This window comes from Tachysurus fulvidraco, chromosome 9, assembly GCF_022655615.1.
Source record: "Tachysurus fulvidraco isolate hzauxx_2018 chromosome 9, HZAU_PFXX_2.0, whole genome shotgun sequence".
Taxonomy (NCBI): domain Eukaryota; kingdom Metazoa; phylum Chordata; class Actinopteri; order Siluriformes; family Bagridae; genus Tachysurus; species Tachysurus fulvidraco.
In genome coordinates, this window is record NC_062526.1 from 20,191,739 (window position 1) to 20,263,307 (window position 71,569).

A 71,569-nucleotide genomic window follows, 5' to 3' on the forward strand; every position below is an offset into this window, starting at 1 on the left:
CAGCACTGCATTCTGGGAACAAAGATATAGCTTTGTGGTTTAACTGGAGTCCAGGAAATCAGAGCATTTCAAGTTTGTTTACTTAATGTGCTTTTGATACAATACAGTAGCTTACAACCACGGAAGAAATAATCTATTATATCTGGAGCAAAAATATGAAGTCATAATAATAAAGATACAAACTCATGGACATATTTTAAAATATAAATGTAGCTATAAAATATATTTATATTCTAGTTGTTAAGACTGGCTGTGACATGCAGTGTGTAAACGTATATATTTATATAAAAACATGCAGTTGGGTCAGTTTACCAGACAACGTGGTTCATAAAAATGACTTATCCCACATCCTTAAGAACTGTCATGCGGTGCAGCCGTGCAATGTTTTACACTCTGTGTAAAATATTTCTTTAATATGATTATTAAAAGTACTACAAGTGAGGAACATCTGTAGAAAAGCATGTATGCATTTCCTACAAGTGAGGAACATCTGTAGAAAAGCATGTATGCATTTCCTACAAGTGAGGAACATCTGTAGAAAAGCATGTATGCATTTCTTATGTGTCCATTTCTTCGTGGTCGCTCCAGATGACATTTCAAACTGAAATGCTTTGGGGTTTTGGTTAGTAATGCAAAACTCATTAAAAACTCTTTAGTTTTAAAAGCTAATAATATGTCCGTCGCACCACAAGACATAATACAGTCGCACCACATGACATATATTGAGTCTTCTAATAAAAACTGAAAAAAAAAGACACACACACAGCTCTCACCCATCGAGCTGGACTCGTCCCTCTGTGCTGGCGAATAGAAGATGTAATCGACAGTAATGGCTGTGCGTGAGTGGCAGGTGGTGATTTCTCGATGGCCGCTCTCTTTCAGGTAGTGAGAGTACACCGAGGTCAGCTTAAGAACGTGTTCGATGCTGGATTTGTTCTTGCTGATAAAAGGTAAAGAGAGGAAATCATTCGCTACACTTTCGGATAAACAAAGCTGTAAAACAGTACAGGATCAGATTGATATGGTATCTTACCTTTTTTTTGGTTTCTTCGCATCGGGATCTGTAGTGGATAAAACAAGTCCAGTTTATTATAGCAGAGGTATATTAGCACAAATCAACCACATCATGAAAGAAAATCAGTACGTTTATGTTTTTCCCCCCACAAGCTTTTGTAAGGAGTTATGCGTATGAATAAGAATATAAATCATGGGTTTTTGGACTGAACACAGCAGTACATTGTGATGAGAGAATAAGTAATGGCACTGCCTCAGTAATAAGGGAGAGGTCACACCCTTAGCTTGGCCTTCATACTGGCACATGTGGGAGATCCCGAGGCTAGAGGGCCACAAGGGTGAGGTGAGGATTCGCTGTCCTCGAGGGCTTTCTTCCTGTCCTGATACCTGCAACAGGATGTAGAAATGAAACGTGTGTGTGTGTGTGTGTGTGTGTGTGTGAGAGAGAGCAAGAGAGCTAGTGAGAGAGAGAGAATAGTGTATAGAGAAGGCTCTCACCTTCCCGATGGGAATGCCTGCATACTGCAGCTTACTGTCTGTGATGAAGGTGTAGAGAGGACTTGCAGGCACCGAGTTAAAGTCACCACACAGCAGTATTGGGCAGGTCGTGCCGTCCTCCTGCCGTGCTATGCGATTGGTCTCGGCCAGCAGCAGTGCCAGCTGTGCCAGCTTGATGTCACCACGACGCGGGTTGTACAGAAGGTGAGTGGTGACCACGCAGACTTTGTGTTCTGACTGTGATGTGTCGACGGGTTTAAGTACCAGAATCAGTCCCACGTTATCCCGGTCCAGGATGGGGATTCCATGTCGGAAAAACTCCACAGGTTGAGAAGAGGAGAGTGTGAAGCGAGACTTTTTGAAAGCTACCATGCAGCCGTCCAGCTTGCGGCCAGTCCGGCGTTTGTACTCACAGTGGTAGCCTGTAAGGAAAGAGGGAAAGAATGCAAGCTCACAGTTACACCTTTACTCACAGACTTCCTGTTTCAAAAATGCTTTATGTTTGGATATGCATTCTGTCAATTATTTACTAAAATATCCATAAGCCACCACAGAGCCTGCAAGCGGAACTTCATGAACATGAGAGAGATTCATACAAACGTCAAACTCACAACCATTTGGGTAATAAAATTAATCTCACCTTTAAATCAAGTACAGCATTAAACACCTGAGCCACATTGATTACTCCAGTTATGAAAAGTTTAAATATTACGTACCTAAATGTTCTAAACTGGGTTTGATCTGCTTCTGATAATGATCCTCTTGTACCTCCTGCAGACACATTATCTATGGAGACAAATGCATTTGAAACGCTTAACCACACAAAACACACAGTCGGGGTTAATAAAACGACTCATGCTCATAATCATTCTATGAAAAAGTGCAGCTCAGGAACTCCCTCACATCTGCAGCGTGCTGCTCCAGCTCCTGTATGATTTTGGAGAACCGATGACGCCACCCCAACACATGAGGGTGACAGTGTTTATAAAGGTAAGGATTGCTGAGAAGCAGTTCTTGAGAAAGAATATTGTAGGACATCACGGAGAAATCGAAGGGACCGTCGCTTCTGCTTACACGGCTTTCGGTAAGGTCCTCCCACTGCCTCTTTAACTCTGTAAGAAAATTCATTAACATTAACGATAGAGTGCACAGTGGTGCATTGGACTATAGCAGACGCTGTGCTGCGTCGTCACCTGATTTAACGAGGCTTGGTGAATTTTCCCTCGGAGGACGCAGAACATCAGGAACGTCATGCAGCCATGCAGGAGGAACGGACTCTCTTCTCTCTCGTGAAGCTGGGCGTTTAGAGCCGTGCTGCACGTCTTCACCTGTGTGCTCGTACTCCAAACTCCTTCTCCTTTTAGCAGGAGGCTCTGAATCTGGGTGTTTCATCAGACCAGCTGAGAGATGGAGGTGTCTTTGGTGATCAGTGCTGGGCAGCTCAGTCCAGGGGAAGGGACAGAAAGGTCTGGGGGAAGTGAAGGGGTTTCTGGTGGTGATGAATGGAGATGTACTTCTCCAGTACCACTGTCTCCAAACAGCAGCAGCAGCTGGAGCAGAGCCCAATGCACTCAGGGGTCGGACAAACATGGGGTTACTGTTAACACAGAAGAGATTCACTTCAGCTAGTCACGTATCTAAAGCGTTTTAACACAGCGTTTACACAATTAAACACACATGAAGCTTGCCTAACTGACAACTCGGCAACTTTGTCTTGAATTGCTGGATTACGTTACAGCCACAAGAAAAACTTGACTCGAAAGTAGGCAGCAACAACAGCAGCAACAAGCGCAAGCGGTGTTAGCAAGCTATCGTGTTGTTAGCTAGAAGGTAGCTTAGCTGGCTAATATGGCTTACTTCGGGCTTCTTGTTGGACTGCCATATTTTAAACTCGGGTGTCGATACATAAAAACTACTTAGCATAAGCTAACGGTGTCTCCTAGTATATAAGGGGAATAAAGTCAAATTGAACGTGTAACGGAGACCCCGGCTAATCGGACAAATAAAGCAAGATGTTAGCGAGTCCCTTGTAAATGACGTCACGACGGAGGCTCGAGTGGAACGGACGGACGGACGGACGGACGGGGACACACACACACACACACACACACACACACACACACACACACACACACTCACTCACTCACACTCACTCACACGCACACACACACGCACACACACACACACACACACACACACACACACACACACACACTCACTCACACTCATACACACACTCACACTCTCTCTCACACTCACACTCTCACACACACACACACACACACACTCACACTCACACTCTCTCTCTCTCTCTCTCTCTCTCTCTCACACACACTCACACACACACACTCTCTCTCTCACACACACACACACTCATATACACACTCACTCACACACACTCACATGCATGCATTTATAAAAAATAAAAAAAAATCTTCATTGCAACTTGAACAATGTTTTAAACTCATGTTATCTTAAGTATGTAACCTAGTGAGCCAGCATTAATGTATCCAATGATAGAGATTTAAGCACTTATGTATGTCGCTCTGGAGAAGGGCGTCTGCCCAGTGCTGTAAATGTAAATGTACACACATACAGTTCACTCTCTCTCACACACTCATATACACACACATACACTCTCTCTCACACACACTCATATACACACACACTCTCTCACACACACTCATATACATACATACACACACACACACACACACGTATGTACACACACTCACTCATATACATACACCCACATGCACACACCTATGTACATACACACTCACTCATGTTCATATACATAAAACACAGAGAGAGAGAGAGATTAGGGCAGCAGTTCCATGATCTCTGTTTCTGTCATTAGTTTTATGTATAGACTGTAAGACTACTTAAAAAAAATTCAGCCTGACTATGTACTTGATTTTCAGAGAAAAGAAAATGATACTTAAATATACCTAATAAAATATTGTTGAGTAAGTATTTGGTGTATTACTGAGATCAAACTAAAGCTGGGTGTATTTTTTATACCTATAACTCACTTCATTGTACACATCATAGACTGGATGCAATACGTAAATTATGAAATCCAAATATATTTAGTTAAATGTAGACTCAATTATAATACATACTGTATATGTGAAATCCATTCTGAGATACAATAACAAAATAAACATATTTTGTTTTCCAGCACAAAAGTAGTTATTTCCTCTGCTTAGAGACAACAGACCCTAAAGCATAGACTAACATGATATTCACCTGGACCGGAAAAGGAAAAGTCAAAAAGAAAAAAAAAATTACTTTTGATATTATTGTTTCAGAATTTTCACTGTAAACAGAAGATATGTAATATAGTTGATTAGAAATCACCTCTCTGGTAATTATGTAACATAAAAAAAAAGTCAGCACCTTACATATACATTCAAAGAAAGATTTATTTTTTATTTTTAATATCCAGTAGCATGGGGATTTCTCCTCCTGAATATTAGATAATTACTGTAACTCATATTACATTCAAGTTCATATTAAAATAATGTCCTGTTTGTCATGTCACTTTTATCATTTGTGCCCTTTTCACCTCTATTATTTACATTATCTATCCATTATCAGTTACCATTATCCCTAGACAATGCCTTTAAATATATTAGAAGCATTTGAGAGGGAATTTCATAAGTTTATATCTTTATAAGTCCAGGGAGACCTACTGGTAGCTGAGCTCCACTGAATTTAACACTATATATCACTGTTAAAAAAGTACCATACTGTAACATTAAAATAAATACTTTATTACTGCACAATAAAAATTCTTTAGCACAGCAGAAAGATAATAGTCACACTCATTCCATTACAACCTGAGGGACAATTCATACATAATCTGCATCTGTTTATATATTGTCACAATTTGGTGAATTTGTAAATGAATGAATATATATATATATATATATAGATAGATATATATATATATATATATATAGATATATATATATATATATATATATATATACACACACACACACACACACACACACACACACACACACACACACACACACTCCTTTTTCTATCTATCTATCTATCTATCTATCTATTTATCTATCTATCTATCTATCTGTCTGTCTGTCTGTCTGTCTGTCTGTCTATTTAATATTCTGACTAATATTAGTTAGCATTAGCATTAGAATGTTACTGACATTAGCTAGCTACAAACCATAGATATATACATGTATAGATATCTATGGCTACAAACAAGGTGCTTCATAAACAGGTTCTTTCCAGTGTAACTAAAAGGACAGAGAGTCAGGTAGCAGAGCTTCGGTGGTTAAACAAACAGACGTATTTTACGTTTAAATGAATTATGTTGTTATTTTGATTTTTATTTTTTACAATGAAATATTATACTTATTTCCAAAGCCGTGTGTTAATTATGTACCAGCTCCCGCCAGCAAATGGCGCTGCGTGAGTGTTCGTCATACTGTACACCTTGTTAAAACTACAACCGACACACTACACTCACTTTATGTCAGATTATTCATATATGCAGAGATTTACAAGCCTGTACTGATAAAAATCTTGTTAGTGCTACTGCTTTATCTCAGGTTACAGTTCCAGTTTGCTTCCGAACACACACAAGAGCCATTTAAAGCAGTTCATGCTGAACTTCTTGGATTAGTCCAGTCACTACACTCACACTACAAGGACCACACAGTTCTCTTTCTGCATATAAGTGTGAATTAACATTAAAACACATACAGTAGTGGTGAATAGAGCTCAGTGTGATGGAGCAGGAACCTCATCCTATGGGGTTAGTCCTGTAGTCGTGTAGCACTTCAGTACAACTTTACCAAACCGTGTCTTCTTTGCCCCACGGAACAGATATAAATACTTTTAGGATGTCATGTGTTTAATTAATACCTTAATGTATGTAAGGTTTATGTTAGTGTTTAAGCCTGTACAACGAAGGGGTCATAAATATATACACAGTAATTTTTTTAGAGAAGATAGGAGTCATGTTGTTAAGAATTATAGACTGTTAATTAAATGATGACATACAGTACAAGCAGATTTATTGCATAATACGTTGGGACAAACAAGATTAATATCACACACACACACACACACACACACACACACACACACACACACACACACACACACACACACACACACATGGTGCCATAAAAAAAAAAAAATCATAACCCCACAGCACTTGAGATTCAGATTACTGACTGATGCCTGGATGTCCTACTTCAGGATTTTTTGCTAGAGAGCAGAATTCCTGGAAATTTATGGAAAGCTGCCATGAAGCAGAAAAGCATCTACACACCATCCCACTGCCACCACCATTTTTCACTGATGCTCTTGTTGTGAAATGCTGAGTTAGTTTTAGGTCCACTTTTAACTGATCAGTCCACACATCTTCAGCCTTAAAGTAAAGGCCTGGAGGTCATCAAGCTGCTTTCAGGTTCATGTTCCTGTTGGTTTTTGGTTCACATTGATGCTTCACATTGATGTTTAGATTGGACAGATCAAGCAGTGCTCCAGTTTAAGTGTGTCCAGTAAGGCTTTTATAAGCTATTATGTTTAGTAAGATGGACTGCATAACAATGGGGGCATTTACTTTTTCACCACATAAGAACAGATAACTTTGGATAACCTTCTTCAATAAATATAACAACTGCATTTTGTGTTTTCTTTAAAGATTTACAAACAAATTACTTGAAATACTTTAATGTAACAAACAAAATAAATAAATAAATTGAGTTTGACAAATATACAAAAAAGTAAACGATAACGAAGTAAACGATATTCACGGCACATTGTGCGTGTGTGTGAGTGTGTGTATATATATGTGTTTGTGTGTATGTTAATGTGTGTTTGTGAATATGTGTGTGTGTAGATGTGTGTGTGTGTGTTTGTGTGTGTGTGTGTGAGTGTGTGTGGGTATGGGTATGCAGGTGTGTGTTTTCTGTACTTCATATTCCCCATTGTTATTATAAAGATCTTGTTCGGGTTCAAACACATTCCCCTCGGCTCATTTCTGTTCTGTGACACTTCAGGGATCCTAAAAAAATACATACACAGCACAGACATATGAGTGTGGATCATAAACAAACAAGCAAACAATACCCTTTTCTTTTCATTATTGATTAGTGCAGTCAAATGAAATTCTATATGATAGATAGATAGATAGATAGATAGATAGATAGATAGATAGATAGATAGATAGATAGATAGATAGATAGATAGATAGATAGATATTAATTTTGTTGTTGATTCGTTTCCTAATAAAGTGTTAAAGTAGATGAGAACGAGTGCATTTACGCCTCACTGTATGCCTCATTACTGTGTTTGGACCCTCCCTCCTCCCTCCTTTACCTCTTCAGCTACAGACAATGTAGGTGACTGCAGGTGCAGCAGATGTGTGTCCTCTTCCCTGCAGTTCCACACAGGAGCCTCTCTCACGCTGTGACCTGAAGATGTTCAGGGTCAAGAGAAAGGCATTTCCCATCTCTGTGTTTGTACTGAGAGCTCACACGGGCTGATCACCAACATCCTGCTGTTCTCCACACCATCCAGAGCCATCTCACTGTCCAGACAGAAGTGTGATACCTGGTGCTCCAGGTGGGTTCCTGCTTTCTGCCAGTGCTTGGACATGGAAAATAAACACAGATACCATAAACACACAGGCGTATTATACTGTCTTAGATAATGATTCATTAATGTGGCGTGTGGGGACCAGTCGATTGATCAAAACTGTCAGATATTCCTATTACTCCTCCAATTAATGTACTGAAGACAAGCACAATAGAACAGATCAGTGACACTCGTGTCTCCTGTCACAGTTCTGCAGTCATTACAATTCAAATTGCTGTTTTTCACAAGACACCTGTGTGTTGGTGTTACCTGGTTGCTGTCACTGATGTTGCAGGGCGTGAGGAGGATCTGTGCAGCCGGCAGCAGGGTAGAGACAGACAGGCAGAAGTTCTGCTGGCGAATCTGCTGTCCGTGTGTATAGATCCACTCCTGAAACAACATGTTCATGATGAGTACAGGATTGTGGCCTGTACCAGGGACATGGATTAATTATATTTAATTAACTGTTGATTCAGCGAGGATCAGAACTACAACCAACCCTGGTGTTTAATACATTCATTTTAAAGAGCAAATTATAAACAGCTCTTTTCCCCAAAGGATAAATAATGGAGTTTCTTCTTATTTGTCTTGTGTCCATGTTGATCATTAAGTATCTTTGTCATGTCACTCCACGGTGGTGTTAATATGCAGCCAGCTCAAACATAGAAAAGGTCCAAAAAACCAAAACGGTTATATTTTCTCCACACAAATGTTTGTATCTTCAAAGCAAATGTTGTAAATGAGATGGAAATGAGATGCTCCAAATCTAAAAAGCAGCTCGGATTTGATCTTTAACACTAAAATTCGGTGTAAGGTTATCAAGGGAAAAACACACAGTGATCTTCTACAGTGTGATCTTCTAGAAATACAAGGAATTATTCAGGAACTTAGGAAATGATTAGATGTTAGAACGAGTGTCAGTGAGTTCCAGTGTGTTGTGTAATTTATAACATGAGGAAGATCCACAATGGGGTTGTTTAAGTTCTGTAATTTTATAATACATATGATAATGATACTTTGTGCTGTGAGGTTGCGGTGTGTCTGTTCTCTTTTTCCCCAGTGTGTGTATATGTGTTCTACCTGGTTTGCCGTCTTGGTGCTGATGCACGGGGTGAGTGTGAGAACTGGAGCTTCCTGTCCCTCAGCTTGCTGGGCTTCGAGACAGTTCTGTCTCTGCTGGATAACTCCAGATTTTTGTGATTTATCTGGAGCTCTGGAATAGATCATAGCATACAAATGCATTAATTAATCAATCAGAACAGTAATTGGACAGAGTGATAAATAGATATACACAACTACACAATTACACACGCTCACTTGAGCTCGGGATAGACGTTGTCCAAATACCACTGGAAGGATTTGCACTTCAGGCGCTTCCTCAGTTCTTGGCGACCACGAATGCTGCCGAGTAACACAACAAAAATGAGGAGGAAAAAACCTTTTACACACCACACACATTCCTACACGGCATGTTCACACAGTCACAGAGGCTCTGAAAAGGTTCGAGCATGTTATATAAACTCGGTGCTGAATCGTGCCCGAGTCCAAGAGATTCATGGTGTCATAAATTAAAAAAAGCAAAAACAAAGGGAAAAAAGCAAAAACAAAACAAAACCATACACGAGATTGCTGATTGTGCTCAGAATTAAAATAATTTTCTAATCGATCCCCAGTACTGTTGGCAGAACAGTTGTTTCTTATTGACACTGATGTCTCTACAGGTAACAGATGGTTTGTAGCGTGTTAGCCACGTCTGTGTAGCGTGTGTGCTGTGACATCCACCAAACATCTGAAAGTCGTGCGCTTTAACTCACTCTCCATAGGACTTGCCTCTGGCTGCAGGTCGAGCGGAGAAATAGTAGATTTTATACTCATCCATCCAGACCTCAGCGGTACGTCTCGTGTTCCTGAAACCGACATCACAGCTGTGTGAGATTTAAGTGTAAAGAATAGAGGTGTCTCTATTCACAGAAGTGCTTTACTGCTGTGTAAAGTCTAATGGACGAAACTGATCAGTAAAAAGCATCGCAAGAACAAACTGATTACATTTAACAAAATTCAGGTGATGAGAATTAAACCTATAGAACGTTTGTCTTTCTGCCATTTTCATTTTGTCGGAACATTTCCAGACAATAAAAACAATTAGTGAAGTAATCTCTCAGACTTCGAGTAGGTTCATTTACGATCTCTCTCTAGCTTTGCTGTAAAACTAGAACAGTAAGAGAAGAGACAGGACACAGAGCTATCAGAACAACACACAATGACAGGGGAACAAATTAGTATACAACACTAACGTACAGACAATTAACTGTACAGATTCTATCCCAAGATATGGGATTAAACTTCCTTCAATAGTGCATATACAATTTAAATAAAAAAAATATAGCTGTGATGATCAGGATCTACTTTAGACACAGGGCCTTGTATTGTGTGTTGTGTACTGTATTGTATTGTATTGTATTGTGTACTATATTGCATTGTGTATTGTGTACTATATTGCATTGTGTATTGTGTATTGTATACTGACTCTGTGCTGCTCTGCGAACACTGGGAGTTGTATTGTATAGTGTATTATATTGTATAGTGTTTTGTGTACCTTATTGTATTGTATTGTAGTGTTTTGTATACTGTATTACATCGTATTCTGTTTGTATTATACACTGTATTGTGTACTGTATTGTATTGTGTATTGCATTTTACACTGTATTGTGCACCGTATCATGTACTGTATAATACACTGTATTGTGTATCGTATTATACACTGTATTGTGTACTGTATTGTATTGTGTATTGCATTTTACACTGTATTGTGTACTGTATTGTATCGTGTACTGTATTATACATTGTATTGTGTATTGTATTATACACTGTATTGTGTACTGTATTGTATTGTGTATTGTATTAAACACTGTATTGTGTATTGTATTATACACTGTATTGTGTACTGTATTGTATTGTGTATTGTATTAAACACTGTATTGTGTATTGTATTAAACACTGTATTGTGTATTGTATTATACACTGTATTGTGTACTGTATTGTATCGTGTACTGTATTATACATTGTATTGTGTACTGTAATGTACTGTGTACTGTATTATATATTATATTGTGCACTGTATTATACATTGTATTGTGTACTGTAATGTACTGTATTGTACTGTTGAGTTGTACTATATAGTAGTGTGTAGTGCACTTTGTTGTGTGTTTTTGTAGCTCTGTGTTGCTCTATGGAGCACCAGGGTTTTGGAGGAACATTGTTTCCGTTCACTGTGTTCTGTATCAAATACATAAAGTCAAAACTACAATAAAAGCTTTCAGACTCTCTCTGGTTGTATCCTGTATGTTACTGTGTATGTGCCAAATCATATCTTGAATGTTTCCTGATACATGACTGTAGTATCGCTGATGTGCAGGTTTCCTTTAACTGCATCTGTTCAATAATAACACTATGTTACATAGATAAACAAGATTCTGAGTGTGTGTATCATCTTTTTACACCACAGTGATATGATCATACTCCTACAGTTCATAAACAGAAGCCTCTCTGTTGCTTGCTGATGATAATGAAAGTATGAATCAGGATCTTACTTAATATAAGTATTGGCACTGCCGTCTGGGAAGATGTACGGGTGTTTCTTGCGGAAAACATGTCCGACTCTGCTGCAGGGGACGATCTCCAGACTTCCTCCACACATCCAGGCTCTGAAGGAAAGCTCTAAAGGACCAGAAATGTGTTAGCAGTGTATACACATCATGTTCCTGCTGTGACAAAGAGGAAATGTGTTCGGGTTGAATTTTATAACTGAACTGAGCAGTTTGAGTTGAGTTCCTCGTTTATGTTCTGTTAGTAATAACATATATCATCAAGAACTAATTTAAATTAATGTCTATTTTTTCCTAAGCATGACTCGTATATTAGAGTAAAGATTCTATTCACTATGTAATGATCTCGACTCTTATTGGAGAGATTCATTTCACTCACCAAAGTTCTCTCCTCCCCAGATATCCATGGCCGTGTCATACTTCCCCAGGTGATTGAAGAAGGATTTGTTGATTACAAACAGCCCTCCAGGCAGAACGGGTGTCCTGGGGATTTCAGGATATTGAATAACGATTAACGGCTGTGTGTTCCTGCTGAATAATGATTACACACAGCTGAGCTCCACGTTCTAGCCCGAGGTCTGTGTGCATATTCTGATGAAAGATCAATAACGTTCTGTTTAAGCAACAGGAATGAGTTTTAAAAGTGTGTGTGTGTGTGTGTGTGTGTGTGTGTGTGTGTGTGTGTGTGTGTGTGTGTGTGTGTGTGAGATAGTGTTAATATGTTCTGATAATGTTCTGCAGTGTAAAAGAAGAAAGAGCTACACACACTGTCTTATAGAAAAAAACTGTTTTGTACTCTAATAATGTCGCTGTAAAAATATCTACAAAAACTGTATTTTTATATGTATGTGTCCATTGATCATATACAGTATCACGACCATTAAGAATCAGACTTGGCCTTGTGATGAGTTCCTTATTCCATAGCTGTCACATCTGAGAACTTCACACAACCCCTGATGCTCCTGATCACCTACTTAATGGGTTCTGTGGGGTTGAGTCTCTTGGCTCTCTTCTCAGCAGACAGCTGTTCCCACTTGAAATGGAGACTCCAGTCAAAACCTGTGAGAGAAAGTAAAAGGAGAAAGAAGTCATGTAGAAGTTATGAATCTCACTATGGGCTGTTTAACTTATTAAACACAATGTGAAGCTTGTGGCCATCAGGATGTGGATGAGTTTGGTTCTTACCACCCTGTAGGTTTGAGGAAGCAGCAACGTAGGAGAACGAGTCCATGTTGATGACGTCAATCACCGGGCTGGCGATACGGTTCGGGTCCTGAAATTATACAAACCCATGTGTCATACAGCAGCCACTTAAGTTAACCGATCATAAACTCCTGTTAATCAGTTTTCTTGTTCCTCAATGGCTGAACTCAATGTCCTATTAATCAGCACAAGGAGTTCAACCGTTAAGGAACAAGGAAAGAACGTTTCCTTTGCGCAAATATATGGAATAAATGTTAGCTAAAAATCCTTATATTCACTTGTTCACATAAGAGATGATGACCCACTTTAAACATAAACAAATAAGAAAAAGAACTTAAGTTACTTAGTATGCTGAAGATCACCAGTGAATTATTTACTCCACTGATTTGTCTTTCCACACATTTTACATCTCTTTGGGCTTCAAATTTATATCATATTTAATCCAGTATATACATATTAGAAATATAGTCTAGTTAATAATGCACAGTGTTTCTCTTTACTAGTGCACCTCTTTAATCCTCTGGAGCAGGGGAGGAAGCCAGTCTTTGTTGACCTCACAGTGGCTCTCGAGGAAGGTCAGGACTTCTGCTTCAGCGGCATCTGCCCCTCGAACCCTGGACCTGATCAAACCTGAGCAACAGTTAAGAGCTTGGTTACTCCATTAATCCTTCATCATCCTCCAAAACCACACCAGCTCTTCATCCTGCTCTCTCTGTAAAGACGTAAAGACGAATCTCACCCGGCCCTCTCTTCACTTCCCTCACAAGTTTCCTTTAACTTGCAGTAGGTAAGACAGCTTCAGCCAGGTTTAAGATGAACTTCATATCCATGACCAATCACAAAAGGATAAAAACGTTCACTTTTCTTTTTACTTTTTTAATAAAGAGCTCAGTTTGTCCCCTAACTAACCTTCCTAGCCTCGTCGCTAGGTTCACTACGTTAAGGTCTGAACAGGTGAATAAAACATCTTCACTGCATTGCCTCAATGGCTCCAGAAATGAGAAACGCAAAACATCTCCGAAACATCTCCCATACTAACTTCATTAAACTCTGAAATGGTTTCATTTTATAACCTACCTTCTCTTTGTTTATTGCGAAGACACTTGACTTTCGGTAATTTGGTGAGAAGAAGACAGTCATTGGCTGAAAGAAGAAAGAATATTTCAAATTATTTCAGTTTTTTCTTCTACGATCTACAATACTAGCCTTTATATTAAAGGCGACTGTGTGTGTGTGTGTGTGTGTGTGTGTGTGTGTGTGTGTGTGTGTGTGTGTGTGTGTGTGTGTGTGTGTGTGTGTGAAGGAACGAAGCAGAAGATTCACTGGTCGGTCCATAACTTACGATCCACACTGAAATCGTCCACCAGGATGATCTCATGGATCAGATGCACAGGCGTCCGGTTCAACACGCTGGCAGAAAGAAGATAAAAGACACAGAATTCAGAGGCAGATTAGTTTTTATTCTCAGACATGACAACTGAAGAAAAATTCTTTCATTAACAATATGTAAAAAGTGTCATACACACATACAGAGGACACATACACATACACACATACACACACTATATACAGGTGCGTCTCAATAAAAGTTCATTTCTTTTAGTAATTCAACTCAATTAGTGAAACTCGTGTATTATATAGATTCAGTACACACAGACTGAATGCTTAAGGTTGATTGTCTAATGAAAAATGTGAAGATAAATGTCTGTTAAGAGAGAGGCTGTTTCGTGACTTATTTACTGACAGGACCGGGTGGGGGTGGAATGGAGACAGACCCGTACGCAGGATAGCTTCAAATGAAAGGGGTTTAATACATGAGGAAGCCAAACATAAACCACACTACACAGGGAACTAACGTTATTATTAATGAAGCCGCGCTGCCAATGGCAACATGGCTCACATATATAGGGAAAGGGACAATCACACACAATGGGGAACAGGTGTGATGACCGGGAGGAGCAGATGACGATGGGGCAATCACGTGACACAAACAAACACAAACGCACATGGCCATAAGTCTGCGCTGATCCCTGACATTTACAGCTAAAACGAATAGGAATTATTTATCTTTGTGTAGAAGACAGCGTTTTTTTAAATACAGAAGTATCACTTTTTGTTCCTCCAGCAGTTTTTCCCCAGAACTCAGTGTTTATGATCCCATGATGAATTTCACCTGCATTCATTCATTTTTATGACAGATTCTGAATAAACTGATTGTATGGCTCCTGCAATGACACGCTGTATAAATGCTCTGGGTTTATCTTGAAATGTCATCTGATCAGAGTTTCATTTTTCACTAGAAATTCCAAAATAAGGAAGTCGGTAATCTGAACAACAACAGAACTCAGACCAGATACAAGCAGGTTTTTTGTTCCATTGTTCAAAGGGTAATAATTATATCCGTAAATCTCGTGAGACGTTGGACAGGCTGCTTCTACCTATATCTTAATCTGATCTGGAGACTGGCTAGGCAACTAAGAAGATAAAGACTGAAGCAGTAAAAAAGATGTGAGTTCAAAAGCAAAATTCTGTAAATCAGATTGTTTTAACAATTTATATCTCATACACTATACATACACACAGGGGCAAAAAAGTATTTAGTCAGCTACCAGCTACCTTAGTTCTGTGCAAGGTACACTTCAACTATGAGAGACAAAATGAAAAGAAAAAAAAAGTCATTGTCTGATTTTTTTTAAGAATTTATTTATAAATTCAAATAAATTTACAAATAAATTATGGTGGAAAATAAGTATTTGGTCAATAACAAAAGTTAATCTCAATACTTTGTTGGCATTGGCAGAGGTCAGACATTTTCTGTAAGTTTCCACAAGGTTTTTACACACTGTTGCTGGTGGTTTGGCCCATTCCTCCATGCAGATCTTCTGTAGAGCAATGGTGTTTTGGGGCTGTCGCTGGGCAACACAGATTTTCAACTCCCTCCAAAGATTTTCTATGGGGTTGAGATCCGGAGACTGGCTAGGCAACTCCAGGACCTTGAAATGCTTCTTACGAAACCACTCCTTTGTTGCCAAGGCAGTGTGTTTGAGATCATTGTCATGCTGAAAGACCCAGGCACGTTTCATCTTTAAATGTCCTTGCTGATGGAAGGAGGTTTTCACTCAAAATCTCACAATACAAGTCCCCATTCCTTTTTCCTTTACACGGATCAGTAGTCCTGGACCTTTTGCAGAAAAACAGCCCCAAAAGCATGATGTTTCCATCCCCATGCTTCATATTAGGTACAGTATCGTGTTCTTTGGATGCAACTCAGCATTCTTTCTCCTCCAAACACGACAAGTTGAGTTTTTACAAAAAAGTTCTATTTTGGTTTCATCTAACCATATGACATTCTCCCAATCCTCTTCTGGATCATCCAAATGCTCTCTAGCAAACTTTAGACGGGCCTGGATATGTACTGGGGGACATGCCTGGCACTGCGGGATTCGAGTCCCTGGCGGCGTAGTGTTTTACTGATGGTAGCCTTTGTTACTTTGGTCCCAGCTTTCTGCAGGGCATTCACTAGGTCCCCCGCGTGGTTCTGGGATTTTTGCTCACCGTTCATGTGATCATTTTGAGCCCACATGGTGAGATCTTATGTGGAGCCCCAGATCGAGGGAGATTATCAGTGGTCTTGTATATCTTCCATTTTCTAATAATTGTTGATTTCTTCACACCAAGCTGCTTAGCTATTGCACATTCAGTCTTCCCAGCCTGGTGCAGGTCCACAATATTGTTTCTGGTGTCCTTTGACAGCTCTTTGGTCTTGGCCATAGCGGAGTTTGGAGACTGACTGTTTGAGATTGTGGACAGATGTCTTTTATACTGATAACGAGTTCAAACAGGTGCCATTAATACAGGTAACGAGTGGAGGACAGAGGAGCCTCTTAAAGAAGAATTACAAGTCTGTGAGAGCTAGAAATCTTGCTTTTTTGTAGGTGACCAAATACTTATTTAATCGAGGAATTTACCAATTAATTCATTAAAAATCCTACAATGTGATTTCCTGGATTCTTTCCCCCATTCTGTCTCTCATAGTTGAAGTATACCTATGATGAAAATTACAGGCCTATCTCATCTTTTTAAGTGGGAGAACTTGCACAATTAGTGGCTGACCATATACTTTTGCCCCACTGCCCCATACATACACATACACACATACACATAAACACATGCACACATACACATACACACATACACATACACACATACACATACACACATACACATACACACATACACATAAACACATGCACACATACACATACACACATACACATAAACACATGCACACATACACATACACACATACACATAAACACATGCACACATACACATACACACATGCACACATACACATACACATACACACATGCACACATACATACACACATATACTTACATACATACACATACATACACACACACACACACACACACACACACACACACACACACATTATATACACATACATACATACACACATATACACATACACACACATACACATTATATACACATACATACATACACATATACACACACATACATACATACACATATATAAAAACATACATACACACATATATACTTACACACACACACACACACACACACACACACACACACACACACACTTACATACACATACATACATACACACTACATGACAAAAACTATGTGACCCTGAGTACTGAATCCCTGTTCCACACTCCACTGCTCTCTCTATGTGTGATACTTGTGTTATATCTGCATCTGCCGCTGTTTATCAGAGCTGCGTTCAGTACAGAGAGTTGTGAAGAGGCCATTTCACCTCCTCAGAGTGCGCAGTAGAGTGGAGCGTGCCTCGTTGTGGAGAGTGATCACGATGCTGGTGGACGGCAGCTCAGGGTCGTAGTGTAGTAACGTACACCTGAGGAGGAGAGAGAGAGAGCAGACGTCATCAAACAGCTTCTCCTGCAGTTAAACCACACAGTTTTATAGAGAACAGGGAGAGCCACAGTGTATAGATGTAGAAGAAATAAACATGTCTGGAGGATCAGGTTCCTTCAGATTCCATTAACCTGAAAGCCAGAAGAACTTCATCCTAAAACAATTAGGAACAACTCCAGAGTCAAATATTACAATCAAAGTTTTTGATGTAAAAACTGAATAATGTTACTGTGAAAATCAGAAGTGTGAGAAGAGTGCAGTATTATTTGAATGAATTATTTCAAGATATATTGTCTCATATAAAAAATATAGATTTATTATTTAACATTTATTTATTGCTTCATGTACTATTAACTCATATTATAGACATTTATTTAATTACATCACATCAGAAGTCCATAGAAGGGAGAGTAATGCATCTTATTTATAATATTTATTTAATTATTGCATTTAATCATTGATAATTAGGAAGTACGAGTTTTTATTTTTCATAGATTTACATCTTAATTTTAGATTTTAATAAGATTTTTATTAGATTGTAAATACTTCTATTTTAAAGATAATCTCACTTCATTACCATGTGTTCAGAGTAGGGATGGAAATGATGTGATATTCTACAGTTGAACAAAAGTCATATATTTTCTTTATTGTGACATGGCTGCAAAGAAAGAAAGAATTAAATAAAAACAATTTTAGATGTTCCAGAAATAGTGTAGATGTGTGAAAATATCCTTGCTGCTCTAGATGTGCTGCGTCCTGGTTCCTTCTCCCTGGAGGCATTAACACGTTAGTATGTGCTTCAGTTTATCTTCTTCACAGTAAAGAGAGCAGTGACTTCAGCTTGTTTTCTCTCAGCATCTTTTCTCTTTGTCTTTTTTTAGAAGCACTGAGCTGCATTGCAGTCTCTCTCTCACCCGCTGCACCTCAACAGCAAAATGATTCAACAACAATAATATAATATAATATAATATAATATAATATAATATAATATAATATAATATAATATAATATAATATAATATAATATACACTCAGCATGTCTCTGGACTGAGGAGGGAAACACACACACACACACACACACACACACACACACACACACACACACACACACACACACACACACACACACACACAGCAGCCTGTTTCCCACCGTCAGATAAAAATTACTAGTGAGGTAGACCTCCTCTACTGCGTGACTGTTTGAACCTTCGGACTACCCGCTGATTTGTCAGTGGTTCTGAAGAACCAGAACAAAACATGAAGCAGTGATATAATCATTTTTCTAAACGCTAGAAATAAACGTCGAGTAAATGTGAGACCCAGGCTTCCATTTTAACCGAGATCTCAGTTTCACCGATCGACACGTCACAGCAGGACTGGGCCTGAAGCCAGGCAGGAGGCCGCGCTAATAACCTGTCATCCAGTGGGATAATCTCCTGTTAAACAGCAGGCAGCATGTGTCTCTGCACTGAAAGAAATGAAGCCCTGCTCTGAACACGCTGAGGTCATTCACCTGCTTCACAAAATGTCAGATACACAACCTTACACCTCAATCCACACGGACATCGGCACACTTCTTCCACACTTTCCTGAGGTGATCACTAGAAATAAGGCTGCCTACAAGCTACCATGAAGAATATTAAGACACTAGAGGAGTCTCTGCGTTCAGGATCATTTCTCATGTGAGTGTCTGTGTAGCGTGGCGTCTAAGCCGCTAGCGAGAGCAGCAGCGGGAATCAGCGTGGGGTTTGATTGCTGCGTGCGGTGTTGAGTAAATCACTCTCAGCAAGATGAACCAGCAGTGACTCCATTTCCAGAGCTTCCCTGTAAAGCAGAGACTGTTCTTTTCTTTTCTTTTCTTTTTAACATTGTGTTGTTATGCTTATGTGGCCACTTCATGTCATAGAGCTGCAGCTGTAGCTTCTGCTGCTCTCTCTCATTTTCTGTCTCTTAGATCTGAGGTTGAAATAATTCTCTTAATTTTCTCAGATGCCCCTGCTAACGTTCAGGAGATCCGTGTAAACAGAATAAGCAAAAAAGGCACCATGGTAGTAAAACGTCTAGACATGAACATGAGACAAGATGAAACAGCAGAGAACAGAGTGTAACAACACAGTGAGAGAACATTTGTAGCTCATTTGTACAGAACACAGGATAGCACAGCTACTAAGCTAACAACAGAAGGGATCAGACAGTATTGGAGAGATGAGAGAAGGTTGGGAGGAAGTGATGGGAGTCTGTCAGCAGAAGGATTTAGCTGTAATGTTACAAGCTAGACGTTTCACAAGTATCTCCAACATACACAAAAGGTACAGTGTGAAGTGCATGGGGTACAATGTGGATACCCCTTTTAGTTGAAGCCACACGACAAACACACACACATGACACAAACATGACACACACACGACACACACATATGACACACACATTACACACGACACACATAACACACAAACATATGACACACATACACATATGTCACACATGACCCTCACACACACACACACACATATGACACACGTACACACACACACACACACACACACATATGACACACGTACACACACACACACACACATGACACACACATATCACACACACACAACATACACACACAAATGAGACACCCACATACATTCACACATGCACACACAACACACACACACATGACACACACACATATCACACACACACAACATACACACACAAATGAGACACCCACATACATTCACACATGCACACACAACACACACACATACTGTATGACACACACATACACACACACACACACACACATATGACACACACATCACACACACATACAAATAACACACATACAGCCTACCGATGATGGCGAGTGTCTTTAAGGGCTCTGTTGCTGGCGATCCTCTCGCTCTCTCTTTGATTGAAGCCATACTGACTGTAGGGATCTTGTCCTGGTTTCCACCGGTGAGTGTTAAGGTAGCTCTTCTCTTCGAACTCATCCAGGAGATCATCCCATTCTGTGTTTGATATCTGGAACAAAAGCAATCGTGCTTAACGATCAGTCTGCTGTGATCAGTCAGGCTTCTCAACACCCGGCAGCACTTGATGACTTGAACAAGATGGCTGCCACACATTCTAGCTCATGGTACTGCATGAAGATAGACAGATGGAGAAAAGGAGAGATAGCTAGAGAGATAGAATGATGGACATGTGGAGAGATGGAGAGATAGTGGCAGCAGGGTTGGTTGATTTGAGGGTCCCCCATACAGATTAGAACCCCAAACCTACAGATTGTTCATTTGTTTGTTTGTTTGTTTGTTTGTTTACATAAACAGTTATAACTCATACAGATTCCTCATGATCTCAACCAAAAGCAGTATACAATCTGAACAGATAATACGACCACAGCAGTCCACTGTACAGTAGATGTTCTGTAATGTGAATTCTCCACAAGTGCATGCTTTCCCTCCTGCCTGTGAGAATGTCATAACCCTCTGCTTTAAAAAAAAAGCGACATCATCATCATCTTTACACCCGGTAATAAAGGTGGTAATTGCAGGTGTCGCTTTCTTGAGATAGAGCGCGAATCGCGACGAGGACGAGGCATCAGCTCAGCTTGCGTGAAATCAGCTAAACGCCCGTGGAGTCTGGAGCAGGAGCAACAAACCTGACACTTTCATTACATTACACCTTCACAAGCTCTTTACCCAGCAGTCCTACAACTCAGATAACAGAATACAATACACAGGAAATGTACAAGTACAACAACAATTTCAAATGTCAGGACTAGGAGTGGAATAGAGTATGAATAAGTTATGAATAATTCATGGTATGATAATCATATAGCTGAGATTTGAGTCGAACACAGTTATCTGGATGACGTTCAATTATTTTGTAGCAGCTCTGAAGGCCTCTTAGTGACATTATGTGTCTAGATGAACTTCTATAAGATGCTGGTCGTCTCCTCCGCGTATTTCTTTTCCCTTCAGTTTATAAAAAGAGTAAACGAATAGAAAAAAAGCAACGTTTTAAAAAAACGATCACTGTGGTAAAATTAACACTGAGGTGTGTGAGCTGTTTTTAGAATATTTCAAAATACAGTCACAAAATACTTGGACAATTGAGTCCTTTATTAAATCCTGACAATGAATTCAAAATTAATAATTTGTCCAATTATTAATATTATTGTCAAAATATAAAAAGTACAGTAAATAGTCTTGACCCGAAGCTGCTCTTTTTCATTTAAATTTCATTATCCTGCAATCAACAAAGGAAGATACTGAGAATGATTTTGTCAGTGTTTAAATCTTTATAAACGTACAAGCTGAGGACATGCGACTGGGAGCGTGGTGTAGTGCAAGAAGGTTCTTCAGACTATAAAAATCTTTCTAGCAATAAGAAAAAAGTAGTCTTTAACAGCAAATTACCAGAAGGTTCTTTGTGGAACGAAAATGTATTCTTCTTCCATGGTACCATTGTGAAAACCCCGTTTTGGTTCTTCCAGGAACGTTTATATTTAAGGATGTTTTCATGTAGATTGTAGATATCATCATTTCATTGCACGCAGATTCGGTGTAATGCGTCTTACACTGTAGACTCGGTTTATTCTCTCCTGAAATGTGCATCAGGTGATTTCCATAATAAACCTGACATCTGTGTTATAGCATAATAACATCAGTTTGGGCTCAGTTTGGTGTTCAGCTCAGCAGCCTCCTAGTCCTCCTCCTCCTCCTCTTTTTCCTCTTTTTTTATTATTATTTGGGGGGGGGGCTGTGTTAAATAATGAAGGAACGGTGCTGCAGTGACAGGTCTGTTTTCTGCTCCATCTTCTGCTTAAAATACATCATCAAAAAATCCTCAGTAAAGGTGAAAGTGACTTTAATACCCACAGAGAATTTAATACATTACAGATAATGCCATTATGTTATGGCAAATAAGTCCACATGATATGCTCCTGCTGATATATCAACATTATGGATCTTAATGAAATAAAAATCAATGTAGCACCTTATTAATATAATGAAATGTATGTATGTATGTATGTAAATAAATAAATAAATAAATAAATAAATAAATAAATAGAAATACTGCAATTAAATGCAGGGTGATAAACTTTGATTTACATTTTATATATATTAATTGCTCATTGTCCATAATGAGAGAATTTATACTGTACATTATCAGGTCAGTGTTATTAGCTGCAGCACTTAATGTCCCATCTGGACACGAGCATTGACCTGCAGACTGTGTGTGTGTGTGTGTGTGTGTGTGTGTGTGTGTGTGTGTGTGTGTGTGTGTGTGTGTGTGTGTGTGTGTGTGTGTGTGTGTGTGTGTGTGTGTGTGTGTGTGTGTGTGTGTGTGTGTGTGTGTGTGTGTGGTCTCGTCTCCATCCTTCTCTGTTTTGTTCCCTGCCTGTTCCACTCACCTCATTCTCTCTGTGTGTGTCTTGAAGCTGCTCAGGTATTTTGCGGTTGTTCAGGAGGATCACATAAAGCAGAGCCGCTATCCAGAACAGAGCAGACACAGCGAGCGTCAGCTTTCGGCACAGCTTCTTCATTTTCTGTCCTGTGTTCGAGCTGCATCATCCCCTCATCTTCATCCTCATCCTAAAACAGTCTGAGTGCGCTGCTGCTGTGTGGAAAGCCAAAAGGTTCACAACGACCGCTGCGTGTAGAGGCTGTGTGTAGTGAGACACACCTACAGCCACCATACACACACACACACACACACACACACACACACACACACACACACACACACACACACACACACACTCTCTCTCTCTCTCTCTCTCTCTCTCTCTCTCTCTCTCTCTTTCTCTCACACACTCAAACACACTCTACAGCCACCATACACACACACACACACACACACACACACATACACACACACACACACTCTCTCTTTCTCTCACACACATACACACACACACTCAGACACACATTCGCACACGAACACACACTCTCTCTCTCTCTCTCTCTCTCTCACACACACACACTCACTCACAGACACACACACTCTCTTTCACACACATACACACACTCACACACGCACTCACACACACACATTCACACACTCACACACACACACACTCACACACTCACACACACAAACACACTCAAACACACACACACACACACACTCACAGACACACACAAAAACACACACATACACACAACCCCTCTACACTTCACTGAGCACACAAACACACACACCATCCCCAACAACCAAAATTTGTTCCAATTTCAGTTGTTTATATATAAATCTGGTTTCTAGTTACATTTTCTGTGTATTCATACACTGTTTTGTTGTGTGTGTGTGTGTGTGTGTGTGTGTGTGTGTGTGTGTGTGTGTGTTCCTCTTGTCAACTTAACACTCACGTCTTCTGAGGATAAACTACTAAATTCTATTCCCCAAGTAATAGAAAATTTTTTGTTTTAGATTAAATTACACAAATATGACTGCAACAGTGTTCTGGATTATTTGGTGTTTGTCTACAAAAAAACCAATAAATATAAGTGAATAAAAGCCTTGTACAGGAGGCATTAGCTTAGCTCATGATGCACTTTTTTTTAGATATTAAAACCAGAACAAAAGTTTAATCATACATATTTTTATTCTAATATTGTTTAGAATGGTGATAAAACTGTTAATATAATCCAAGGCTAACATCTAAGTGGGATGTGTGGTTAAGGCCTTGGATTACTTGAACGGTCATGAGTTCGAATCCCAGGTCCATTAAGCTGCCACTGTGGGCCTCTGAGCATGGCTCTTAATGCTCAGATGTATGAATTGAAATAAAATGTCACTGGATGAGAGTGTGTGCTAAATGTAAGTGATGTGAGGTAAACCTGTCTCCAGTCTGACGCATGTGTGGATGAGCAGCTTCACCTCACTCCATCTGAGGTAACAAGATTGAATGAGAGATGTACTGTACTGTGATGTGATAAAGAACCACAGAGACCTCCATGGATTACGATGATTCTTGACTTTATTTAAAAAGTGTAGAACAAATGATGACAAAGAAATGAAACACTCAAGTTATTTTTTTAACACAAAACAACCTCCACATCTGCTCAGTAACTTTTTTAAGCTAAAGAAATGAAAGTTAATGACCTCTTGGAGGCCAGAGAGATGAAATCATCATAAATTACTAGTCTTCAGTTACAGAAATCTGAACAGCAGATTATTGTGACGAACGAGATCTTAATCAAAACGAGCACGTCCTGTCTGAAAGATTCAGCACGCGCTTCTGAGTCCAACATCAGTGATGGTGTTCCACAGCAGTACTGAATCCTCAGCAGGCCAGCTTCCAGATGTTTGCCAGATGACATGAATTACACAACAGACTGAAGGTAACAAGTGACACTACAGCATGTTGGTAATCATCATCACATTAGTCGCTCCGCTCAAACCGACATATTAAACTGCAGACGAATAAATAACAGACGGACATAAATAAGGTGTTTACGATACAAAATTCAGATCTAAAAAGAAGACATAAACATGGTGTTACAAATGTGCCACATTTCTCAGTTAAAAAAAAACAAACAGAATTATACAACTTTAGAACGTGTCAGTAAACAATAGAGTTGTGCTGTTTTAAAGGAGGAATCGGTTTAGACGTCTCTTCAGGGCTGCTGTTACAAACCCGACAAAACCACATTAATGCTTCTGCAATTCTACATTTCACCATGACATGTTTATCGACATTAAAACGTGCCACAGAAATTTGCTTTATAGAAATCAGAAGTAGAATTGATTCAAACATGTTTCATAACATCTCTGACTCTGTCTGAGTCTGTAAAAATGGTGGGAAACGCACAAAGCTGCATCGTGCTGCAGATCAGATCTGCTAATCAACATTCGCAATTAAAACATTTGCACTTTATTTACACTTCATGATTGTTTAAAAGGGTGTGCATCTCGAACACGTGGGCACGTGGCTCAGCTCTGTCTGTTGCCACGTCCACACACGACCACGTGTCTTGTAATTAAACTGCTTCACAGTGACTGCGGCTCTCTGCGCTTCATACAGGGTGGAAATCGTGTGCTTTTAACTGTTCGGTCATAATGTGCTAATCACTGGCTCTTATCTCGCTCACTTAACACAAAGGAAAAAAAAACAAGAGGCTATAAAAGATTTTATGTGAACAAGTCGGGGATAAAATCTGATTCAAACACTCTCTAGTGCCGTTAACATGAATAAATATTAATAAATAAGAATTTAATGAATTTTTAGGGGGGTTTTCTACGGTGGCTGAGAAGTGCAAAACACATTAACAAATCCAAAAACACATCAACATATCTGAAAACACAACGACAATTCAGACAACCCGGAAGAGGTTGGTATAGTTTGTGATTGGAACACGTACCAATCATTGGAAAAGACACCTGTCACTCAAGGTATACAGGCAGTACAACAGTCTGCAACAGGGAAAAGTTGGAATGTGTGTGTAAAAGTGTACAAAATGTATTGTCCTTACTGTGGATTACTTTTGTTATTTTCTTATATTTATACGGAGAACTTTACACATAAGATTAAATACCTGTGTATCTTGAGTGACAGGTGTCTCGTCCGATGATCAGTAAGTTCACATTCAAAAACGATACCTACCGTTTCCGGGTTGTCTGACTTGTCATTGTGTATTCGGATTTTTTAATTTGTTTTCAGATTTGTTAATGTGTTTTCGGATTTGTTAATGTGTTTTCGGATTTGTTCATTTGTTTTCGGATTTGTTAATGTGTTTTCGGATTTGTTAATGTGTTTTCGGATTTGTTAATGTGTTTTCGGATTTGTTAATGTGTTTTCGGATTTGTTAATGTGTTTTCAGATTTGTTAATGTGTTTTCAGATTTGTTCATTTGTTTTCAGATTTGTTCATTTGTTTTCGGATTTGTTAATGTGTTTTCGGATTTGTTAATGTGTTTTCGGATTTGTTAATGTGTTTTCGGATTTGTTAATGTGTTTTCAGATTTGTTCATTTGTTTTCAGATTTGTTCATTTGTTTTCAGATTTGTTCATTTGTTTTCGGATTTGTTAATGTGTTTTGCACTTCTCGGCCACCGTAGTTTTCTTTCCTGCAGGTCAGAACAAATGATTAAAAAGTGACACTGGGTTTTTATTTAAACTATGCAGGTTTTAGTTAAAGAGATGATGAAGATCAAGCGCTATAACCGTGTCTCCAAAAATAATTCTTATTTTTAAATATTAAAAAATATTATCTTGTACGTTTAACGCTGTGTTTTTAAAACGTTCTTCTTCATCATCATCATGGGGGAAATAATACATATTTATAATGAAATATAAATATAATTCATTCAGAATTATAATGAAATTCGGTCTGATCCACTGCGATTGGACGACTGCTGTAATCAAAGGTCAGTAAGTTTCTTTTCATGGGAAGTACAATGTTCATAGTCTTACTTGGACAAAGCTTTCTAGAAGCTTCCACAGGACTGAAGTTATGTCACTAAAGCAACTGAACAACCAAATAAATAAATAAATAAATAAAACACGTATTAAAAAAAAATTAAAAAGTAAGTACTTTTTTTTTTTTTTTTTAAAAGCATGATTATAAAAAGTTAGGAATATTTTTTAGCACTAAACAGACCAATACAGAGAACGACATTAACGCTTACTCAGCAGTTTCAGTGACTCCTTAAGGAATTACAGATTCAAGTAAGGTGTGCATGTGTGTGTGCGTGTGTGTGTTTGTGTACGTGAGAGAGAGAGAGCTGATGGAGGTGAAGATAAAGTCCAGCACAGTCTCTGCTTTACAGTGTTGTCTCACGTGCCAAACCATTGGACATCTTCTCCACAGGACACTCAGTAGGAACCTGGACAGAGCAAAACTGATTGTTTAGTTTAGTTTGATGCCTTTGGCTAAAAATGCCACACAAAACATCCAGCTGAAATGCACTAAAAAGTACCAAAATGTCAGCATAGTATAAGATCTGCTAAATTCCCTACAATGTCAACATGCTGAAAGCTCCATCCCTTCCCCTCATTTCAGAGTACTGAGGTCACATCGCTCTCACGGCGTGTAAGACGCGTTGGCTTTCTCACAATGTCAATAGAGAAAAAAATCGATTCACTGAAAATGTTTGAACAGTAGATGGGTAGTGGGTCATGAAGGTCATGTCTTCTCACCTGGTTCTACTTCAGTTCATTTGATTCTTCTGTTAATAATATACAGAAAAGGCCTAAAACCATAAAGTGAGGCTCATGACTGAATAACAGGAATCCAATCTTTACGGCTCTCCTGATGCATTTAAAATTTTCAAAGAGAAAAGAGACGGAACTTATGTCAGGATGATAAAAACTGTTAAAAAAAGTTTTTTTTAATTTAAAATCTTTTTTTTTTTTATAGAAGTTTATATTGAGGGTTACCAGTTTTCACTCAAAATCCTCATCCTACCAAGTCAAAATCCGCAGACTGGAAATGTTCTAACTTTTTGTTCTTTGCCTTGCAGTAGGAAAACCTAAGCATGTTGATTTGTATATTTCTAATTTGTAATGCTTATTTCCAATATGCACATACACACTACACAGGATCTGGCAACCCTAGTGACTGAATAATGGTTATGTGAATGTGATACATACCGCCTGACAGTTACCGTTTCCCATGTTGACGTCGTGTCTTTTCAGCTCGGATTTGATTAACGCTGAAAGCAGAAAGAAAACAACTATGTTTGGAACACACTGTATTTATGTTATATTGTTACTAAATAGATATAAATCATTTACAACTCAGGATAGAAACCTGTTAAAATGATTCCGAGGAATATCCATGCACACAGGAAGAGGTTTCCAGCCAGTGGGTTGTAGGCTGTGGTGAGCTTTCCCTGAATCAATGTGAAAATGATCCCAAACAACTACAACACACACACACACACACACACACACACACACACACACTTACTTCACTATTACAGGTAGATTCCTGTGAATCTGATACATGTTCATTGCTCATCTGGACATGTAGGAAATTACACGGCAATAGTGTAGCACTTAAAGGAAGGTCTCTGATTTTTGAAAGCCAATGTTGACATTTGAAATCACCAAAACAAACACGTCCCTAACCCAAATGGGTCCCACCCCTGTATTGATAGCTCCGCCCACACATACATACACAACCTAGGCAACTAATGGAAAGAAATGTGTCTGTCATAGCTGAAGCGAAGAACAATACAATTGTAGATAAACAAACAAGCAAAAATGACACACAAGCATAATCATGCAAAGGACGGCGTATATTAGTTCTGTGTAACAAAGCAAAACCAACGTTACTCACCTATCGAGATGGAAAAAAGCACCTCGGCATCTTAAGTAAAGTTGGCCGCATATTCACAGATTCGAGTTTCCCGAGTCAATAACTCCTGAGCTAAACACTGGTACTAGCAACACGTAATTGTAGCTGCCTCTCTACATTACTACGTTAGAAAAGAGGTGTTATTTGTGTAGTAACAGCGTTTAGCTCAGCAGTTATTGACTCGGGAAACTCGAATCTGTGAATATGTGGCCAACTTCCTGCTCCAGTTCTCTCCAGCGCTGGAAAGCTGATCCTATATTAACCCCTACTTCTTGCCTTATCGTAAGCCTTTATTCGCTTTCTTTCTTTCTTTTTATCCTCCATGTCAATGTTAAAACCGCTTTCTGCTAATGTCACACATGCGCACTGAACACTCTCTCCGCCCATAGTGACAAGACCCGCCCCTTTCTGCTCATTCAAAGCAGCCTATTAAAAGAGTGCTCACTTTACCTGAGCGAAGGCATTTAGAAGCCCAGACGACGTGCCTTCAGACTCTGGGTACGTGATTTCAACTGCAAATTCGAACCCAATGGGCAGATACCCGGTCATAAAGAACCTTTTAAACACAACAGAACAGTCAGGGATTATGTATTGTTGAGAAACATCGACGCATCAGACATTTAATAGAAAGAGCAAACCTTCTGCTCAGATCATGTGGAATCAGATCTGATACAGATATCTGATCTTATCAACATACCCCAGAGCTCCTCCAGTGAAGAAGATGAGGAGAAGATGGCCCAGATCCAGCGTGAAGGTGAACACCAGCATGCCGAGGAAGGACAGGACATAGACGATCAGCGTGGTCATTCTGTAAGGGGCAGAGACGTGGTTATTTAACAAGACCATGCTTAGAGAGGTTAGTGTTTTGGAGCCGATGATCATCACCTGAGTTTACTGTGTGAGTTAATCCCATTAGGGCTGTAAGACTAGTGCTTTAATCTCTTTACTCAACCTTCCTGACAGGACTAATCAGCATGACATAGTTACACAGAGTCGTTTAACTAAAACAACTTAACCATCCAGCTGATGTGACGAACAATGATCTTGTGCTAACGTCTTCATTCTGACGTCTTCACAATTAGCAAACGAGCTACAGGTCACTGAGGTGAAATTCAGCCACATTGTGTAAATATTCATATACAGTGTTGTGAGATGTTTGTTACACTGATTAACAAATACACACAGGAAGCAACGACTCCAATTGTGTAATTCTAACATCCATCCAAGTGAAATGCTCTAATTATTAAACCATTAAACGACGACTAGAGCAGGAGCGAGCGCTAATCCTCTTAACCACTCAGCCGTGTAAAGTGTTAATCTGCACGTCTTTTCCCACAGAGTTCACATACTTGTATGTTTTGGTGTGATCCAGCCACAAACCACACAGGATGGAGCCAACCATTCCAGCCACGACCAAGGTGAGTCCGATCCTGCCTGCGTTCAGCTCCTCTCCCTGAGACACAGACGGGTAAAATAGCATGAAAAACACAAGTAACGTTTATTTTACACAAAACCTGACTTTCTAATCTGTACAAAGCTCCTTAGCTCTCAAACTCCAAACCTTACCGCAATCTATCCACCAGAACTCGCTGTTTTTTTCTCAGCTATACAAATCTTTCTTTTAGGAAACAAGGCCAGAGAGTTACAGGATTTCACACAACATTCACACAGAAGTCTATTTATTTTCTATTTTTATTTCCATTTAAAAAACAACCCGAACATCAACATTCATGAAGTGTAGATGGTTTCAGGATCTACCTTCTAGTTAAAAAAAACAATTGTAATTACATCAGTTTGGTTGGTTTCCTTTCACATGCAAATACGTGCTAACGTACCTCCAGTGAAAATGGGGGTGGAATCTAGAGTGTATGAACAGTGGGTCTATTGTGTGTGTATACAGTCTGTGTACATTGTCTAGGGTGAGTGTGTTGGGTGTAGTCTGAATAGCGAGTGCAAAGTGTGTGTGGGTTTTTGTGTAGGGTCTATATTGTACGTGTAAAGTACATGATTTTCCCTTCTTGGCTCTGGATCCAGTGTCTCACTCATGACAGGAGAAAGTAATGTATGAGAGGAGGGCAGGAGTCTAAAGTCAAATCATACTGATATTCATTACTGTGTGTCATTATCATCTATGTTTATAGATTAATGTCATTTGAACTTCTTTAGAAGATTACTTTCGGTCAACGTGAGACAATCACACTGTTACCCGTTTCTGTGTGGAGAAGAGTGAAGACTACGCCTTCCTGTTTTATTTGTTCTGTCTTATTGTCAACCTTCTGACAGTTGATGTATAAAAAAATAAACTAGACCAAAACCTGATTTTCGTCTCACAGCTCATTTTCAGCTAAATCAACATGGGTGAGTCATTTTTTGTAAAAGATACACATTTCGTTTTAAAACACGCTGGGAACATGGAAGAAAATCTACTGTTTACGGTCACAACTTCATATGAATCCTACACATAAACCATCCTAAAGCCATCAGGAACCAGTGACTGACTCATTAAAAATTAATACATTTCAGCAAAACAAGAAGAAGTAGAAGAAGAAAAAGAGGATGAAGAAGAAACCCTCACCTTATAGTAAGTGATGATCATCTGGTTGAGCAGAGTGGACACGGAGTAGAACGACCCAGTCATGATGCCTGAAAAACACATTCACACAGCACAGAGTTACAGATGAAACTCGTTACATCGTGTTTAGACTATAAGCTCAAGTGAATACTTTTAGCTATTTCTCAGCCTGAGAGAAAGTTAATTCCAATCTTTAAAAAAATATGAACTCACAAGGTGAAGCACTGAAAAGTGGATGAGGGGAAAAAAATAATAATCTTACCATAACTTAGCAGCAGCAGGATGAAGGGTTTGCTCTTAAACAGATTAATGATGGACTGCTTATAGGAATAATCATCTGCCAGGCCTGTGGGCAACACCGCCTGAGCCTGACTCGGGGGTAAAGAGGGTCTGTCCTGAATGACTGGGAGGAAGAGGGAGAGAGAGAGAGACAGACAGAGAGAGAGACATACAGAAGTATCTCGTCAACATTCCTCAGAATATCACTGTCTGCTGCAAATGTTAAAATGTCACTCTCACATGCTATGTCTTTGTTTTAAATTTAAAAAAATATAATATATATTATATACACACACACACACATATAAATAAAAACACACTTACAAATGACAGTTAAAATGAAGAGCAGAGTGGAGGCAGCGGCTGTCCCATAGAACATGATGCTTATGTTGTGGCCCATCTGTTCTTTATCTTCTGGTGTGTTGGGCACCAGGACAGGAGGCAGCAGAAACCCTATAGCTACACCCAACTGTGAGAGAGAGCGAGAAAGAAAGAAAAAAAAAGAGAAAAAAGAGAGATAGTGAGAGAGATTGAGAGAGTGTGAGCGCTTTGAACTCTAACTTGCTTCTTAACACCTCCAAAACAAAGGAGCTCATTGTAGACTTCAGGAAAGAGTCAGGAGGCACACATGACAACATTCACACACACACATATATATATATCTGTACATTATATTCATAGTACATACACACCTGTAAATTACTGTTTATAAGAATAGCCATATCCTTCTCTAAATTTCAGTAAATCTGTATATTATATTCATAGTACACACACATCTGTAAAATACGTCCATATTACCACTTTATTTAACTTATTTAAATCTTGTGAAAACTGTATATCCTGCACTTGCTACTACTGCACTCTGGTTAGATCTAAACTACATTTCGTTGCCTTGTACTTGTACGTGTGTTATGACAAGTTAAGTTGAATCTAATCTAATCTAATCTAATCTAACTCTGAAAATGAACGTAAACTAGTTTTATATTTTACAGGAAGTTAACAAGGTCAACAGGAAACAGACTAGAAGCAGACAGACAAGTTTAACTATTCAGCCTTATCACAATCTGTGTACATTGCCTTTTATGTACACGGTGCTCACGTTAAGTTCTCACAGGTTCACAGACACTGGATAAGTGGAGACTATTAAACTGGTGTTTGGCTGACAGCAGAGGAACCTGAAGCAGTCATTTGCTGCTGCAGCAGATCCACCTTGAGATGCTTTTCTGCTTGCCACGTCTGTTTGGAGCGATCGTTAACCTCTCTGGTCCTTCTCCTCACACCTCCTCGATCAATACGGAGGTTCTGCCCCAGACCACACTGAGCATGAATCTCTCTTTCTAACGAAATTCACATTAACAAGAGTTTTTACGTCGTTCCTCTACAACACCGGTGTAACAACCACCACAATAAAGCAAAATTAAGCTCTAATAATCTGCCCTGATGGGGAAGTTAAGGAGCTCCAATAAAGACACAACATTATTCTGATTTGCATATTAAGCCTCATATTTGTGTAAGCTATTTTGTTGAACGACGTTATGGAGGGAGTCGATAATCCTACACAGGTGTGTTTTAGAGCTTTGGCTACTTTTCTATTTCACTGAGAATATAAAGGATAACTGACGAAATAATGGAGTAGTTATTAAAACGTTGTGACGTCACGTTACGTCACCTGGTTTCCCAGCACGGCTGTGGCGCAGGCAGTAGACACTTCTTTCGGGCCGAACCACACGGACGCGATTCTGGACGGCAGGCCGAGGATAAAGACCTGCGCCACAGAGCAGACGACCTGCGCTGTCATGGTGACCCAGAAGAGCCCGGGTCCAGCGCTCGCGCACTTTATCCACGCGCCTGCGCAGTTAAGTCCGGCGCCGAGCAGCGCTGTAACACGCAGCCCTTTACGGTCCAGCAGCCATGTAGCGGGGAAGATCAGCGGGATGTACGCCACCATATACACAATCGACAGCCAGTCTATCGTCATGTTCGTCACGCCGTAGTACTCTATAAAGATGTTAGAGATGATGCTGTACTGGATCCACTGGAAGGCGTTGACCAGAGAGTACAGGCTGAAGATGCTGAGCACTGCGAAGCGCCGGCGGTACACGTGAGTCTGGAGACGTGTTTGCTCTCCGGGAAGCATGGCGTGGATCTCACTAAGCTCCTTCTCTTCATTCACGGGCACTTTGACATCACAGTCCGCGACAATGTCGTACTGATCCGCACACGTAGGTGTGTCGACTCCATGTCTCAGTGGTTCCTGAATCAACTCACCCGCCACCATGATGATATTAACGTTCTCTTAATGCTTTCTCTATTATAAATCCTTAACATTCACCCTGCTTAAAATCCTGCCTTCTAATTAAACCTTCAGCCCGGCTTTGTTCTCGTGTCTGAAACCGGCTCTTAAAACATTTAATTCTAAGCGCGTTACTACGTGTGATGACGGGAGGTGGCGTGGTGCGGCGCGCTTCCTGATCATTCTACCCGGTGTTCACGCCCATAAGTCGTTGCAAAGCGTTTCACTGGTGTTTGATTGGTCCAGCAATGATGACGTTGGTGATGGGTTTTTTAATATAGCTGCAGGAGATATCTTTTTTAATATACAGTAGCTGCCTAAGTTACGCTACATCGAGAAAATGGCGGACAAACCGTTAACTAATCGTTAGCTAATGCTCATCACGACCGGTATAATAAATAAATAAATAGTTAAAAGTTTTGACGGCTTTCTTATCATTGTTATGATTAATAAAATCATTTACAGATACTTATTCCTTTATGAATTATTGGGATTCATGATTAGGAAAATTGTAATGGTTATTTTCTTTTTCAGAAGTGAAATGAATGAAAAACAAACTGAAGTCAAACTAAATAAGTCAATATTTCTGCGATACTGGACCTTTGTGGACTGACGTCACATGACTCGATATTCGAGTCAGAAATTTGACTCAAGAAAATGTGTGAATTGTGACTTGTTTTTGCCTTTCTTCAGTGACTTGAGACTGTACACCAACTCAAGTCCTTTGACTTGGATATACATGATCCATTTTCAAAACTCAATATGAACGGATGGCAGAGACAGGTAGACTGGTTCAGGTAGACTGGTTCAGGTAGACTGGTTCAGGTAGACTGGTTCAGGTAGACTAGTTCAGGTAGACTGGTTCAGGTAGACTGGTTCAGGTAGACTAGTTCAGGTAGACTGGTTCAGGTAGACTGGTTCAGGTAGACTAGTTCAGGTGACTTGTAAACCAATGACCTGGTCCCACATCTGGATGAGCACATGATCATCTTTCCAAAAACAATATGTAAAGGAGAAAATCCAAAACAAGTTAAAAAAAAATATCTCTATGATATACAAAGAAGTATGAAGTATAAAGCAATGTCCATCATAGTTATATAAGTGTGACATTCAGTTGGCAGCAAGAAACAAATGAGACCATAGTGTGCCTTATCTTCACTTTGACACTACACCTGTAAACCTGACCATGTCATCATTTTAAGTCTGAGGCCACACCCTTTTCTGGGTAATAAATTATTCCACAAAGGGATCAGGAACGATCCTACATAGTGAACACACCCATCTAATGTGTGGGTTCTAGATTGGTCTAGGTTAGTCTAGATTGGTCTAGATTATTGTCTCATTTATCCTCAGTGACACGTTTCTAGCATTAATACATCAATCTTGAATAATAAAAATTATTCTTCAGATTTCTCATCACCATGTTCTAAGATTATATGAACACAGCATCGTGAAATTTACTACATGTTAAGATGTTAGCCTGAATGTGTGTGTGTGTGTGTGTGTGTGTGTGTGTGCGCGCATGTGTGTGCGTCCTAATGGATAAGAATGGTAACAGTGCTGGTTGAATGGGTTTATCACTATGGGTTAACTTGCTTAATTTGACTTTTTCTTGGTCTGACGTAACCAGTCACATGAGACTAGATAAATTATGTAATCTTTGGTTCTACTACATGCTTCAGGAGATTATCTCTCTGCCATGAGAGCTGCAGTAAAGCAATTATTTGCTGAAGAAATGTTTTAAAGTGAATTCCCACTGCATTACCTTTCTGTAATTCATTTCTCACAGAAGTAAAAATAATCGCATGCTTTGGGAAAATCTACAGTATTTTCTAAAATTCTTTCTAAATAGACTGACTATTTAGAAAAACATCATCAATCTCTAAAACGATATAAACACAGTATACAAAATAAGCCCTGCTTGTTAAATCACCATCCATTCATATGCATATAAAAGCATATCTATATCACTTATTATAACCTTTGCACTTTATCAACCCAAACCATGATGAAATGATTAAAAGATAAAATATGTATTTTTTTAACACCATAAATAAGCATTATGCATTAGACAGGACAATACAAAAAATGTCAAATATTATTTTTTTTATTAAGGTCAGCTTCCTATATGATGCTGGCCACGCCCCCTAGATGAATTAATCACTATATTTTTTTATTAAGAAGTTAAATTTGAAGGGTTTTACTAACAGAACATCTGGACAGAAAGTAAACACTGCTTTACCCAGATCCGCTGAGCACTGGGGACCTTTGCATTTCAAATAAGATGATTTGTTTGAGTGTTGCTAGGCACGACGGATGTCCAGAGTATCCGGTTACCGTTGTCAAGGCAACCGGAAACACTCCAGGTATCCTGTCACTACTGGATTTGCACGTTGACTTTGAAATGAAACGAGAGCAGCTACACGAGCTGAACATGCGCAGGGAAACGTGGTGTTGTGTAGAAACAGACAACAGGATCTGGAATCGTCCTGAAAGAAAACATTTTGCTCGTCACCTCAGAAACACCTGCGACTTTAGTGACATGTTGACGGTGAAACCAGAAGTAAGATCTACCTGGATGACGAGATCAACGAACTATCACGAGAAGAGGCATTTTGACGAGAGCTGTAAGCTGAAACACCTGATTATCGCTGTCACTTGTGATATACAGTATATGCAGCTCCTCTTACAGACCATTGTTCAGTTCAGTTGATTATAAATCATAAAAATAAACATTTTCATAACAAAGGGTAGTGGATATTAAGTGTGGGATGTGGTAGCCTAGTGGTTAAGGTGTTGGAGTAGTGATCAGAAGGTCATGAGTTTGAATCCCAGGTCCATCAAGCTGACACAGGGCCCTTAATGCTCAGTTGTATAAAATGAAATAAATTGTAAGTCAGTCTGGATGAGGGTGTCTGCTAAATGCCAGAAATGTAAATTAAATTCAACTCTCATTTACTTGGGACAAAGGAATATGTGAAATTCATAGAAGATCTTATTTCTTAATATTTTGAATGACGATAGTGTGGTTTCCTGGATAAGTAAATGGGAATTCTTTAAATACAAACTTCATCAATTATCTATTTCATGAAGTAAAAAACTAAATAAATGTAACCTTGTAAAAAAGAAAAAAAAAGACATCCCTTATTAAGGAGATAAACAAATGTTCTAATGGATTAGATTTAACGGACAACAATTCTGCACCTTTATTATCTTTGCGATCAAAAGGAGAGGAAATTTATGCGATTAAAGCTAAGGGGTGCATACATCAGATCAAGAGCTAAATGGATGGAGAAAGGAGAGGAAAAAATATCAGCTAATTTCTGTAGATTAGAAAAACAACATCGAGAGGAGACTGCTGTTTAGACTTTAATAGTTGATGGTGTAGAATTTTCTGATGCAAAATGGATAGCAATAAAGATCGCCAGTTTTTTTCAGAACTTATATTCATGCTCTCCTTCAGTTTTAGACCCTGCCTACCTTTTTAAAAAATAAGTGAATTTGCCCCCAAATAGATGAACAATTTAAAATCACATGTGATGCAGAATTAACAATTGAGGAGCTTGATACTGCTGTTTGTGTGTTTGTCATTAGACGGATAGTCTCACGTCTAAATTTAATCATCATTTTTGCAGTGTGTTTAGTGTGTTAATTTCTTTTCGATACACCAGCGTTTTATTTTACTATAATAGAAATTGTGATTAATGAATACAAACTTTATTAATGGCCCACAAACACTATTTTTTACATCAATTCCAAATCCTTTTGAGGTTTCATAGAAGTAACATCACAAAATTTAACATATTCAACATATACCATTAGAGGAAGATAATATATAAATGTTATAGGACTTTTAGATTTATTGTTGATTACTGTTATTTTATTATTTATTACTTTTGTATAGTTACTTTGAGTGAAAGGTTACCTTAAAAGGTGCCTATAAATAAAATGAATTTAATTATAATATTATATTATATTATATTAAATGAATTATTATATGCTGTATAAACCCTGCATCTGTCTGGGCCATTTTTTTCTAACAAAATACGTATTTTGTCTTTCTTACAGATAATTCTCATTTCACCTGAAGAACTTCTCTGAAGCTCATCAACTCAGAACATGACAATAATAAACACGTACCATTCGAAAGAGTGCAGAAGTTGTTTTAGTTTCTACCAGTTTAACTCTTTGTCTTTTGAAGTGGTGTTGAACTTCTGGAAAGTCATACACACTCAAAAAATAATTAATGGATCAATGTATTTAAACTGGGGGCACGGTGGCTTAGTGGTTAGCACGTTTGCCTCACACCTCCAAGGTTGGGGGTTTGATTTCCGCCTCTGCCTTGTGTGTGTGGAGTTTGCATGTTCTCCCCGTGCCTCAGGGGTTTCCTCCAGGTACTTCTATTTCCTCCCCCGGTCCAAAGACATGCATGGTAGGTTGATTGGCATCGCTGGAAAATTGTCCATAGTGTGTGAGTGTGTGAGTGAATGAGAGTGTGTGTGCCCTGCGATGGGTTGGCACTCCGTCCAGGGTGTATCCTGCCTCGATGCCCAATGACGCCTGAGATAGGCACAGGCTCCCCGTGACCTGAGAAGTTCAGATAAGCGGTAGAAAATGAATGAATGAATTGATTGATTGATTGATTGATTGATTGATTGATTGATTGATTGATGTATTTAAACTAAAGGCAGAAATGTGACTTAAGTCAAATATGTTCAACAAAAAGTAAACAGGTCAATAATATCAGGTTTATGTGAAACATATTACATAAAAATACTTACATTTTCCTACTTACAGCATTATATCAATTACAGACATGACTACAAGCATAACATCTCTTCTGAGCAGAGAATCCATCAGAGACGTAACTGTGGAAATGATTTAATATGAACTTTACGCTGAACAACTTCACAATCTACTGCAGATTAAAGTGCACATTTGTTGGTAAATATTTGTTGGTAATTTAAGACCAGTAATGTGCAGTTCAGTAATGTGACGTGTCTATAATAAAGTTCTGGGAGACTTTTCCTGTAATACGTGATGAGATTGGAGAAAACAAAGCTATTGGTCTGATTCCTCAGTGCAGAATGTCTCCAGATCTTTCATGTTGAACTAAGGAAGCAACAGTTACACAAAAGCCTAAATTACGTTTTTGGCGCCACGGTGTCTCAAAGTGATGACTATGTGTCTATGGTGACCTTGGAGGCATAGCAGGAATTCCTTGTTTATTACACAGACACAGTAATAGATCTGTTTAAAAGAGGCCATCTGTTGGCTCGGCTTCATGAAGCTTCACAGAAATCATCAACAGGGTTGTCCACATTGACTGGTGGCTGACAAGGAAAACGCAGACATGGCTGCACCTACCGCGTATGAAGATCTAGTCATGGGGCTGTGCTATGGTTGCTCGGTTCTTCCACCTGTTCCTCAGTTCCTCATAGCTTAGACAAACCAATGGCAGCTGTTGATGCAGAAAATGGAAGGATGCTTTGAGACTGTTTTAAAACAGAAATAATATCTAATAACCTTCTGAAATCAAGTTTTGTTTAGATAAAGGAAATCAAGTGATGGTCTGTACCTTGGACTCGATGGGGTTTATCTTTATTTTGACTGTGAGTTTCTCCAAAGTAAAGAATTCATTTTCAAACAAAGTCACTCCAGAAGTCAGAATAAATAACAAGGTATCTTACTCTAGGTATCCTGCACAGTTTGGTATCTCAACACTGAGGCCAAAACCCATGATACAGGACTGGAGAAAATCAGCAGTGAGTAAAAGATGAAAGTGCTCTTCCAGGTGGTCAGACATGTGTTGTAATTGATTAAGCAGAGCTACAAGTCTTTAAGTCCTTAGATTTGTGTTGTTCTATGTAGCTCTGTCTTTGTTCCATGTAGCACCAGGTTCACATGGCTAAGAACAGCCATGTTGCAAGTTTCATAAACCAAAAAAAAAAAAAATAAAATCTGGGCATTTAAATTATAGGAATGTTTTTGGATTAGAGAACAGACAGATACATCCAATCTACTTCACCTAGTGTGAGAAGAAATGTCTGAAAAGTGAAAAAAAACTCTCTTAATACCACAGAGGTATAAAAAAAAGATATATCGTGTTCAACAAAATTCAAGTAAAATACAAATAAACATAAAAAAAAGCTATAGTAAGCTGAGTGCAGAAACCTTTTATAAGAAGGAATGTGACTGTACTCAGAATTCAAACTGTGGAGAAAACAGGGAGCGGCAGTGACAAAAATCCTGCCAAGAAAACTACAGCACCGTTACAGTAGATGCAGGAGTGAGTACTAATCATGTCTGGTTATGGGTTAGAGCAGATTCCTCACGATTAAAACATCTAACTCACCCTGAAGCATGTGTCCACAATGTGTTGAGATCAAACACAATGATGAGACTGAGGTAGAGCTTTGTGGGCATAATTCAAATGTATTTGGCAGAGAAACAAGCAAACCACAGTCATGGTGAAGCACAGTGGTGGCAGCATTACACTAAGTTGATATTAGCCTTTAGTCAAAACAGAGGGAATCATAGATAACTCCACATTTTCATATATTTTATTACAAAGCCTGTTTGACAAATGAAGATGAAGGAACATTTACAACTAGTGTGTGTGTGTGTGTGTGTGTGAGAGAGAGAGAGAGAGAGAGAGAGAGAGAGAGAGAGAGAGAGAGAGAGAGAGAGAGAGAGAGGATAATGGTGTTTATCCCCCAAACTCAAATACTTAACATGAAACAGCTTCAAAACACCAGATCTGTTTACAGCACAGAGACATGTCACATGTATTTGCTTTGGGTTATTTAAAGCATAATGAGTTTTTTCCAGCAGAACATTGGTATTTCTTGTGTGTGTGTTTGAAACATGGCTGGAGCAGCACATTTCTACTAAATATTTACATCCACATTCTACCTGTTAACACAGCTTTTACTCAGTTTCTGTCTCTTTATCTCTCTTTCTATCTCTCTTCTATCTATCTATCTCTCTAACAGATGTGTTTCTCCTCACACTGCAAAGGAATGCTGAAGCAGAAACTTGAGACGGATTTGAAAATAAAACAGCGCTGAAAGTCAACATGTTTTCGTTTGCTGTGTAAAGAAAAGATAATACCTGCTCATGCCCTATGATACGATGTGGAATTCAGAGAAAAACACACTCAATGAACATCGTCTAATCTGAGCTGGTGTTGAATTCGGTGTTAAAATAAACATCTAAACTCTTCTCTAACAGCAGGAGGACTAGGAACTCAACACAGTTTGGGTTTCTGTGTAAACATCGTCCTTAACTCCTCCACTACATTACAGGAATCCAGGGAATTCAGGAATTCAAAGAGAAGATGCCAACTACATGTGGTCTTTGAGGACAAACAACCTCCTAATCAATACACAATTGTCAGATTGTATACGATTATAGAAAGGACATTATTCATAATAACACTCTCGGTTGTTTATAAAAGTTTATAATTACACCCTCCAGTGTCACCCAAATGAGGATGAGGTTCCCTTTTGAATCTGGTTCCTCTCAAGTTTCCTCTTCCATCTAAGGGAGTTTTTCAACACCACAGTCGCCTCAGTCACCTTAGGCTTGTTCACTGGGGATAAATACAAACACATTAAATATGTCTAATATCAATCAGAGCTTTTGTATAATATGAATCTTTGTATAATAAACTTTTACTATACTATATTGTACTATATTTCTTATTTCTGTAAAGCTGCTATGAATTGAATTGAGAATTGATTGGACTAATTTTAAGACCACTGACCAATATATTTATTGGACCACTGACCAATTTACCACCGAACAATTACGTCTCATACAATTCATCTGCAACACACAAGTGAGCTGTAGTACTGTGAATGGAAACCCCTTGGTAATGAGAAGTGACAGGAGACACAGCTGGCAGGAAAGCCAGAGTAAATTTTTTTTTTTTTTTTTTTTTTTACAAATATTTCACCCCAATCTTCATCTCCACACCATGTCTGGGACATTGGCATGATGGAACAGAGTTTGTAGTTATACTGAAGAGTAAATTTAAACTGAAGAGTTTCCTGTCACATCACATTACACACTGCTTAGAACTACATACATTTGTACACCCTGACCTTCACACATATATGTTCTGCTTCTCCAAAATGTTACCACGAAGTCTTAAACACAATACGCTGTAGGGCTATATAAATAGTGAGTAACATTTTGGTGAAGAAGAACATACGTGTGAAGGACAGGGTGTACAAATGTGTGTAGTTCTAAGCAGAGTGTAATGTGATGTGACAGGAAACGACATAAAGAATGTAAGAGCAAAGGTGCGATGAAATTGCTTAACTTGTTTATCACTTGATGCAACATCTATATGTTTATATATTGTATTTTTTGTTATTTTTTTTTGTGTGTGTTTGGGGTATCTTATTACTTTTGTTGATTTATACATTTGTGAACTAAATAAATTATTTAGTAATTATTATATTATATTTATTATTATTATTATTATTATTATTATTATTATTTACATTCAAACGGTTATTAAAACATTATATCACAGCTAACTCAAAAGCTTTTTACACAAATCTAGGCCACAAAGGAGGACTCGGCTTCCGGGTCATTTCCATTACCACTTCCGCTTCTTCGAATGTTTTGAAAAGTTGGCGGTAAAGATGGCGGACGCTGGTGGAGTCCCGGAATCAACGGTAGAGAACCATCAAGATGTCAGAGTTAATGTCAAGTCCAAGAGAATGGTCTCTTATCAGCTCGCAAAGTATAAAAGTTTACTTATAAAACTGCTCGAGGGTCAACCGGGAGTAAACGAAAGCGACGTAGAGAAGATCTCACAGGAAATGTTGTCGGTGAGCAACAAGGTTTTTATTATTATTATTATTATTATTATTATTATTATTATTATTATTAAACAGCGTTTACACTGTAAAGTTATGACTGTCATATTACAGCGTTTTGTCTTTAGAACTTCGAGATTGCGGTGCAGGAAAACATCAGTGTTGGAGGTTTGTCCTGGGATGAAGCAGCGGAGGAGAACAATGAAGGTGTGAAAATGAGGAAGGAGAAATGGTGTTAGTGTAGTGACAGGAAATATACAGCTGCTTAGACCACAGCATGATGTGACACAGATGGTCTTAAGTATTTTAAACTTGTTTTTTGGAATTATTATGGAGATTGCCTGGTCTGAACCTGTGTGTGTGTGTTTGTGTGTATGATTTTGTGTGTGTGTGTGTGTGTGTGTGTGTGTGTGTGTGTGTGGGAATGTTTAGATTATGAGTGCAGCACTGTGGATGACCTGCTCGATGAGAAGATTGTACAGACCAGCTGGAAACGCAGCCTTTACCCAAAGAGGATTCTGCCTTATTTTGTCCGTTCCCTAAAAGCCGAACGCAAACTCATGGTTAGTCACTCGACATTTAAATAAAGGAGGAATAATCCACAATCTCTGAACATCTAAGATGTAAAACCTCTGTGGATGATGTTTGTTATTGTTCCCATGTGCTTTAGGGTTTGTTGGAAAGTGGTATAAAGGCACAAGAAGTGAAGCGTGATCCAGTTCAGGGTGAGTGTTTGTTTCTCTAGTGTGACAATCCTAACCATTCTGTTGGTTTTTTGTTTTTGTTTTTGTTTTTTTTTTACAAGTGGAAAAAAAAGCTTTCAGGTTTATTAATGCAGGATCTGTTTCCCTGCAGACGCCACAATGAGCGGCGTTTCTGCTGCTGCAACCAGGATGTTCTCACAAGCATCTACAGTCATGAAGGTACACACACACACACACACTACATGTACATCTTACCTGCATCTGACTTTGTTACAGCTGAATAGTTACAGGAATAGGTAACAGATCCTGTTTGGAAAATCAGGTAGCACTTTATTTTATGGAGCATTTATACAGTACGAGCATAATGAAGGTCTTGTTAACAATGTATTAGTATTTATTCATCATGATCTAGACTTCTCATCAGTTACTTTTATTATGTGGGTTATTAGTTTTGATCACAAACTGATCAGCAAATAATTAATGGCCTAAACATAATCTTTCAGTTTTTAGCGAGCTCCAAGTCAACACAGATTGTGGCTTCAAGAGTTCTGGGCTGGTTTTAAGAGAATTAATTGGTTGGAGTGTAATACATTTTCAATAAACTGCAGAACCTAAAGGTATAATGTGAACACAGATGTTATTATTTTATGGTCAGAGGTTTGTATAAGTCGAGTTTATTAGTGTTAGAGATTTTTATTTATCAGATGTGTAATAATACAGACTAACACACATTTATTTTTAAAGTTTATTAAACAAATTACAAATCATGATTAGGTGAAAACAGTGGTGAGAACAACAAAGCAAATGCTGGGGTGGACTCTAACCTCAAAGAAGGATCGCTGAGGACTGTAGGTGTGGATGTATAATAACAGGCTGATCTCATCCACCATGCTTTCTGCATGGATCACACAAACCTCTGGAGCTTGAATAAAGTCATTTACACTAATGATATTCCCTCTGCTGGTGTTTTGATGATGCTGTGGATGATTTAAGGTTCTTGGAGATGCTCTATTGAATCTGTACTGTACTTTAAGCTGTACTGTGTCCTCCCTCAGAGTCTGAGGCAGCTGACAGTCATAACACAGTCCTGACAGTAGGGTGCGCTGCTGCTTCTTCAGCTCCTACAGCACATCCTTGGGGCCAAACAACTTTACTTTATATTCCACACAGTCTATATTCTGTATTCTATATTCTACACAAGTTCATCATCAGCTCTCTCACTGAAGTGTGTGGAGATTTCTACAAATGCTGACCAAATCCCAATTGTTAAATTAAATGATAATAGAGATGTGTACATCGTGTATATGAAGTCTGAATCACTGGGTTTCTGTTGTTGGCTCACAGTCTCTGAAGGAGTTGAAGCAGATGGCAGAAGGTCTTCACCAGGTGCTGAACACACAGCCCTCATCTGAGAGCCTGGAGGTCTACAGAGACGTCTTCAGCTCTGACGGAAAAGTCCAGTGTAGCATCGAGTCTCCTGCTAACAGACAGTCCATCAGAAGAGCTGTGACTGAGAGAAAATACAGTACACAATACGATCCTCTGATCCCAACCACTTCACACCAATAAGAGTTTATCATCATCATCATCATCATCAAAAGAGAGGAGCTAATTATTATAATGGCAGAAATGGTTTAGGAGTGAAAACATGCTGTTGGTTGTATAGCATATGTAAGTTGATTGTTTAGTCTATACTCATGACATGTTAAAGTTCTTTATTGTATATACATTTATTTCCTTTCCTTTACACATATGTCTGTATCATTAAAGTTTCTTGTCTTCATGTTTTGCATGTCCAATAAGTCACACAAACACACACAACAAATGATGATATTAATTCATTTTAATGTTATTTTTAAAGTGCTTTTATACCAGCCACGGAAGGAAACCCATCCTCTGTACGGTGTCACCAGAAAGTGTGATTTATAAATAATGTCCTTTCTACAGTCATTTGGAGTTGAGTTCATTGAAGATTTAACTTGATGGAGATAAAGCCTATGTAGAATGTTATTTAGTGTCTGCAGAGTTTAGCAAGCACTAGATGTTAATATGCATTTGATGAGGTGACTGGAGTACAAGGTTATGGGATGTGTTTAGTGATCAGTCAGTATGGTGAGACACAGCTAATCTGAGTGGTCTGTGATAGCACTCTGAGGTAAATTATCTGTATCAGTGACTTCTGCTCCATGTGTTAGCATTAAAATCATTTTCTTATTCAGGAACAATGATTATGTTCATTGGGAATAAAATAGTATGTGTATGTGCAGTGTGTGAAGAGTGATTGAATGCATTAGGATACATAACTGCGTGAAAGGTGTGTGTGTGTGTGTGTGTGTGTGTTTGAGAGGAAGAGAGTAACAGAATGTGGTTAAATGCTATATAAATAACTACAGGGGAAAAGTTTTGTGTCGCACGCGTGAATAGTGTGTGCGCATGCGTGCGTTTGGTAAGTGAAAAATGAAACAAACGCCTTTGAAATAAAGTACATAACTCAAATACATAACCTTGAACAAGATAAGTGAATGCACCATGTTTTGCTGTGTGTGTGTGTGTGAGAGAGAGATAGGCGGAAGCACGCAGTACTGTTATAACTGAGTGCACCACGTGACTTATGAGAAAGTAAGTGATGTGGTTTATAACGTGTCGACTTTTTTGTCACGTTTCGGTGATGAAAATATCGCAGTTTCGCCGTCTCATGTGTGCTGCAGTGTGTGTACTGTGTGTTCTGTGTGCTGCAGTGTGTGTACTGTGTGTTCTGTGTGCTGCAGTGTGTGTACTGTGTGTTCTGTGTGCTGCAGTGTGTGTACTGTGTGTTCTGTGTGCTGCAGTGTGTGTACTGTGTGTGTCCTTCTCCCTGCCTTGCACATGTCTCTACACACCGCTCCAGACTGCTGCGAGTCACCAGGACTGCACTTATACAGGAGAAGTCAGGTAAGATCTGTACAGCTACTACATGTGCATTAAACTGGGGACTAAAACTAGTTACATCTACTGTACATCTCTCTCTCTCTCTCTCTCTCTCTCTCTCTCTCTCTCTCTCTCTCTCTATCTATCTCTGTCTCTCTCAACGTCTCTATGTCTCTCTCTCTATGTCTCTCTCTCTCTCTCTCTCTCTCTCTCTCTCTCTCTCTCTCTCTATCTCTCTCTCACACACACACACACACACACACAGAACCATATACACTTTCTGTTAGTGTTTATATAATTAATAGCACATCTATACCTTCTGATGCTGGAAAACAAAGCCCAAAGATCCACCTAGAGATCATGGAGATGGCTTTAGGACTGTATACTGATACTCCATCAAGTTTTTCATAACATCAGCAAAGTCGACTTCATGTTAGAACGAGAATGAGCTTCCTGGTTATGCAGTTAATTAGCACATTTTTTGATCATATGGATATACACAGTTATAGAAGAGTAATGATTTATTATCACACTGTTCTGTGGATGAGGATGGGTTCGTTTCTGAGTCCGGTTCCTCTCAGGGTTTCACCGTCACCTCCAGTTCGCTCATTAGAGATCGATCTGAAATGATTGATACTGAACGTATATCTGAAACTGTATAATATATTTCTGGAAAGCTGGTTCGAGAAAGTTTATTATTAAATGTATTGTACAGATCAAAGTGATCAGAGTTTAACGTATGAATATTCTGACGCAGAACGAGGACGACTCTCACAGAAGGCTGAAGAGAAGAGAGAAGAACCGTGTGGCTGCACAGAGGAGCCGCAAACGTCAGACGCAGAGAGCAGACGAGCTGCACGAGGTGCGTTTAGATGAGACACGTTCTGGTTTGTGCTCCAGCTCATTGAAATTCAGGGTTAAATAATAGCAACTAATGACATTTAACTTCAATCTGTACAAACCAGAGCCAAATTATACCAAACTGATCCATCAGTCTGATCATTTTACTGACAAGCTGCTCACTGTATAATGTTCTATATTCCTCAGTCCCTCCAGGACGTCACTGAGATTTTACACTTTTTGTGTAAAAAACCTACTTGAAATGGTGAAATCACAAGCTCAGGAATCTTCTTTTAACACTACACATCTGTAATGCATTTCTATGAGAGATGTACTTATGATCCACACACGTGAATTCGAGGCCGACTGCGTGTCGACGATGTCGCACGACACATTCGAATCGAATCTGCAATAAATCTTTGTAATTTTTTCTTGCTTTGTTTGTTCATTTCTGTGATCACAAACTCTGAACTCCTGGAGGAACTGAAAACCGTTTACAAAAATCAGAGTAAACTGTCAGTAATACATTTGTTAGATGTTCTGTAATTTAATGTTAGACATTTCTGGTTCAATGCACTGGATGGATGGATTTGAGTGAAAGTGTCTCCATCCAGGCTTATGAGTGCTTGGAGCAGCAAAACAGTCTGCTGAAGAAAGAGGTTCAGCTGCTCCTTGAGGAACAGAGATGTCTGGCAGATGCTCTCAAAATCCACGAGCCTCTGTGTCCTGTCCTAAACAGCAACGTTCTCCAGGGACCGAGATCCAGTGATGGACTTCCTCCCTGAGTTCATAAGTAATCTGAAACGGACATCAGGTGTAAGTCGTGTGGTGGTGTGAGCGAACCTGCCAACACACTCGTCAGATTCAAGCTGGTTTCATCTCTGATTTCTTTCTACAGTGTTCCTTTTCTGTCAGAATGTCAGATCAGTGTTTAATCTTCACTTACTTTTATCAGCCTGCAGGAAATGATGTCATCATTCTGTATTTCAAACATGTGAAATGAACTTTAGATCTCGGTGCCAAGAGACCACTTTAACCACCAGATGTGTGACTGGTTTACCGCTTTGTCGTGAGGAGGAGTGAGCTATGAGACTGAACACTTCTGCTTTCTAGACATGCTGATTAACTATAAATACATTTTTTAGGTTTCAGGATTACTTATTTTTTTACTGTTATGATTACTAAGCTGAATTTAGATGCTCTGTTCTTTTTACATGTATGTGTTGGAGTTTCTTGTCGTGTGTCTGTGTCTTTTCTGTTGAATGTAAAGTAAACATGAACGTTTTTGAATGTAAAGATTCATCTGATCTGACAAGAAGAAGGAATCATACTGCAAAGAAATGTTAATATAATGAATTTAATAAAAAATACTGGAAATACACAAGTCAGTGATGCATTGATTAGATTTGAGAAGATATGTGAAGGTGTAAAGGTGCATGTATGTGTTGGATGTTCTTACAGTACTCGATGTTTGGGAGGAGTCGTGTTCGTGGTGTATCACTTCTCTAAACCTGAACAGTTCTACACATTCAAAGAGTACATACTGGACAGACTTCTTTGTTTCTCTTCCAGTTTTCTCTTCTCATTCGAGAAGAAGTTCACAAACTGGACATGGCTCAGGTTACTTTCATTTTCAAGAGCGAAAAAGTCATGGAGCGAAAACTCGGACGGCGCCATGACGCCGAATCGGTTCCTGAATCGGTTCCTCTGGGACTGATATAATACAGACACCTATGTGCTGAAGAAAATTTAGATTTAGAGCTGAGCGATGTGCATGTGCAAACTGTATGAAGGTAATTACACAAAGCATGAATCTGAGTACAATCAGCATTGGGGTGTTAGGAAGGAGGGTTAGTGTCAGAGTGAGATGTTCAGCAGTGAAGGTTTCTGTAGGACTTCCTGGATGGGAGAAGAATGAACTGTCCATGTTCATGTATTCATTCAAATGAATGAGTCAGAGGTGAGGGGTTTATCCACCAGTGTTTCAGGGTTTCACCACTGCCTGGAAGACCTGAGCAGCTGCCGAACCAAATGAAAGTTTCAAGTTTCACTAATATCTGATGTGCTTTTTTCGATGGAAGGTGGAGGTGTTAGATATCTCATGGAGGTTAGCTAGATATCTCATGCTGTATCTCAACCCCATTGTTGTATATAGGTGTGTGTGTGTGTGTGTGTGTGTGTGTGTGTGTGTGTGTGTGTGTGTGTGTGTGTGTGTGTGTGTTTGCTCAAGCTGTAAGCTAGTCTCATGGCTCACAGTAGACTGACACATCCCTAGACTACACATAGAGTGTAATAAACTTCCTGTACGTCAAGATTACAACAAAGTCAATATTTCATTTAAAATTCAGTCGCTTGCTTTTCGTTTGCAGCTTTCAGTTAACAGATTACTGAGCAGCAGAACATCTGATAACAGACTCAGGATCCCTTTTACTGTTACACCCAACAGGAAGAGGGTTATGATTAGAACATAGCACATCACAACGTGTTCAACTATTTAACTTCCAATAATCTAATGAGACAAAGAAGGACTTTCAGGTATTTTGGTGACTGTTTCCACCAAATGATTTCCCAATTAGCTAAAGAGGGGTCACACGCACACACACACACACACACACACACACACACACACACACACACACACACACAAGGTACAACAGGAGAGGTAAAGCATTAACGTTTCATATGGATTTAATATGAATAGCACACACTGTTTCATCCTCTCATCATTTCTGTTCTGTCTCTTTCATTTGTCTCTTCTCTTCTCTTCTCTTCTCTTCTCTTCTCCTCTTCTCACAAAACAACTCACTGCATTAACCACCAGATAGCGCTGTCACTCAACGTTTCAGCTGCCCTCTCTTCCCTCCTATGATAATGATTTCTCCATGTTTATATGTAATCATTCCTAGAATACAGAAGACTTATAAGGAAGAGAGAACTCTATAAAAAGCCAAGTGTTTAATAACAGTTGCGTGTCACCACCTGATGTAAATTACTCAAATTCCTACAGGTGCGTCATATGCAAATCTTTGTTAAAATAGAGAATATCAGCTTGGCCCATTTCCTGTTCAGTAAGTTCTTGATAATATATCCTGATGTCTGTCCATACATGTCTGTAAGTCTGGGACTTTTACCAGAAGTTAAGTGGAACAAACGTAGGGTTATGATCGAAACTTCCTGTAGTTCTTCCATTCACTGAGAGGAACTTTGTCTAGACAGGTTTATAGGAGCAGTGGAAACAAGGGAAACAGGTGAACTCAAACCCTGATGCTCACACACTCTTTCACAGGAACATCTCAATATTTGGTCAGAACCGGATAAACCCTCACACAAACCCTCTCTCTCTCTCTCTCTCTCTCTCTCTCTCTCTCTCTCTCTCTCTCTCTCTCTCTCTCACGCACACACACACACAACATTGCTTTTTAATCACTACAGTTGCAAAAAAGTTCCGCTTCAAATCAAATACTTTTACAGAAACTAGCATTCTGTGATCTTGCTAGCTCGAGAGCAACGTGGATGTTCCCAACATGTTCACAACTGTAGCAAAGTACACAAAAATGCAAAGAATCATCCGATAACACAACACTCCTATTCTGACGATATCATGAATACATATTACATTTATATCAGAAAAACCTTTTATGTCTGAACACAAAGGGTTCGGATTTCTGATCAGGGAGCAAGGAACTTGGTGTCAGTCGTTGATCATTAAATCTAAGCTAAATTAGACACCTACAGTAATGTGGATGTGTCCTAAATCACTATTCTGCACAACTGTGTACTAAAATAGTGTGAAAACTCCAAGAAGAAGAAGAAGAGAACTTCAAACACCTGAATGATTCACATACTCAAGTGTGCAATGTTGGTCACTTCATGCACTCATGAGGAAGATGGGAAAAGGTTTCTACCTCCTGTTAGTTAAAGCTTCGGTGATCCGTCTGAGATGATACGACTCTTCTAACACTGATGCAGTAGACACTAGAGTAGTGTACATGGTGGTAAGTGTGTAGTATAGTACATGGTTTGGGACCTAGTCTGTTTATCAGGGGTGTGTGTGTGTGTGTGTGTGTGTGTGTGTGTGTGTGTGTGTGTGTGTGTGTGTGTGTGTGTGTGTGTGTGTGTGTGCGTGTGTGTGTATCATGTACACAACCATTTCAGCTGTGAGTTATATTACAAAGACTCTGGTGTGTCTACATTAAAACTCGACACTGGGAACATAATTACATGATTAACAGAACTGCTTTATCTAGATTATCTTGATTATCTGTGAAGCTCAACAACACAGACAACAAGGCACACTGCAGATCACACAACATAAACCTGTTCATGTGCACCAAAGTGAACTTCTTCTCCATGCAAAGAAAACAAACTCCAGGATCTTTCATGGTCTCTGTGTGCAGTTTTTAAGATTCAGCTTAGATGGAACCTTTTCTGAGACCTGGCAACCCTCCATGATTATAATTCTGTTGAGGAATGTAAAAAAAAACAGCAACACGTGCAAGAAATATCAACACACACTCAAACTCTCACACACACATATACACACGCTCATACACACACTCTCACACAGACAAACACACACACTCTCTCTCACAGACACACACTCTCTCTCACACACACACACACACACACACACATACAGACACACGCACACATACGCATTCTCGTACACACACAATCACACATACAAACACACACTCATACACACACACACACACACATACACACACACTCACACACACAACACATCACAGACAAACACACTCACACACAGACTCACACACATACACACGCTTATACTCACACACACACTCACACAGACAACACACACTCTCTCACAGACACACACAGATACACAGACACATACACATGCTCGTTCACAGACACACACACAGACACACTCTCACACATACACACACTCACAGACACACACTCTCTCACTCTCACACACACATACACACTCTCTCACACACACACATGCACACGCACGCTTACACAAACACACACTCTCTCGCTCTCTCGCTCTCTCTCTCACACACACACACACACACACACACACACACACACACACACACACACACACACACACACACACACACCCTTTCTCAGGGAAAAATTTGTGAAGTTCACATCAAGTTCATCAGCTGTTCCGGTGAAACATGTGGCACCGCTGACACAATTCCATATTACGCAAGATTTCCTTCAAACATTTTATAAAACAACTGTTTTATATTGGAATATTCAATTCAATTCGATTTTATTTTATTTGTAGAACACTTTTAAGAATGGACATTAGAAATAAAATTCAGTAGAATATAAATGACTGCTAACAGTCTCACCTATTTACATAAAGACTATTAATACAGTTTCGATGTTAATTGCAGCTCTGGTCATGTTGCAGTGGATTTCATCAGCCAATGTAAAGAAACTGAAATCCCACAGATGTGTTAATATGTCACTGATCCACTCTGACCTATAGCTGGGTCTGTAACAGAGAATAATGCAAAAAAAATAAATAAAAATAAATAAAAAAATAAAAACACTGAGATTTTCAGTGTGAACTCAAAACACTCCAAGAAAAACTGAAAGGCAACATGCTGCTGCTTCCAGTTTGGAAATAATCCCCTGTGATTCAGAGAGCCCCCAGTTTCCATTGAAACCTTTCACTTTCTGTGGAATTCCAGTATGATCTGGTTCATTGTCAGTACACTTAGTACTTGAGAATACATAGTTCACTGGGATTAAATCAGATTCAGATTTCCCTTCTAATCATTTCTTTTTTTTTCACTTTATTGTATTTTATTTTCTACAGAACATCTGTATATCTGATTCTCTTTCCTGTATTCTGATATTCAGATGTGACGCAACCTCCCTGTGAACACGCAGGCATGTGTGACGTGTGTGAGTTACTTAACCTCTGTTCTGAAAGCCTGAAACATTGCTTACTGCCATTTTAAAACTCTTGGCACAATTACTGTCAGTATATATATATATATATATATATATATATATATATATATATATATATATATATATATATATATATAAACCTCTGCCTGTTGTTTGAAACCACTGAATGAACTTAGTGCTTATTATTTAGAAATACAAAGAAAAATGTAAAATCTGTTACAAATAAAAAGGTGATGAAGATACACTTGAACAGCATGGCGTCTGAGCGTAGGGATATTTTAATGTGACAAAAAATAAATGTACATACAGCTCATCATATGTGCACGTTACACTTAAATACAGTTAAACAACCAAGCTTCATATGAGACAAGTGCATGTGAACAGCCTGAGAAGGTCAAAGCTGAACGGCAAAAAGGTTAAACAAACATCGTACTAATAAACATACAACTGTACTGAAAAGAACAAGAAGCATTCCTGTTTCTAGTTTTATAAAATAATAATAATATTAAATGCCGGTGACGCCTGCGTCTCTCATCCGACGTGAATAAGAATCTAAAACATTAAACAATTATGAAGAAAAAAAAAACAGAGTGAAACCAAAGGCAAGCAATGGTGAAGTGCTGAACTGGTAGATGCCTCTTACTAATTTCTGTGAAATACGACAGGAGACCACGACAGTTTATACCCTTTAAAGTGACTAAAGATTGTGCATCTAGATTCAAACACATGTTTACATCGTATATAAAAATACAAGAGCACGGACATGTCTCTACAAACAATACAAAAAACTCAACACGCTCCTTAGGCCGCACAGCACGCACACCGTCCAGCTTACAGCACTGTATATATAAAAAAACAAACAAAATATTTCTGAGATGAAACAGGAACAAATTGAAAAGAACAGACTTTTAAATCTATGGAACTTGCTGGGTTCTGATTCTCAAGCAGCAAGTTGGTTATTAAACTGATGGTTTAATCCATTTTATTGTTCCTTTTCTCTGCACTACATCCTCCATGACCTGAGATAATAGCGTAGCAGCTTTAAGTAGTTTTGAGCGGCTGATTATGGAGATAAAGAAACAAAACAAATGTGGCAGGAGCGGCGTATAGCTATGGAAATAAGTCATCGTACTCTTAATACTTCATTTACTTCACGTTTGATGCCGGTCTCCGTGTTTAGTTATCTTCTTGGACACACAGTGATACCTACAGAACTTCTAGTGCTCGTTATGTGATATGTGATAGTGACTTGTGTTTGTTTCAATGCTTTGGTACACGTACAAAATCATTCAGCAGTACATAAGTTTAAATAACATTAAAATACAAGAAAAAGACATCAAATCCCCCTTTGATGTTAGTGCTTATACATATTGCTTACGCGTCTCCTTAGTCCATTACAGTGTACAACTCTGTTTTTTCTCTCTCGAGTGAGTCCTTCAATGCTTCTTGGCAAAATCTTTTATGAAACGCCGAGCTTCAGAGATGATCGCATGCGGTCAGCACGGCAGGGCTCGCAGACCCGGCTGTGGTGAAGTTCATACACTGCAGCGTGGTCTCTTTGATCTGCTGGATGAAGAGGTTCCTCTCGTCTTCGGGAGTTTGTCCGTTGTTGGCTCGAACGATGCACGTCGGCCGGTGAAGGTTGAGCATGTAGACCAGCTGCTGCTTCTGGTTCTTCAGCTCCTCGATCTGTGCCTTCAGCTCAGCATTTAAGGACTCCAGCTTCTCTGACTCCTGAAAGAGAGAAAGAATACGACTTGGTTACGATATACGACCAATCCCAGTAATCTGGGATCAAACAGTAAGTACAGATGAACCAGAATACAAACATGAAGAGGCAAATTCGTGAAAAAGACAACTAAACAGCAGGATTAACTTATGTTCTGGGATTTTAATTAGACAAGAAAAACCCTTCTAAAATAATCGAACCTAAGACTTATTGTGAGCCTGGAATCGTTTTCCTTCGCACTAACAGAATTTCCGAGCTGTAACCAAACTCTACCTTTTGTAAACAGTCTGTCTTCTCTTTCTTCTTGTTCCTGCACTTTGCGGCAGCAATTTTGTTCCTTTCCCGTCGTCTTTTCCTGCGATCGTGTTCTTCCACAGTAAGCTGTAGGGAAAACATAATGAACACGTGATTAATAAGAACATTCATTGGATGCATATACTTCACTCAGAAAATGCTTGGACAAAATGTTTTTATATAAGTTCTAAGTAAGTACGATGTACCGTTCTCTTCACTCCCGGCATCCCTGGTGGTTTCTCAGAGCTGCAGTCGGAGCAGCTGGTGTTGCTCGTACTCATCCCACTGGACAGGCGTTTGTTCTGGATGGTGTAACGCAGCTCCTCTTTAACCAGTGGGCTGAAATGAGTGAAGTCGTCGAGCGTCAGCGAACCAGGCGGGGACAGACACGGCACCAGAGCCGAGGCACTGATCTCTGAAGGACCCAGACCCAGACCCAGACCAGGATGCTGAAGCATCATTCTGAAACCTGAAGCATCAATACAGCATTGTTGTGTCATTCAACACACAAAGACAGAACCATAGTTTAAACAACACAGCACTACATACTACACACACACAAATGATTTATTACTGAAGTTATTACCAAACAAACAAACAAACAAACAAACAAATAAATACTAACTCTTGTTTTCTCCTTCATTTCTAAAGCGACAAAAACTTTAGCACACCGGCTAACAAGAAAAGTAGATAAAAAGTAAAGAAAAGTAAAAAAAAAAAAAAGAAGAAGGTTAAAACTGTGTCTGTAATTCACCCTGAACGTGTCTCTGGATGTTTCGGTGGGGTTTAGTTTAACTGTAAAAACTTTACATTTACCTCAGAAACACACACAAAACAAACACAAACACAAAAGTTAGCCCTGAGTTTTTCCTCAAGTGTCCACGCGCACGTTTCAGACAGAGACTCAACACTCGCTCGGTGTTCGGTTCTGTTTTCACGTCAACACGACACACAAATCGCCTTTAACCAACAGAATAACACGAAACGAAACGGAACTCACCTTCTTTATGAGCGAGAACAAAAAGCGTCTGAGCTGAAAACTCTCCCCAGGCTTGTTCTGTATTCTGTCTCTTTCTCTTTCTCTCTCTTTATCTTTCTGTTAGGGAAGTTACAGCTGTGTCCGATGCGTTGCATCACCCCGGTCCGATTTTATATTAGAACTCGGTGTGGTATTCTACTAGTAAGTGGGTTGGGCCTGGTGACGTCATCCTATTTATAGCCCCACCGGCCAGAGGCTTTGGTTGCGATGATGCAATCAGGCAACCCTTTGTGCACACACCATAAGTGTACAGACTCCTCCACTCCACCTCTCCTCTCCTCTCCTCTCCTCTCATATCATCTCATCTCCTCCCCTCTGTAGAAAATCAGGCTCGTAACATTTCACACTAATGACAAAATCAAGACATACCAGTGTAATGAGATAATCAGGATGTTTGCATTCCCAAATTGTCTTATTGTTAGAAGTCAGACAGGTTGACATGCCGTCATACCTGTAAAGAGTGTGAGGAATAATCTGCACCTACTTATAACACCGTAGGGCTTTACGCTAGGCTTTGGAACGTGGCAGTGGGGATTCGTTTAGCTACGAAAACATTCATGAGATCAAACACCGATGGCTTCGTTATTGATAAGACCTTATTCTTGTATGGAGACGCCAGTTCACCCCATGGGGTTGAGTCACGGGTAAACTTTGGCGTAACAGTTTGGGGGAAAGAAGAAGCACTTTTGGGTGTGATGGCCAGGGGTGCACAAACTTTTGTAGAAACGATGAGGATGGAATGACAGCTTACTAATAAGTGTTAAATGCTAATAATGAGTATTTATCCATGTTCGTTAACATCACGATCTACAGCCTGGACACTTTTCTAGAGCTGACATAATGTTGACCTTATTGATAATAGTAGTCATTTTGGTTAGTGTGGTTTTGTATTAGTAAATACTGAGTATTCTGTATCACTGAAACATCATCACACTTTATGTCAGGTTTATTCTCTGTGTATTTAATCAGAAAGCCGTGTCTAAAGTGACGATACTTGAATATGGTCCAAATTCCAATCTAGTAGAGCTTATGACTAGATAGATGATATAGTATGTGTCTGTGTGAGGGTCGTCACAGGTGGAGTCAGGCCCCGCGCTGTAAAGGTCTCGAAAAGGGCAAGGGGTAAGTGCCCCGGAGTGGGGTGTTTGTGCTTCAGTTCATTTGTGAAGGATGAAGTGATCAGTGACAGACAGCAGGGAGTGAAGTACAACACAGAATACATTTCTTCACTAAGTGTGAATCTCTTACGTCTGTGTTCTGGAAACTTCCAAGGTAATCCAGATGAGGTAATCTGTAATCCAGTGCAGTGCAACACACACACACACACACACAGAGAGAGAGAGAGAGAGAGAGAGAGAGAGAGAGAGAGAGAGAGAGAGAGAGAGAGAGAGAGAGAGAGAGAGAGAGAGAGAGAGAGATTTACCAGGAAACAATAACAGTCAAAACATGACATTGTTGTTGTTGTAAATGTTTTTGTTGGCTGCCAGGATTAGAAACTTTATCTCATGTTTATCATGACTAAAGCTATAAAGTTTAATATTGTACTCAGTGGTTTTCCCCTAATGACTCATCTAGAAACTAATCACCTGGAGAAAAAAAACCTTAACCTCTTTATTCAGCAATATGCTGAGCCACCATGAGCCACCAAAGACAGTGTTACATAGTCTGGAGGTATGAACAGCATTGTTAAAAAAAAAAAAAGATATTCATTTAACTCGTGTTATGATGATGATGATGATGATGATGATGATGATGATGATGATGATGATGATGACAACTCTTCCATAAGCCCTGTGGATAGAGGTGGAGTTATCCAGGGTTTATGAGTTTTATGACGATCTCCATGTTTTATCAACATTATTTCTTAATATAAAAAAGACACATCAAACAGATATTAACGTATCCATACAGCTGTTGTTAAGATTAAGATTTGAGATGCTGTCATTCCGTGAGTTTTTATTCATGAAGTAAAAAAAAAAAAAAAAAAAAAAAGTTTAATTCTTTCCAGAATTTGACACCACACACTCCCAAATATCAAACAACAATCATATTTACATTTACTTTGTAACAGTCAAAAGTTTGTGCACTCCGACCATCAACACACACACATAATCTCACTCCAGATGTGTCATAACCTGCTATAATAAGACTTTAAAATTAAATGTTGAATTCAGCTACAAGAGACATTTCCCCGTCCATTAGATGAGATTAATCTTAGATATAAATGATAATTTCAATTCATTTTAAACTTCATTTTCACTCAGTTCATATACTTCTGTAAAGATGCTTTAACGTGTCAACAGTTAAAAGCACTATACAAATAAATTGAAATAAATGAAATTTTATATATGTACAAAAAATATAATATAATGTAAAATATTGGTTACTAAAATGTATGTGTCTGACATTGTAAAGGTTGAGAGGTTAAAGAGTGAATTAACAATAGTACTGTATTGCTTCTTTAACAGAAACTCAGGCAGATCTCACAGGAAAGGGATGACATCATCCTTTCCGGGAAATGGCGACTCAGCCCTGTGTGTGTGTGTGTGTGTGTGAGAGAGAGAGAGAGAGAGAGAGAGAGAGAGAGAGAGAGAGAGAGAGAGAGAGATGAAGACCAAACGTCTTCTTTTCCTCGAGATCACGCGACCCAGAGAAAAGCGGTACTGCTGCAGTTACAAATACTGAGATTGATCCTCAAGCTGCACTTTCACAATGACGAGCTGCTGTTGCTGACAGTAAACTTTAAAGATGAGTCACAGCTTCATAGGATCAAGCAGGATGATCCTCTCTATCATCCATATCAGGTGCTTTTAACAGTAAAATATGTAGAAATGTGCACAAGCCTGGTGATGTAGAAATGTGCATTAGCCTGGTGCTCTTGTACAACTTACTTATATTATATAATATAATATATAATATAATACGTAATATTTAAAAGTGAAAATTGGGTGCTAGTGAAACATCAGGACAGGTCAATAAACAAAAAATAATAATATTTTAATAAATAAAGCACGGTGTCTACATGTTTGATTACACTGAGTCTGTTTCTGATTATATTTTCTTTCTCTGATTATATTTATATTATATACAACTATATTTTATATTATTTTTAATTATATTTTTGATATACTTTGCTATTTTCTTTGAGATATATATACTTGATTTATAAATATTTATTACTTCTTATATTGTATTCCCCTGTGATTTATCTTTGTTCCTTTATTTTTTTATTTTCTATACTAGTATTATTTTTTGTAAAGTTATTCAAAATACAAAGCATTTCACTGCATGTCGTACTGTGTATGCGTGTGTATGTGTCAAATAAAATTTGAATTTTTATTTAAAATTTATTTTAAAAAGCATTTTGGGTTTTTTTATTTATCAAGCATGTCTGCTACCGAATATGTTTTGTTTTGCGAATTAAATTCAATATTTTTCATTAAATTCCCAATAATTAACCGATTTTAATCACAATAATCACAAGTGTGAACAGATTTTTTTAAATAAATAAATAAATAAATAAATAAATAAATAAATAAATAAAATAATTAATGTACATTTCACTGGAATATTTTCAGTGCTTTATATCCACCTGAAAAAAACATTATATATTATATTACATTCTTAAAAGTGTTCAGTTTCAGGAAGAAGCAAAAAGGGTTTTTTGACTGTGATGCATATGATGAAAAAGCAGAATTTTTGTTTTCTCAAAAAGTCTTTCAGTAAATGGTTCTCAAAAGAACCCAATTTTTCTTAATGTTGTAAATAACATTTTTATAGTTTAAAGACCCATCTTCTAGAACAGACGACCTTTGGTTATAGAAAAGTTCCGTGAAGGTTCTTCAGAGAACCGCACACAGCACAAACCACTTAAGAACCTTCATTTTTAAAAGTGTTTAAAAATATTCAGGTCACAGCTCTATTAAAAAAACGGGTTAAGTAATAAATGAAGTAATAAAACATGCTGTAACACCGATGTAAAGATTATATTTGGGTCACCAAATCGTTTTAATGAGATCTTTTGCCACTTTATTTCGATCTCATAGACATTTGAATTGTTATAACTGTGAACTTTATCAATACGTTTTATTATCCTTTGTTTTGTGAACATATTTGAGATACAAATTAGAGAAAGAAAAACTAAATGACGATCTATAGGTAACTATGACACGCCTCTTTGGTGCTGTTACTGTTACATATATAAGTTTATACAGTCATTAATTCATTCATTCATTCTCTCGACCTATCACTGGAATACCCGGTCCATGACAGGGCATAGTGTTAGACATATTCTACATATTACCCATTAATAAAAACACCTCATCATAAATAAACTGCAAGTGAATCAGCAGTAGTGGATGCAGAGCGTCACAGTTTTGGAATCAGGATGATATTTCCTTCTCGAAATAATAGCTGCTCACTAGTCTCTTCTATTTGCACCATGCACACGGGCTCGTGTCAGAGTTATTTATAATTGGGCAGTTAAATCAGCTCCACCTCCATGTGGAAATGACCCCAGAACAGCCACTGACACCTCTTGTGTTTGTTTTCCCCAGTCAGAGCCATGGTTACAGTCTCACAGGCTTCTGAGTTGAGCAGCCAGCAGGCAGGGTCTAATCCCAGACATGCAGACAGAGGGAAAGCCACAGCCAGGATTCCCAATCCCTTCACGGGCCCTGACCTCATTTAGTCCTGCAGCTGCTATATGCGGCAGAGACGGTTTTATCGTCAGCTAGAGGAAGGTAGTGAAACATCTACAGTCCATTCCTCACTAATTTTACATCATTCCATCTCTGGGGTAAAGTCATACGTGACAAGATGCATTTTGCCATATTATTGGAGAACGTGGAGAACGTGTAGAAGGTATTTCTGCTTTTCTGGAAGATGTCAAACCTATTGTTATATTCATTGCAGCACAGAATTGTGTGACGCTCCAATGAATTATGTAACGTCCTTTTTTTTTTTAAACACATGCAGAATCAGCATCTTCTCTGAATAGTGTTTCATGTTGCAATAGTTCCTTATTTCCATTTCTACACATCACCAGGTTTTACAATAAATGTGTTGGTTATGATGGTCTGAAGAAACCCTAAACTTCAGGCTCTTAAACTTAGTTGAAATTTTAAGTGTTTAATAGATCAATTGAAATGAATTTGAAATATGAACAGAATATAGATCCAAAACACCATCAGCCCCCAGTCCGGGCCGGTGAGACGCAATTGTAAACATGATGACTCAATATAATGATCTTATGAGCAAACATGTGCAGTTAATTTCCATCCGAGAAGCGTTCAGCAGCGTACAGTACAGTCACTACCGAGCATCAGATCAGGAAAGTCACGTGACTGCTTGTAAACCTTCATGCAGAATTTATATGGGGAGCAGGTAAATGATGCAAGCTGTGGACCAATCGACTTCCTCGACAGAGATGACATCTCCCGACCGTTCTGTGGTGTGACTACAGCATGCGTCATAGCAACAGGAGATGAATAGTTCATGCTAATCCTTCCAGGACAGAAGAGCAACATCCAGGCTCTGAAGGCTGAACAGTATTCATTTATATTTGTAAATTAATGTATCTCTTTAATACACATCTGGATGAACTTCTGGATTCTGTCTGGTGTTTACCTTCTAGCTGTTTCATAACACGTGCTGATTCTCAGAAAATCAATAGCTAGCGCTTGGCTCTCGCCTGACACATGATCTTTCAGAGAATGCACATAGTCCCAAGATTTAGCAAGGAGTTTTTACAGATTATTCATTGTTGTGTTCCACTGTGTCATCAGCTAGTGTGGGGAAGATGTCTGTTGATCCTCAGATTATGCCATTCTGTAATGCTAGAAGAGCTGACATTATGTTGCAGATATATTTGCATGAGTCATCGACATTGTTACGAAATCCGATCTTGCTACTGGATACATGGATATGACATCACTGACCATAGTGGAGTTGGACGAGATCCAGACTGTTAAAGATGTAAACTGAAATGAAAATTTTGGTCATGGGTTATCAAAAAAAAAAACCAAAAAAAACCTGAAATCTCTTATTGAGATAAAGATAAAGTATTTACATACTTTATTCACTACATCGCAGAAGCTCAGTTTTACAGCTTTGAGTCTTCTTCTGTAAATCTAGGTTGAGGAAGGTTCTTCCATTCTTTTCAGAAGATCTCCTCAGTGCCCTCCTTGCAGGTGTTCTCCAGGCTGATATCTGGAATCTGGCTGGTGATGTGCATTACCTGGTTATCACCACAGAGTTCAATCTAAAATACATTTGTATCTAATCAGACCAGAGGATCTTCTTTTCTTACAATCTCAAAGTGCCTTCTGAGTGGCTTTTGTCTAGCTATAAAGGCCTGCTTGATGATGCAGATATTCACATCAGGTTCTCCTATCTCTTTTGAGAACTTCTGAAGCTCTGTTAGAGTGGTCACTGGAAGTTCCACACTTCTTCCATTTCACAACGCCGGAATCCAGTACTGTAGGAAATGTTTAAAGATTTAGAAATGGTTTCTGTCTGAACAAGACTTAATTAGTATACAGGGTCCTTGAACATTGTGTTTGTAAATAATCAGTGTATGAAAAATGATGAATATTGTGTCCTGCTCAGTGAATTCGCTCCATGTGAACTCCAGGCAAGTAAACATTTTAGGAGAGAACAGTAGAGGTGGGAGTAAGTCACACATAAGTCTCAAGTCATGAATGTCAGTAAAGTCAAGTCGATTCTTTTTTTAATATTTGTCAAGCAAGTCTCAAGTCTCAAATTTGCGACTTAAGTCGAGTCATATGCCTCGAGTCCCCCATCTCTGGTGAACAGTAAGCACCAGAACTGGGGTTCCTTCACCAAGGACTGAAGACTTGTTTAAATTTGTTTCTAAAAATGTATTTTAGATTTGTCCTTAATAATTTGGACATTATTTAGAAATCTAATTCATCAGATGATGGTGTGATTAAACACTACAGTGGGGCAATAGAGTTGGTATATGTGAAGAAAGAGGCTTCTATACTGTACGTGTCACATGGTTTGAGTTTATTTCCTTTTTATTTCTTGACGTTACAGGGGTATTTACCATGATCAACAACTTTATACTGATTCTTAAAGAATACATTTCTCACCTTTAGACATATGTAAACAGGAGAACTTCTTCCTTTATTGTTCACATTATTTATTATATTAATAAATAAATATATCACATTATATATATATATATATATATATATATATATATATATATATATATATATATATATATATATATATATATATATATATATATAACCAGATCTAAATTAATCCTGCACTTGTGCTGCGTTGAGTGTTGTGTCATATACAAACATGATGCAAGGGCACGTTAACATTTGCAGAAAATTCTTTGAGTCTTGTTTCAGGAATTCAAGTATACAGTTTCTGTAAAGAAAAAAAAAAGGCAAGGCGACTTCACCATCATAGATCATGTGACAAGGTTAAGTTTCCTGTTTGACAAAACCTGAAGTCGGTGTTGGTCATGTGACTTCAGTGTGATTGTGGAAACTGCACTTTAGTGGTGGTATTTACACTAAAAACCTGCCGTCAGCATGAACACTGCACTTTCTGTGATGAGTCATACAAACAAGACGCCTCCTGAGTCATCACCATCATCATCATCATCACCTGACTGAGCTAAAAGGTGATTAAGGTTTTTTTTTTTTGCTGTTTTTGGTCCTAATATTTTCCTGGTAAATTCTAAGTTTTTTTTTCTAAATCTCTCAACAACGTTTAATATTCTCATAACGTTTGAAAGTAATCTGAAGAGTCCTTTCTTTCCGAACGTGCCTTTTTTTTTGTTTGATAAACAGTTTGTGTACATGAGCTTTAATGGAGGACAATACAGCGGTCCGTCTGTACTGCTGTAGATAATCTGGTTACCATAGAAACCTGCTACTGTATGATATCCTATCCTGCTGAGGTGGATAAACTCACCTGGACACAGTTATTATAAGACTTATAAGACCTTATTTTGTCGAGTGCAGCACAGTTGATTTCTGTACATGAGAGTTAAACTCCAAAGAACTCGGGTTCTTGCTCTGAACCCCCCCCCCCCCCATGCTGGAATACAGAGATATACATCTACAACTGGATCACTGTAGTCAAGCCGCTTTGTGACAAACAGCTGTACCACCATAAAGCCACAATTCAGTGAACATCTGATTCCTTTTTTTTTTAAAAAAAAATCTGTTCGCTGAATATAATATGAACTGGTCATATGATTTCAATAAGAACTGCCAGCTTTATAATCCTGTCTAACATAATCACACAAGACCTGGCTTAAAGAACTATAAAGAACCAAACTAATAATAATAATAGTAATCTCCTTTTATTTTTTTAAGAATAAGTATTTATTTGCACTTTATTTTTTAACATTCTTCATAAGGGTCAATAAGTTAAGCTTCACTAAATTCCTCGTAGTTTTTTTTTCCGATTATACTTTCTCTGTTAGCAAAAAGACAGCAGACTTTTTTTTTTTTATAGTCAATGCACTGATTCAGATTAAAAGAAGAAGAAGAAGAAAAGATCGGCGTCTCTATCGGTGAGCAGAAACTCCAGAGTTGATAGTGTTGTTTTTTCCGGCTTGAACTTTGTCTAAGAATCCAGCCTCTGTCGTGCTCTATTTAGAAATCGTGACCGATATTCACATTTTAATATTCTGTGTTTCCTGTAGTCTTTATAGTAATGATGAAGCTTGTTTGGTCCCGGGACATTAATACAGGACTTGAACACAAATTCTCTCCACTAATAACCAAGACAATCCTGTGCGTCTGTGAGCTCGTGTATGTGGAAGAGGGTGGATAGTGTTTTCCTTTGGTTGTGTAACTCCGTCCCCTGACCTTACAGGAGAAGAAGCACGGAAAGAGGTGTTCTTCTGGCCTGGGAGGAAGCATGCGACAGCCTTCGCCCCTCGTCGGATTGGAGAGACATGAGATGAGAGGAAATGCTCTAATGAATAAATTAGGAATTAAAAAATTAGAGAGAGGGAAAAAGAGCAGTGCTGAAAGCAGAGCTCCAATCATTAATCATCCAGGTTTACAGAGCAACCTCAAGCTGTTCGTCACACAGCTTTCCGCCCAGGTCTTCCTTTCCCCCTTCAGGTAAGGGGCCGAGGGAACACTGTGCTCTGTTGCGGTCTGTAGATTCAGGAATTTGACCTGACGTTGAAAATAATTTACTTCTGCACTTCATGAGGGTTGCTGAAAGCTTCATAAACATTGGCTGCAAATTCTTTCACTTGTTCCGTCATTAAAAGATCCTGCGATTAAAAAAGAAAGAAAAGAGGATCAGACAGGAACTACACGTCAGAAATAACGGTCTGGTTGTTAGTAACGTCTTTCATCTGATAAGAGGAAGAAACCTTATTTCTGTCACATATGCATTCCAGTGAATGTCATTCACACCATGACTGGAGTTAATAAGGCTGTAATGTAAAAGAGCAACACAAGAATGAGGAAACCTCACAGCGGGAAAAAAGCGCGTCATGTTCCTCCTACCTGAACAAACCGACTGGGGGTTTCGCTGCATATGGAGTGAATTTGTCCGTTGGCGATTGGAATTATTTTGGCGAGTGGGAGACTCATGTGTAAGAGACTGGAACAGAAGGAAGAAGCAACCTTGTAAAATGTAATTATATATTATATATATAATGTATGTATACACATATAAATAAAATAAAAAAGAAGAAAAGAAATGCAGAACTAACTCCTGACCTATCAGGTGTGCTGCTGGGGGAAGAGTCTCCTTGAGGGCGACAAAAAAACTCTGCCATGTTGTCGAGAAAATGGCTGAAGCCGCGGTTCAGACAGGCATTCAGTATGGTAATGAAATCTGGGCTAAAAAACAAACAGATGACAATTAGGCATGTTTTATATTGCTTTGTGTTTGGTAGAATTAAAAACATTAAAGTATTATTCCGTACTTCTCGAGCATGTCCCTGGTTTCGTTTAACAGCTTTATCGCCGTGACGTCGTTCTCCGTCAGACCGCAAGCCTGCGAGATGCAAAAACAGGTGAAATTCAATATATAAAAGGATATGTTGTGTATTAAAGACACCAGAAGAAAGCAGAACAGTCCAGACTGCAGTGATACCACATGACTCACTAGATTTAAAGTTCAGTTTAAGATCCCAGAAACCTTTCTCTCCGACAGATCTGATAAACTTGTTTGTCTCTCACCCATCTCACTAAGACACTAGAAAGTGTGAACTGAACTCAAAATACTTTTAACAACTTCAGCACATCATCATTGTGTCTTTGTAGGTTTAATTACATGTGAATATAAAGAGTTGTTTAAACTTCTATATACTGTGACATTTTTGTGCTTGTTTTTTGTATGTAGTACGTAAGCAGAACTGTAACTGTAACTGAGAGAAGGTCACGAACTCCAAAAAGAGATGAGACAGAGAAAGAGGGAGAGAGTGCACGTGTGTGTGTAAGAGAGAGAGAGAGAGTGCATGTGTGTGTAAAGGATAGATAGAGAGTGTGTGCACATGTGTGTGTAAGAGAGAGTGTGTGCACATGTGTGTAAGTGAGAGAGAGTGAGTGTGTGTGTGTGTGTAAGAGACAGAGAGAGAGAGAGTGTGTGTGCACATGTGTGTAAGTGAGAGAGAGAGTGTGTGTGCGTGTGTAAGAGACAGAGAGAGAGAGAGTGTGTGCACATGTGTGTAATTGAGAGAGAGTGAGTGTGTGTGTGTGTAAGAGACAGAGAGAGTGTGCACATGTGTGTGTGTGTGTGTGTGTAAGTGAGAGAGAGTGAGTGTGTGTGTGCATGTGTAAGAGACAGAGAGAGAGAGTGTGCACATGTGTGTGTGTAAGAGAGAGAGAGTATGTGCACATGTGTGAGTGTGAGAGTGTGTGCACATTTGTGTAAGTGAGAGAGTGAGTGAGTGTGTGTGTAAAAGTGAGAGATAGAGAAAAAGAGAGAGAGAGTGTGTGTGTGTGTGTGTGTGAAAGGAAGATAAGTGTGTGTTAAATCTCCAGATCAATAACCTGCTGTTCTTTTAAAGTCTACACGTCTTGTCACTCTGCTGTGCTCCTTAAACCACTGTTAAGTTTGGAGGATTAGCAGGTGAGCTCTGCGCTGTACCTGAGCAGCTAACGGGTTCTCCTCATCAGGCATCATGTAGCAGGACAGAGGCCTGAACCTGGACGAGCCCGAGTTCTCCTCCACCAGCTGGCGGATTTGAATTACGTGCAGCTCGAGTTCCTGCAGAGACAGACTCTGCTTCAGAGAGATCCTAAAAAGTGAGTAGTTATAATTACACAGTGCTGTGTGTAAGTATTCACCCCATGGAGCAGACCTCATTATAACAACACGTTAAAAATCTAGTTCATTGTTCGCAAAATGGTTTACAAATGAACACAAAAGTACAAATTGCATAAGATGTTTAGCCTGTTACTGTGAAACCAGCCATCGGTAGACATCACATACCTGTTTGAATGTGTGTAATTAAAGTGTCATGTTAATTCATTGTCTTTAAATAACCATGTTCCAGGAAGAGCCCAGTGTTTCGTAGGGTGTTTCCCAGGGTACGGTTTACTGCAAACCTTCACTGTACTATTGTGTTAGTTTGTCTGAGATACAAAAATCTCGACTGTATGACTTGCGTTTCAACATAAACACATCCACATCCAATCCACTAATGTCCCACATGACAAACAATCAGCTAAAGCATCAAGTCAATATATTACAATATTCTACAACTGTTGCTTCAGATTTTATAAACAAACATTTGAAAAGTGAAACTGAACAGGAGCCTGTTTCTGAAAGCAGGTTAAGTGAAAACTCTGAGTATGTTAACCCTGAAATGAGGGGAAACTCTGGGTTTTCTGTTTCAGAAAGAGATGTATGTTAAACCCGAGAAAGCAGGTTAAATCAAGCCAGTTTCCGAAAGAGAGATAACATACTCAGAGTCGGTTACCATAGTAACTTACTCCGTGAACCTAACCGGGTCGGGAGCAGGTTTTCTTCAGTAAACCCAGAGTTTCTGTGGGTCTCCTCCCCCTTTTTAAAGAGGAAGCGACTTTTAAACACCTCATTCATTGCCCACATTTCAGTTACACAGAGAGCATCAAAGGGAATAAAATGTCCTCTTATGGACAATCCTGTTGATAAAGAGTCTGTATTAATTCGTAGGGAGTTACATTTACATCAGGAGAGGATTTTGAGGCTCAGAGTGGATTTTCTGTTATATCCCTATGCATTTTTATTTGAGCTAGAGTTTTTCTTTACAGTCGATAAGTTACATTCATAATCTCATCCATCCTTACATCAGAAACATCAGCCATCGTGGCCGTGCTCTTACATCCGAGCAGATGCTTAACGTTGACTTACAATTATTTGCAAATGGTAGTTTTGTGTATAACATCAGGGATGCAGAACTGTTTGCAGGGCGGTCAGGAAAGTGTGCCTCGCTCTTAAGCGCTTTCTGACCATTTTATGTGTTGTTTCCTGATAAAATAAAATACTGTTCTTCCGGTTTCACCTCTGATATTATAACAGTTGGGAATTTACTCTAAAATAGTTCTTAATTACTAACTACAAATTACATCTTCAACAAGTCTAATTAGATTAATGTAATAATTACTATCTCTATTGGTCTACTTATTAATTTGGTCTATTTACTTATTAATTACTTTCTAAATCCCAAATCAACCTCAACCACTTGAACAATAAGGAGAGACAAGAAACTGCACTTCTAATGCTTTCAAATAAACAATGTACAATTACATGAATTATTCTTGAATTGAACAAAGTGTGTAACTAGAGGGAGAGGGTTACATTAAAAATATACCTTTAAAGGTACAGACACACACACAAATATATATATACACACACACACACACGCATATATAAATTACGTGTTCATATTCTCCATATGCTTGCATAAGCACTTCCAGTTCTGCTGGCTTTTTATAGCACTTAACTCAGTCAGTCAATTTAGAGTTCATAAAACTAACTATTTTCAGCTGTTCTGTAACCGAAAACTCAGAGTTTCCCATTTTTGTCAACTCAGAGTTGGTTGAACCACCTTTCTGAAACAGGCCCCAGGAGTCAGCTAGTTGAAGTGATGCTGCACCCTAGTGGCGTATTATATTATTACAGGTGAATTAGTACCAGTTTACCATCAAGATAATGAGATAAAAATCCTCCAAAAATTGACCTCCGTTTTTTTAACCTTTACATCTTCTGAGTCACGTGCAGCAGCGACAAAGAGGGGTACGTGAAAATGTTCTGTGTCACAAACAAAACAAAAAAACCCCCACAACCTTTGACACTTTTTCCTAGTGAGCCAGCATTAATGTATTCAATGTTAGAGATTTAAGCACTTATGTGCGACGCTCTGGATATGGGCATCTGCCAAATGCTGTAAATGTAAATGGAGCCATCAACATGAGTCCAGGACAAAGTTTCAGAAACATAGAACTACTAAAACCAAATCTGTTTAAAAAGCCAATGATGAGGTAAGGAAGGTATTAATCAGAGAAACAATCAATTAACACCAAAGTATTAGGGCTGGGTGATATGGCAGAAAACTGTATCCGAAAACACATTAACAAATCCGAAAACACAATGACAAGTCAGACAACCCAGAAACGTAGGGTTTCATTTTTGAATGTAAACTTACCGATCACTGGACAAGACACCTGTCACTCAAGATATACAGGTATGGAATCTTATGTGTAATGTGTAAAGTTCTCCATTTAAATATAAGAAAATAACAAAAGTAATCCACAGTAAGGACAATACATTTTGTACACTTTTACACACATTCCAACTTTTCCCTGTTACAGACTGTTGTACTGCCGGTGTACCTTTTCCAATGATTGGTACGTGTTCCAATCACAAACTATACCAACCTCTTCCGGGTTGTCTGAATTGTCGTTGTGTTTTCAGATATGTTGATGAGTTTTTGGATTTGTTAATTTGTTTTCGGATTTGTTAATTTGTTTTGCACTTCTCGCCCACCGTACTAAAGTCACAATGAACACTTAACAATTATCTCTTAACATTTAAGGTGAAAAATGAAAGAAAATGTAAGAAATGCTTAATAAAGTGTAATAAAATGGTGCAAAGTGTTAAATATAAACATAGAGAAATGGTCTTGCATAATTTGCAGGTGACACTGGTCTGACTACGGTCAGACTTATAACATCCAAAAAATCTTGGATAACATCTTTTATTTACAATTTTCCCGCTCGCTGTGGCTCATTTTCTGCTTATCAGTCGCCGGTTATACTGAAGAGGAATCCAGTAGACCAGCACGAGACAACGATATGGTGCAACCAAACATGATACTGTTACATGATTGGCTGTTAGCGTGTCACTCCCTATGTTGCTAGGTTACCAGAGAGTGAGTGCCTTTGTTAATGCAACCATACTTGCTTCGCAACCTCTGTTTTCTTCTGACGAAGAATGAAAAATATCAAATGTTTTATCAAACACATTTTATATTGATATCGATCACATGTCTATCGTGATACATATCGTTATCGTTTTATCGCCCAGCCCTACAAAGTAGAGGGATCAACAGCTCAGATGTTTACAGGATAACTAGCAAACAGGGCCTTCTTATAAAAGAAAGGTGAGAAGTGTGGAGACGGATTGAACAGATGAATACGTCCGCTATGCTCTCAGTGCTTCTCATGTCATTTGTAAAACCAAAGAAAATGCTGAGAAGGACCAAGATACTAGTTCTCTGATCTAAAGACAATTAAAAATAAGACTTACGGTCCTAGGATCTCTTGTACGGCTTTCTTCACCACGGTTATCAGCTCTATCAGCCCTGAAATCACAAACAAATTAAAGACAAAAAATAAAAAGACAAACGATGAAGAAAATTTTGTTTTTTTTCTTCAGAATATTTCAGAAAGAGAAATAACAGGCACCAGGAAGTTAAAGGTTCTCCTACCGTCTCCCAGAAGGTGCTGGATGCTGGACAGATACTTCTGCTGGACATCAGGAGGAGC

The 71,569-nt window shown here is 38.8% G+C and overlaps 6 protein-coding genes across 12 annotated transcripts in view; 1 reads left to right on the forward strand and 5 right to left on the reverse strand.

The window, feature by feature from the left end:
• Positions 1-3,630, reverse strand: part of angel2 (angel homolog 2 (Drosophila)) — a 4,118-nt gene extending 488 nt beyond the window's left edge. The window contains exons 1-9 of one of the 4 annotated variants that reach the window (XM_027138035.2): positions 3,201-3,625; positions 2,706-3,109; positions 2,416-2,624; positions 2,229-2,298; positions 1,513-1,934; positions 1,293-1,401; positions 1,034-1,061; positions 774-940; positions 1-12 (exon numbers count right to left, since the gene is read on the reverse strand). The exon at positions 1-12 is cut by the window's left edge and continues 172 nt beyond it. In XM_027138035.2, coding sequence (XP_026993836.1) covers positions 1-12; positions 774-940; positions 1,034-1,061; positions 1,293-1,401; positions 1,513-1,934; positions 2,229-2,298; positions 2,416-2,624; positions 2,706-3,102 — 1,414 coding nt within the window. In that variant the 5' untranslated portion in view covers positions 3,103-3,109; positions 3,201-3,625. Of the gene's footprint in view, positions 13-773; positions 943-1,033; positions 1,062-1,267; positions 1,402-1,512; positions 1,935-2,228; positions 2,299-2,415; positions 2,625-2,705; positions 3,110-3,200 lie in introns of those variants that run through there. The other 3 variants (XM_027138033.2, XM_027138036.2, XM_047818279.1) reach the window with 3 other exon arrangements.
• Positions 3,631-7,398: 3,768 nt separating this feature from the next.
• galnt14 (UDP-N-acetyl-alpha-D-galactosamine:polypeptide N-acetylgalactosaminyltransferase 14 (GalNAc-T14)) lies at positions 7,399-23,590 on the reverse strand. Its single transcript, XM_027138032.2, has 16 exons — positions 23,287-23,590; positions 20,722-20,891; positions 17,759-17,857; positions 14,290-14,357; positions 14,025-14,090; positions 13,456-13,577; positions 12,930-13,017; positions 12,719-12,803; positions 12,124-12,227; positions 11,730-11,856; positions 9,954-10,046; positions 9,457-9,540; positions 9,220-9,352; positions 8,410-8,529; positions 7,882-8,151; positions 7,399-7,567 (listed from the first exon to the last, which is right to left on the reverse strand). Exons 1-15 carry the CDS (start codon positions 23,416-23,418, stop codon positions 7,993-7,995), a joined length of 1,650 nt encoding a protein of 549 aa, XP_026993833.2. The 5' UTR covers positions 23,419-23,590; the 3' UTR covers positions 7,399-7,567; positions 7,882-7,992.
• Positions 23,591-26,808: 3,218 nt separating this feature from the next.
• On the reverse strand, positions 26,809-34,587 carry flvcr1 (FLVCR heme transporter 1). Its single transcript, XM_027137955.2, has 10 exons — positions 33,696-34,587; positions 32,351-32,495; positions 32,010-32,150; positions 31,751-31,818; positions 30,525-30,628; positions 29,873-29,983; positions 29,626-29,731; positions 28,627-28,738; positions 28,467-28,528; positions 26,809-27,700 (listed from the first exon to the last, which is right to left on the reverse strand). The coding sequence occupies exons 1-10, from the start codon at positions 34,302-34,304 to the stop codon at positions 27,638-27,640; spliced, it is 1,521 nt and encodes a 506-aa protein (XP_026993756.2). The 5' UTR covers positions 34,305-34,587; the 3' UTR covers positions 26,809-27,637.
• An 8,328-nt stretch (positions 34,588-42,915) lies between these two features.
• Positions 42,916-48,985, forward strand: nsl1 (NSL1 component of MIS12 kinetochore complex). 2 transcript variants are annotated; one of them, XM_047818980.1, is made up of 8 exons: positions 42,916-43,165; positions 43,282-43,360; positions 43,586-43,716; positions 43,824-43,878; positions 44,009-44,076; positions 45,202-46,303; positions 46,414-46,788; positions 47,522-48,985. In XM_047818980.1, the coding sequence occupies exons 1-6, from the start codon at positions 42,977-42,979 to the stop codon at positions 45,424-45,426; spliced, it is 747 nt and encodes a 248-aa protein (XP_047674936.1). In that variant the 5' UTR covers positions 42,916-42,976; the 3' UTR covers positions 45,427-46,303; positions 46,414-46,788; positions 47,522-48,985. The 2 variants fall into 2 exon arrangements, with proteins under 2 accessions (XP_047674936.1, XP_026993855.2); XM_027138054.2 differs by having other exon boundaries at positions 45,202-46,788.
• Positions 48,986-53,771: 4,786 nt separating this feature from the next.
• atf3 (activating transcription factor 3) lies at positions 53,772-56,717 on the reverse strand. 2 transcript variants are annotated; one of them, XM_027138056.2, is made up of 4 exons: positions 56,535-56,717; positions 55,741-56,003; positions 55,514-55,621; positions 53,772-55,245 (listed from the first exon to the last, which is right to left on the reverse strand). In XM_027138056.2, exons 2-4 carry the CDS (start codon positions 55,993-55,995, stop codon positions 54,988-54,990), a joined length of 621 nt encoding a protein of 206 aa, XP_026993857.1. In that variant the 5' UTR covers positions 55,996-56,003; positions 56,535-56,717; the 3' UTR covers positions 53,772-54,987. The 2 variants fall into 2 exon arrangements, with proteins under 2 accessions (XP_026993857.1, XP_026993858.1); XM_027138057.2 differs by lacking the exon at positions 56,535-56,717 and adding an exon at positions 56,160-56,460.
• Positions 56,718-64,910: 8,193 nt separating this feature from the next.
• The window catches only part of pex3 (peroxisomal biogenesis factor 3), an 8,535-nt gene continuing 1,876 nt past the window's right edge, over positions 64,911-71,569 (reverse strand). For both annotated transcript variants that reach the window (XM_047818794.1, XM_047818795.1), the window contains exons 6-12: positions 71,512-71,569; positions 71,331-71,385; positions 67,686-67,836; positions 66,520-66,590; positions 66,311-66,433; positions 66,095-66,191; positions 64,911-65,856 (exon numbers count right to left, since the gene is read on the reverse strand). The exon at positions 71,512-71,569 is cut by the window's right edge and continues 9 nt beyond it. In XM_047818794.1, coding sequence (XP_047674750.1) covers positions 65,773-65,856; positions 66,095-66,191; positions 66,311-66,433; positions 66,520-66,590; positions 67,686-67,836; positions 71,331-71,385; positions 71,512-71,569 — 639 coding nt within the window. In that variant the 3' untranslated portion in view covers positions 64,911-65,772. The remainder of the gene's footprint in view (positions 65,857-66,094; positions 66,192-66,310; positions 66,434-66,519; positions 66,591-67,685; positions 67,837-71,330; positions 71,386-71,511) is intronic.

Excerpts from the sequence above, each read along its gene's own strand:
- galnt14 (XM_027138032.2), bottom strand. The coding sequence starts at position 23,418 with ATGAAGAAGCTGTGCCGAAAGCTGACGCTCGCTGTGTCTGCTCTGTTC. Across the intron at positions 10,047-11,729 it reads AGTGCCAATACTTATATTAA|GAACACGAGACGTACCGCTG; the intron begins GTAAGATCCTGA and ends TGTCGGTTTCAG. Across the intron at positions 8,152-8,409 it reads ACATCAGTGACAGCAACCAG|CACTGGCAGAAAGCAGGAAC; the intron begins GTAACACCAACA and ends TCCATGTCCAAG.
- atf3 (XM_027138056.2), bottom strand. The coding sequence starts at position 55,995 with ATGATGCTTCAGCATCCTGGTCTGGGTCTGGGTCTGGGTCCTTCAGAG. Across the intron at positions 55,622-55,740 it reads TGCCGGGAGTGAAGAGAACG|CTTACTGTGGAAGAACACGA; the intron begins GTACATCGTACT and ends TTTTCCCTACAG. Across the intron at positions 55,246-55,513 it reads AGACAGACTGTTTACAAAAG|GAGTCAGAGAAGCTGGAGTC; the intron begins GTAGAGTTTGGT and ends TCTCTCTTTCAG.
- nsl1 (XM_027138054.2), top strand. The coding sequence starts at position 42,977 with ATGGCGGACGCTGGTGGAGTCCCGGAATCAACGGTAGAGAACCATCAA. Across the intron at positions 43,879-44,008 it reads GAAGCGTGATCCAGTTCAGG|ACGCCACAATGAGCGGCGTT; the intron begins GTGAGTGTTTGT and ends GTTTCCCTGCAG. Across the intron at positions 44,077-45,201 it reads AAGCATCTACAGTCATGAAG|TCTCTGAAGGAGTTGAAGCA; the intron begins GTACACACACAC and ends GTTGGCTCACAG.
- flvcr1 (XM_027137955.2), bottom strand. The coding sequence starts at position 34,304 with ATGGTGGCGGGTGAGTTGATTCAGGAACCACTGAGACATGGAGTCGAC. Across the intron at positions 32,496-33,695 it reads CAGCCGTGCTGGGAAACCAG|TTGGGTGTAGCTATAGGGTT; the intron begins GTGACGTAACGT and ends TCTCTCTCACAG. Across the intron at positions 29,984-30,524 it reads GATCACACCAAAACATACAA|AATGACCACGCTGATCGTCT; the intron begins GTATGTGAACTC and ends TGCCCCTTACAG.